This window comes from Mytilus galloprovincialis, chromosome 6 (genome assembly GCF_965363235.1).
Source record: "Mytilus galloprovincialis chromosome 6, xbMytGall1.hap1.1, whole genome shotgun sequence".
In the NCBI taxonomy this organism is placed as follows: domain Eukaryota; kingdom Metazoa; phylum Mollusca; class Bivalvia; order Mytilida; family Mytilidae; genus Mytilus; species Mytilus galloprovincialis.
The window spans coordinates 56,155,523-56,208,205 of record NC_134843.1 but is presented as its reverse complement, the minus strand read 5'-3'; the positions used below and the strand labels follow the sequence as shown (position 1 = coordinate 56,208,205).

Genomic DNA, 52,683 nt, shown 5'->3' with positions numbered 1-52,683 from the left:
ACAACCTCAGTGTTGACTGACTAGTGATTACAGTAGTAAGTACTTATTGACTAGTGATTACAGTAGTAAGTACTTATTGACTAGTGATTACAGTAGTAAGTACTTATACCACTTGGCCGTCGAGGCTCCCACGATATGTTGGTAATCTTTCACATAATTTTGTTGAAATGTTCTTTATAAAACAGACACTTATTTAAATGTCTTATACCAAAAGAGAACTTGTTTTAACATATTGAATATTTACTTTTTTCATTTGACCTTGGACAAACTCAATCTAACAATTATGCTAAATTCAAATAAAAATAAGTAAATCGTCCTAATACTAAGTTTTTTTAGTTTTTACCTCACACGCGTTTTGCTCGTGATTCGAGGTGAAACAGAAAAGTCAAGACTTATGAATACACTTCAATGCACATGGAGTTTGCCAATTAGATAGACAAGTCTAATATAACCTTATTGATGTCCGTGTCATGTAAAAACGATATTGAGGATCATTGCACGGTCAATTTATTGTGATAAAGTAATAATTCGATATCATCTAAAATGCATTCTTGTTATATCAACATTAACTCTTTAGTTATTATCAAACACAAAAAGCGATTGCGAGAAAGGATATTATTTCTTAACTTTAAGGTTTCATTCACCTTTTTTTGTTCATCTTTTTATTTTCATTTTATACTAACAGGTTGTTTACCCTTATGTATGACAGAACATCGTCGATCAAGCTGGAGATACTTAGTACGTACTTCACACATTACTAATTTATAGTTAATAACAATTTAAAAAAATAAATCGTTTCAAAACTACTTATGAATTATGGGTTTCTCATATAATTTTAGATTATATCATGATAGTATATGGGCAATAGTAGTAAACTGCTGTTCCATAAATTGATTATTTACAAGATATCCGCTTCACAAACTGAAACCCAGAGAAGGAAAACATGGAATCAACAGAAACTAAACTGCTACGAAAAAAAAACCAGCATACACAGACACTGACTATTTGATTACAACTGTTATAATCCTGACTTTGTACAACTCATTTTAAGAAAACATGGTTGAACCTGCTTTTATGGCTAGAAAAACCTTAGGATTATAGGACAATGTTGAAAATACCGCTAAAATATCACCTTTACGTGAGAGGAATACATAATAACATTAATGAATGCTTATTAATGAAAAACACAGATAGACGTTGAAATTAATATAAAATAAGGACACTGTGCATACATGCAATAGAGACAGCTGTCAAAATTATGAGGATTATTACAGAAAATTAATTATGAATGCATTCCATTATCTGTCTTTCTGTCTTGATAATGTCTGATTAGGTCAATTCCGAATAACACTATCATTTTTAATTTGTAGACCATAGCATTTCTGGTTTGTAATATAATATCAGCAGTTGTGTTTTCATCCACTGTGTTTAGTTTAGCAGTTATCGGAGCCCTTATTGTAAGTTTTATGAAACAGCATCAAGTAGATCATCCAATTATTGCGGACACTATTTATTCCTGTTTTTATTGTTTAATTCTTTCTTCGACAAACGAAAATGAAAAAAAAATGGTGTATGCATAAATCATGAGTAGATATGTTTGTACTCTCTAAACATCGACGAAAATTCCTTAAGTACTAAATACGCATGTATTAAAGCAGTTGTTATTTAAATGTGTTCTGTCAGATAGAAAATCTTGTTCATTAAGTGTTAAAAAAAATAACGATTAAAGGTAAAAAAGATAAGTCGAACTTTAAAAAACTACCATGTTGAGGCAATAAATTCTTAGTAAACAATAGAAAAGAAAAAAAAACCAAGAGAATAATCTTGCCTTTTCAAAATAACATCCTTTGCGTTTATTAAACTGCACTACAGTAAGCTATGAAAAATCCCGAAGTAACAAATGTAAAACAATCCAAAAGATAAAGTACAAAAAATTAACGATAAGCAAATATAAAACTAATCAACAAACGACAACCACTGTATAAAAGGCTATGGATTTGGACAGACACAAACATACATAATGTGGCGGGGTTGAACTTGTTAGCAGGATCCCAACCCTCTCCTTACCTTACAGTAGTATAATGTTATAACGTAAGAACGCACAATAAAAATCAATTGAAAAGGCTTACCTATTTAAATTGATACAAATAGAAATGCATCTAGCACAAAAACAGAGGAGACGTGGCCGGGTAACTGAATATTCCAACAACAAAGAGACACAAACTACTGATCTGAGAGTTTTCGCCGTAAGTGAGAGCTAATTCAAAAGCACTAGCAACTAATAAAATAAATCTTGACTTTAAGACTGAATCAATCAGTACACATTCGACATCCAATGGATTAAGTGTAAAGGTACGGTGTTCGACATGGAACCTTGACTCACATCGAACAACTAGCTTTGAAGGACTCCACAATTACGTAGTGAAAAACCATTCTAACAGGAAAACCAGCGGTCTCATCTATATGAAAAAGGAGAAACGTGAAGCACTTATGAGCCACATTAACAAAGGACAACTATTGAACAACATGTTCCTCACTTAGAACAGAAGGAAACAAATGCAGCTGGTTGAAACTTTTTTACAGACGCAAATTGTCATTCTAACCTGAAACAGTAGTGCAACATTACAACATAGAAAGACACACTATTGAAATGGCATTACTCAACAAAAGACATATGAATACAAACAAGTGAATTAGCATGTTTCTCTATTGTCATAAAAAATCATAATATCTAATAAAATTACAACGTCCTTATATGTCAATAAGGTAACTTTATTTGTAAGTGGAAAATTGTTTTAATGTTAATTAGGCTTAAATTAAAAATTGTTTGCTTTCCCCTCTCTGTGATTAAAGTAAGATAACTCTGGTAAATTTTCCTAACATTCAATAATTTTGGGAAGATGATATAGTTCTGTTTTAATTTATAGTCTTTTTCAGAAAAATTCGAATTGTTTTGGGTACGTCCAAATTAAAATTTTACACTCTAGCATTCGGCATCAGTTAGAAGTTTTTGGAAAAGTGTTGGCTATGGTGTACTGTTTGTGTTTGTGCGTATGTGTGTTTGTGTTAGGCTTTATTACACTTTTTTCATGTATTTGTCTTAAAGAATCGACTAAAGCAGATAAGTTACATATAAGCTTTCTGCTTCATTTGAGTTCTGGTATACACCATATCGATCTCAGAAACGAATAACTTTACGAGTAGAATGACGAATGCTGTTGGACAGTTTTTGATGCATACCACAACTTGATACAGTGTATTCTTGACAGCACAATTAAAGTTTTTCACCGGCATACTGTACCTCAAATTAAAAGTAGGAAAACAGTTTTTTAAATAATTTCCAGGATATGGCTTTAATAGAGAGCAATTTCATGAATACTTGAAAGATGCTTTTTCTGTGACATAGTCACTTGTTTCAGAATATTTCCCCCTATATACCTTAATGGTATATATATTAAGGTATAATAATTACATTAGATGTATGTTTCATTATAATACTTTATTCTGATTGGCTAACTGCACATTACGCGTTATATATTAAGCAATTGCATTACTCAATAAAACTTACCATTCATGATAACACGTGGTCCTACAATAAAGTGCACAGGTGAATTAAATAAAAATGATATAAAATTCTTGTTTTTATGATCATAGCTAAAAATGTAATTATAAGTATTGAATGCTTAATTTTGTAACTTCATAGGGTTGTAAAAGCGTTGACCGTGCGCACATTTTTAGAATGAATCGCTTCATACAAAATGTACTTCGGTCAACGCTTTTACACCTCAATGAAGTTACAAAAAGAAGCATTCAATGCATGAATAAAGGAAAGTTTTCTTCTGAAGCGAGTGCCTGTGATCTGTGATTTAGAGCAGTTTGTCTCATCGCTCTACGAAAGTTCGTGATTATGAAGGAAGATTTCACCTTGCTTATTTTAGACGTATAAACGCGGTATGAATACTTATAGATAACAAAAACATATTTATAAGATAACAAAATATTTTTTTTTATATTGGTATATATCAATTTGAAACATTTCAAAACAAATAGAAGAAATTATAGATATACATAAATGTCTTTCATAAACTAATGAAAAATACGAGTATCTAGTACATCACAGATTTTGTAACGATTTTAAATTCAATAAAAACAAACTACATGTATAAGATAAAATTATAACCCTGTTCTAGTAAGACAATCAACATATTGACTTTATGAAATTGAACATAGACTCATAGTTCAAAGGAATATAACTCTTGTATACAAATGATACATCAATCAAATTATTAAGCTGCGAATTTGTGCGCCACCTTAAAGGAAGATTATCAATTATCAATCTAACTACAAGTTGTTAATATATAGATACTGACGACTAATGAATACTAACCACAGTAAAGAATATTTGTTTGAAATGTTTTAACACCTACTCAGAAAAATGTTCGAACTACTTGACTTTCAAAGCTCATAATTAACGTGTTTACACACTAATATAATATGGTTGTTAAACATTACAAACCTGTAATCGTATAAGGCACTATACACCTCGTGTGCTTGCATTAACCTATTCAAAAATATATTTATTTCAAGCCTAAATCTTTCGACATGTTGTTTACATTTTATAAATTTTAGAATTCTAATTATGTCACAAATTTCGGTTAAGATTTGACTAAATACAAATATCTTGATATCGTTAGGTAATATGCTAAGTGAATATACACTAAACGAGTACGTTTTATCTCTGACACAATGTAAATACAAAATCAATGAAATAAGGTGAGATTATAAACAATTTCAGAAATTACATGATTGTACACTTTGATTGAAGACGATGATGTTTAATGATTATATTAAGTTTAATTTTTTTATAATAGAATAAAAGGCACTGTTTGGGTTTACTTGCGAAAAATAGTACATATAGAAATAGGGATTCAAGCTAAGTAATCAGAGTTATTGATATTAAACACCGTGTTAATTTTCCTAATTGAATATTTCCTTAGTTATTTTTTTCCCTAATAGTGGGGTTATAAGCTAAAGACTGGGCTTGGTGTGAGTCTCTTGGTTTATTTAAAATAGTTTTTATTTGTTCAAATCAGCAAAAAAAATGTGACACAAGTTAATCATCTTATATAGCTAATTTTAGTGTAAATAATGTGTATACATTTGAGATAGTCTCTCATAACTCGTTTTAGAGTGGCTCTTGTATGTTTTATGATGTTGTTTTATTAACTATTTGTATGTTTTATATCATGAAGAGGTGAGAATTAAATAAATTATTGTCTTGTCTTGTCTATATAGTTTTCTTCTAGAAACTACATGTATCAAGGTCTGTTAATTAGTACCAGAGGCCTGTTAATAACATTACACCGTAATAATTATATTAAAGCAGAAAAAAGGAATAACATTAAAGATTTAAAAATTTACTTAATACTTTTTTTAAATTAACTTAGGATTTTGATTTTAGGTTGCTTTTTCTACAAATACCGGCAGCGTTATTGGAGTCTCTTCCCTTCTAGCTATATTTTCTTTCATCGAATTCATCATATCAATTGTTGCTGCATCACACTGTTGCTGTTGCTCACAGCTCAATACGGGAATTGTAAGTATAACTAATGTTTTTAGCTAGCTGTGCAGCTCGTGTTGTTTATTCTTTAGTTTTCTATGTTGTGTCGTGTGTGCTGTTGTTTGTTTGTCTTTTTCATTTTTAGCCATGCCGTTGTCAGTTTGTTTTAGATTTATGAATGTAACTGTCCCTTTGGTATCTTTCGTCCCTCTTTTATAATCAGCATGATTTTATCAAATGACAATGAGTATACTAAAAATACAGAATAATAGTAAGGAGAAGGTCCTTTAATTCAATTACAGACCCGCGATTTCGTTGATCTGTTGTAGTATGCTTAACATTTGAATGTTAGAACATGTAGTAGTAATCAACAAAAAAGATAAGATGCAAAGCTATTTTACTCATAGAATAAAAATATAAAAAAAGCAATTGGTCACAAGTGAAAATCATCATCTTACTTCATGTTACATCCTGCTGAATAACAATAAATGATAATATCGAACATTTAACAGATAAAAGTACAAGGGCTACACATACAAACAGAACTTTAATACAATTAACAGACTTTTGAGATAGATATGTGTGAAAAATCCGTTATATATGTACTCATTCTATATTTTTCAGCTACAAGGGGTCATATATATCAACACATCTCAATCTGAAATGAGTAATAATATGCCAAACACTCAAATACATACAGGGAACCAGGAAGGATGCCATCAAATATGGATGCCACAAATGCAAGGGTACTATGGTCAACAGTCGGCACAAGCAGGTCATTCACATGGAAATCAGATGCCAACACAAGCATTCTACGGTCAGCAACAACAATCATTTGAGATGATCAACAGCAACAGAACATAAACGCACAGCAGTTCGGACACCCAACTGCATCTGCTGTAGATAAAAATCAACCATTTCCTATTACCTATAATTCCATAAGAAGTGAAATGTAATTATTCGTCCAATTAAGAGAAATTTTGCCAGTTTGCTGACACATTTTTCGCAATTAATCCTTTTTTCTACTGACAGCAACATGTTTTATTTGACACATACGATGTTTTGTGTTGTATTTGAAATGATAAATTGCACAGATTTGACAGTAGGGTTTTTTGCAATCTGCGCATAGTTCACAGATAGATATTGTTCAAATTTTATTTCTTTTTCAAACTGAAAAAAAAAATGATCGATAAAAACTTGAAAAACGTGGAATTTACATATTCTAGTTTATATCTAGTTCATTAACTATGGTATTGATCAGTATTACAACCTAGTTGGGGAAAAATTGATAACAAAACAAGATACCAAGGGATTAATAAAACAAGTTGCTTTAAAAAAAAAACCAGCAATACATAAACCTAAGACCGCTGACTGCCGGGTCACCAAAAGACTGTTGCTGAATTTGTGTTTGCATTTGAATTGAAATAATTGACTGTGAATAGAAGAAGCCAGTTGAAAATGTATATTTACAGCTACTATTTGAATTGTTATTTTAAAGCTCGACTATTTTATTTATTATTTTGGAATGTACATATATTTTCCGATTATAACCCGTTGGCAAATCCTAATTTCTACAAACCGGATGACTTATGCAAATTGTACAAACCAATCGCAATATAAATTCATGCACTTAGTTTGCTTTATAATCTGGAATTCTGGATGCATTTATTTTATCTATCATATCTTTATATTTTGTTTCCTACATGAATGTCTTTATATTCTCAACTCGTATTTGAAGCTGTCTTTACTTATAATTGTAATGTAATGAGTTGCATCATATATGCATGTTTGTATTTCTATTTCTTATAAAAATTCTAGATATTTGACGTACAATGTATGTATTGTATACAGTTTATTTATATTAATATATACAATGAATATACGTTATATATACATATAAATTTTAAGTCACGGTTGTAGTACCCAACCACGTGTAGGAGAGAATAAATGTTCATTCCCTTAACGTTTTTTTTTTATTTCTCATGAAAAATGTACAATGTAATATCGCTTGTGTTAGTTTTTGTCTATATTGATATTAACAGTTTCTTAGACACTCGAGTGAAACAGTGGTTCAGCCACTTGTTCCGAGTTTTATTTCAATCGGACGTGGTTGCGCATTTATACATCCAACATAGCCAAAGGGTCACTTCATTTAACACAGGTTTTGCGATGGGATGAGAGAAGTCTAGCTGAGAATATAAGTGACATGCAAAGACAGCAAATTTAAGACCATTATGCCGTTATAAGAAGTTAGCAATATCCTTTAACTCTACTTTCCGCTATATAGATGACGTTCTTTCACTAAACAATTCAAAATTTGGTGACTATGTGGAACGCATCTATCCCATCGAATTGGAGATAAAGAATACTACAGATACAGTTAAGTCGGCTTCATATCTTGACTTACATCTAGAAATGGACAATGAGGGTCGGTTGAAAACAAAACTTTATGACAAAAGAGATGATTTCAGCTTTCCAATTGTGAACTTTCCATTTCTAAGTAGCAACATTCCAGCAGCACCTGCATACGGGGTATATATCTCCCAATTGATACGATATTCTTGTGCTTGCATTTCCTATCATGATTTTCTCGATAGAGGGTTACTGCTCACAAGGAAGCTTTTAAACCAAGAGTTCCAAATGGTGAAGTTGAAATCATCCCTTCGTAAATTTTACGGACGCCATCACGAGTTGGTTGACCGTTATGGAATAACCGTTTCACAAATGTTATCGGATATGTTCCTTACGTCGTAACTACAATCCCCTTCCCTTTCATGATAGTTATCAAAGGTACCAGGATTATAATTTAGTACGCCAGACGCGCGTTTCGTCTATATAAGACTCATCAGTGACGCTCATATCAAAATATTTATAAAGCCAAACAATTACAAAGTTGAAGAGCATTGAGGATCCAAAATTCCAAAAAGTTGTGCCAAATACGGCTAAGGAAATCTATGCCTGGAATAAGAAAATACTTAGTTTTTCGAAAAATTTAAACTTTTGTTAACAGGAAATTTATAAAAAAAATGACCACATTATTGATATTCATGTCAACACCGAAGTGTTGACTACTGGGCTGGTGATACCCTCGGGGACGAAACGTCCACCAGCAGTGGCATCGACCCAGTGGTGTAAATAGTTATCAAAGGTACCAGGATTATAATTTAGTACGCCAGACGCGCGTTTCGAATGAATGTGACCTACCGAATTAGACTATTTACCGGATTTGTAATCACATAAGCAACACGACGGGTGCCACATGTGGAGCAAGATCTGCTTACCCTTCCGGAGCACCTGAGATCACCTCTAGTTTTTGGTGGGGTTAGTGTTGTTTATTCTTTAGTTTTCTATGTTGTGTCATGTGTACTATTGTTTTTCTGTTTGCCTTTTTCATTTTTAGCCATGGCGTTGTCAGTTTGTTTTAGATTTATGAGTTTGACTGTCCCTTTGGTATCTTTCGTCCCTCTTTTAAGTCATAAAAAATGTAAAGTTTTATCATGTGTTGGCCTACAAATAAAATGAATAATGTTTCCACCAAATTTAATAGTTTCTCGTATGTCTGTTGTCCTCAATTAGTAGAATTACGCCTCGGTAGTCACATGTATATAAAAATAAGGGGATGTGGTATGATTGCCAATGAGACAACTATCCAGCAAAGTTCAAATTGAGTGGATGTAAGCAATTATAGGCAACCGTACAGCCTTCAACAATGAGAAAAACTCATACCGTATAGTCGGCTTTATAAGGCCCCAACATAAAAAATATGAATCAATGCAATTGGAAAAAACTAACTGCTTAATTAATAACAGAACAATTTATGAAAAACAAAAATGACAGACATGAACCAACGACAACCAATGAACTACGGGCTCCTGACTTGGAAGATGCACAAAACGAATGTAGCGGGGCTAAACATGTTTGTAAGTGCTGAACCCTCCCCTTAAATCTGAAATAGTGGTGTTACAGCACAACATAAGAACAAACTATAAAAATCTGTTAAAAAGGGATTTACTCATCAGATCGATACAAAGCAGAACACCATCTAACAAAAATACAGACAGGACGTGGAAGGGTTTCGAACATCCCTAACAGCAAAAAAAAAAACCCCACAAATTATATATCTGATAGTACTCGCAGTTACTGACAGTTAGTTCAAAGACAATGACAACTAATACAACAAATCATGTATCTAAGGCTACAATTTCAATCCAACATCCAATGGATTTAGTGTTAAGAAGTCATTGACAGGTAGAGAAAAACATGATCTTGTGCAAGTACACTGTAGCTTGTTTGCTGAAGGTCAAAAGTTCAATCGACTTCTGGGTCAACTTGAAACATTAACTTGAAATTTGATATTTAATGCTTCTTCCCTAAACTGATGTGACATTTTGGAGGTATGACTGATCGATTCCGAATAATCACATCCGGTAGGATGACATGTCTTTTGGTGCCTGTTACCTTATTAACTAGCACGTTAAAATTCCGGCTTAACGTTTGATTTTGCCAATTTTTTTTTATATTTAATATTTGCCCGTAAATGTTATGGGTAAATTGTCGTCAACATCTTGATCTTCATATATTATCATTTTCATGAAACAGAACAAGTTAGAAACCCTGTACTAAATAACACAGTAACAGATATTTAAAACAGTACTGTCTATTTAGATTCGACTGACGCGATAAGATAGATTTATTATGCTTTGTGAAGTTGTAATTAAGGGTCCAAACACTTATGTCTTATCCCCTACATCATTTTTTGTAAACGGGTTGGGAGCGTTATTAAAAAAAAATGTTATAAATCTTGCCGAGCGGACCGATGCAAATAACATTTGCACGATTTTATGCTAGCACATCATATTGATTGTGAAAAACATGAATCTTTTATATTTTGTTCGCGATCAAAGATCAAATGGGGTTGTACGGCCTATCCTGTATCCACCACTGAATACATGTATTCAATTTCCGTTGTTTCATTTCGATAATCAACAAGTCATTTGTTTGTAATCAATACTTAACTTATTCTCATTTGCATGAAGCAAAATTGTAAATTTATCAAAATCCATTATTAAGGTGGTACCCAACACTTTCACTAAAATTAATTTGGCTCGTTTAATTTTCATAAAATTTTGTCAAAGTATTTACTTTGACACTTTAACAAAAATGTAAAAATTAAAAAAAAAATTGAACTAACCGTTTTGTCAGAAAAATTACACTGGTTATCACTACAAAAGTCTAAAAGTCTGAAAAGACCAGTTTTTGTCTTGATTTGCATGAACTTTTACTCGACATTCTCAAAAAGTATGACTTGTGTCTTAATTTTTCTTGACAAATTCTCATTTATATCAAATTTGTATGAAATTTACTTGACATATTCTTGACATTCTGAATATGGTCTTAAAATTTCTTGACAAATTCTTGACATTTGAATACTGTCTTAAAATTTCTTGACATATTCTTGACATTCTTATTTTTTCTCAGTATGGCTTGACATATTCTGAACATTTGGAATTGTGTCTTAAATTTACTTGACAGTTCTCACTTTTACAAATCATGACCAATAGTCATGATATAACTTTAATCTTTATTTCTCTTTACATAATATACTGTTGTTTCAAGTTACACTTCTTACAACAAAAAATGAAAGTTGGGCATGTAAAATAATTGAAAATTTGGGTATCAAAATATTTTACAAATGCAAATGTGGCTATAAAATTTAATGTATAAAATAATTTAGATGTGGGTGTGTTGATATAAAACAATTTAAATGTGGTTTTTTTTAAAAATTACAAATTTTAATTCCTAAATCTTATAAATTAAATGATTTAAACCAATCATTCTGTAGACATATTTTATTCTACATTCATAATATTCAATGTTAATATGGTAAACAATTATTGTACAAAAATGTGGTTTATATGAATAGCAAATTATGATGATATATAAATCATTCATTAACAGATGAAACATATGTGTAATGTCATCTGTTGGAATATATATTAAGTATTACACAATGACAGGATGTTCCCCATAAAATTAAGGTATTCATACCCCAGAATACACACAACTGTTAAATAGAAATTACTAATTTAACTGTAATCAGCCATACAACTTATCAGTTGACCAACCATGCCACTACAATTTCAAAATTTTGTTAATAGATGAAAATGATGAAAATCATCATTTTGATGAAAAATTATAAAATTAAACACTCAAATTTGAATAATTTTTTTTTTTTAGTTGTTCTATAAAATGAATAAGTTTTTTTAATCAAGATGAGAACAAATTTTTTGACCTACATGTACGGTCAACGGAAAATAAGTCACAGGAAAAAAAGTCACAAAACCTCTAGGAAAAAAAGTCACAGGAAAAAAAGTCTCAAGAAAAAAAGTCACAGGAAAAAAAGTCACAATTAATAAAATTATTTGAAAGAAGTATATAAAATGTTTTTTAATATATCAATACACGAGCTTGTACAGGTTTTCTTTTGCTTTGCGATTTTAAGTGTAATTTCCAAAGAAAAAGAGCATAAGACTTGTAGAAAAATACGTTTAGCTGTCTATAACTAGCATCATTCAAGAAAGATATGAAACAAAACTTATTACAACAAAACATTGTATCAGTTCACGAGCTTGTACCGGTTTTCTTTTGCTTTTGTAGAAACATATGCTAAGCTGTCTAATTTGCTTCTAATGTAAAAACACATGAAACAAAAATAATTACAACAAAACATGTATCAGTAACATTACAAAAAAAATCCTTTGAATGACATTGAAGACCGGGTTGTTGTCTCTTTGGCACATTCCCTATTTACATTCTAAATTTTATAATAAAACAAAAGGATATGGGGTACAAAAACACAAAACCATACTTGCACATGAACAGCAGAAAAAAATCCACACACAGACAAAAGTCATTACCAATATATAAGTGCAGATCATATGACAGTTTTCATACAAAATATAAATTGTGACTTTTTTTCCAATGACTTTTTTTCCTGTGACTTTTTTTCCTGTGACTTTTTTTCCGTGACTTTTTTTCCGTGACTTTTTTTCCTACATTCACATGTACCCCCCCCTTCTTTTTTTTAAGCCCCACAAACCTAAAAGATGAATTGTGGGATCCAAAAGAGACACATGGTCACATTATAAACTGCCTACAAGACACCTATTCTAGTAAAGCATATTTTGCAAAAATTTAAATGATGTTTGTCAGTTTTTTCCACTTATATTAGAAGTGAAAACAATCAAAACTAAACTACATGGGGGATTATTCAGGGAATTCCAACTTAGGTGAACCAAAAGGGTATTTTACTATACCAAATTAATCCTTGATTCTTCAAAGTTTAGTTTAGCCATGATAAAAAGGAGTATATAACAGCAATAGAATGTCATAAACATTGCAGAATAAGTCTGTACACATTTCAGGCGAAATTTATACTGTTGAGAAAGTGTCAAGACATATTTAAGACTGTCAAGAATGTGTCGAGACATATTCAGACATTATTTAGAATGTCAAGAATATGTCAAGACATATTAAGACATTATTAAGAATGTCAAGAATATGTCAAGACAGATCGAGACAAATTTAAGACAGTCAAGAATTGGTCGAGACTAATCAAGACTCTTAATAGATGATACAGGAAGTGTCGAGAAATTTTAAGACAATGTTCATACTGTCAAGACACTTGTCAAGAATAATCAAGAATCTTATTAGACAAATTAATACTATGTCAAGATTTTTTAAATATTATTTAGACAAATTAAGAATGTCAAGTAAAAATTCATGCAAATTCAGACAAAAACTGGTCTTTTGACTTTTGTAGTGTATATAGCAATTTGACAAACACCAATTTTGATCATTGAGAAGCTTCATATTCCTTGTACAACACAACGTAATTAAAACGTTAAGCTGCCTTTACAGAGTTATCTCCCTGTAGTGTTATGTACTACCTTAAATAGCTGTACTATGATATATCAACAGTTGGTTGATAACATTAGATTTTGTCAGTTTTTGTGGACTTCCTCTTTTTGAATCTACTTTTGACTAAGGTATTTTTGTTATACTTTTTTATTTGCATCATCATTATGTAATATCTGATCAAATATTTTAAACGGACTGATAATTGTTTTACACTATAGTGTAGTTGCACAAGGTCATGTTTTTCTCAGATTAAAGAATACACAGACAGAAAAATATATGTTCGTTACATTTTCATTGGTATTTGTTATGTTTTGACCTATTTGATTTGAATTTATACTAATAGGTTCGTTACCGTTATGTATGACAGGACAACATCAATCAAGCTGGAGATGCATGGTACGTTCTTTTTTAATGATTTTTACCTACGAAAATCATGTTGAATAAAAATCAGAAGGCTTAATCTTTAAATCTGTATGATGCATATTTTACTATTATGTTTTGCAGACAACAAAGGAAAAGGTTTTATTACAGCTATAATGATGTGTTTACATGAACATAGTAAATTCGAAATGTCTATAAAATCATCTTAATTTAGAATAAAATCAAAATGCATGTACAATGTAGATAATCGAAAAGGTCATCTGACAGTAACTAGTAAATCTGATATCTTCTACAGGATATTCACAGTCCCAGCACTAAAGTGTATTTCAATGCTATGTTTTGCAAATACATATGCGAAACATATCTATAAACAGGAATAATGTAAATCAAACTAGTTATTATTCTATTTCTTTTTTCGATACTTTAAAACATTTTTTCATGAATTGAATCATACAATGTAAACTCAATTAAAATGTAGTTTTACAGAAACGCACTGTTTTCCAAAACAAAGAAACTCATGGTACTTAACTTTTTGAATCACAACATGATTTTTTAACGCGGTTGATTGATATTGCAGACAGTCGAAATTGCAATAAGTGCTTTTTATGCACCACTACTTCTATGACAAAAAGAAAAAAAAAGCAACTTGCAAAATTCCTTGATTTTATTTTCAGATAAATGGATGATGTCCTGTCACTCAAAAACCACATTACAATGATGCTTACATCTCATATATCCAAGTGAATTCATATCAGGGCCTTTTATAGCAGATTATATGTATGGGATTTTCTCATTGTCGAAGACCATACGGTTGTCTATACTTGTTTACATCCAATTCAATTCAATTGAACGTTAGGTGGCTAGTTGTCTAATTGGCAATCATACCACATATCCTTACTTATATATTGATATTAAGGATACTATCGATAGAAGTTCTGTTTCTTGAATTTTTGTTGGGTATTGACACAGATGGAAAAATCTCAAACAAGAATCTATGACAAGTATGATGATTTCAACTTTCCAATTGTCTATTTTCAATTTCTCAGCGTTTACATATTCTCTACTCCGTAACATGCAGTTTACATATCTTAGTCAGTACGTTACGCTCGCGAATGTTCAAACTATACGGACTTTGTTAACAGGGGTCTGATCCTTACATAAAAAATGCCCCAGTAAAGTTATGACAAAGACGATTGAAATCGAGTTTTTACGGTCACTATCACAAATGTGTTGACTGATACGATGTGTCGGTGTCTCAACTCAGTAGCGACCGGTCATTAACTTTAGTAACCAGTAAGGTTGTATGATCGGCTATTTTACCGATTGTGTCCTTTTCCAGAATGTGACATTATGAATGAATGGGGATTCGTTTGTCGGGTGATGCATATAACGAAGGAGACGCGTACCATATTGAGTTGTTGTCCATTCATTTTTTTATGTATTTTGTCATTTGATTTTGCAAAGTGATCAGGGACTTCCCGATTTGATTTTCCTCTGTGTTCAGTATTTTTGTGATTTTATATATTGATACATCTGGTCTCGTTCGTGCAATTCTCTCACTATTTTTTGTTATCATGATTTGTCACTACTTTATTGATTTACTAAATTTTAACATTAAAATACTACTGTCGCTTTAATTTATGTATTTAATGTAATTATAAGATAAGCCTGCAAAAATTTGTTTTCGGCAAAATGACTACAAAAGATAAGCGAACAGATTAAGATTTTAGAAATGGAAAATAACATGGCACAATTAACGAAACAAAACAGTTAGATGATCATGATGATTACGGAGTTGCATAATTAAACAGTGTAAGAAATAATGGTCCAATAGAATATAAATATCATTTAAAAAAAACAAAACATATCGATAACGAGACAACTTAATCTGTTGTTAACATATGCACAATTTAATTTTACTTTTAGGTGATGGAAACCAAGTGATGAGATATATAAAAAATGAAATTACAGTGATTTTCTCACTAGGTTACAATTATTTCTTAAGCCTTACTATCACACTTTTTTTTTTTTTATCTCATAGGACAGGACGCTTGTAATATTTGAGTAATTTTAAATGTGACAATTATTTCGTTTCACTTCGTTTAGAATTATCGGCAAACAGAAATGATAAAAAAATTATCTACATTAGGTGCAGTTGGGTGTTACAACTGCTGTGCGTTTATGTTTTGATGCTGGTTAGCCGTCGCAAATGATGGCGGTTGCTGTTCATAGTATCCTTGCATTGGCATCTGATTTCTATTTGAATGACATGCTTGTTGTTGGTTATTAGGCAAAATAGTCGGCTGTTGGCTATAATATCCTTGCATATGGGGCATCGACATTTGATGGTATCCTAGCTGGTTCCCTGTGGCTGTTTGAGTGTTTTGCATGTTATACATCATTCCAGATTGTGCTGTGTTAATATATATGACTCCTTGTTGCTGAAAAAATAGAATTAATTCATAATAATGCGTGTTCCAGAAATCTCTAGTGAACAGTCGATATATTGCATGCATGTTGTGCTACTGTTTAATATGTAGCGCACATTGTTAAATATTCTTTGAATGTTTGACACTTATCTTTACAAATTATTCAACATGAATTCACAGTGATGATTTATCGTTTGATCAATCGCTTGATATACATATTTTTAAGATTAAAAATAAAAATAGCTTAATTGATTACCTTTCATGTTGATATATTCTTTTCGAGGGTACTTATTTTCTCGAAATCGGTATTTCTGATGAATTCGCTTGATTTTAATTTCGTTGTATTGCCGAATATATCACATTTATACATTCCTATGTTTAAAAAAAGTTTTGTATTGGTATATATTTTCATAAAATATTTTGATTTTCATTAATTAAGTCTTTATTTGTTACTCAAAACAAAACTAACAAAGAACAGGTCAGTGATATTGTTACAAAATAAAGAAAGATTATTCAATCATCAAAACAATAATCTGTTAGTAAGAGATTTTTCTCCGATTAATTTGTAGTTACTCACTACAAATGTCAGACTTGGCTTGGGTCATTATTTGTTACCTGTTGTCCTTAACTGATCTTCTGAATGGATCATATGTAAAAAGGAAAATGTGGTATGATTGCCAATGAAACAACTACATGTATCCACAATAGACCAACATGACATAGACATCAACAACTCTAAGTCACCGTACAGTGAGGAAAGCCCATACCGCATAGTCAGCTATAAAAGGCTCCGATAACACAATGTAAAACAATTCAAACGAGAAATCTAACGGCCTTATGTATATTAAAAAACAATGAACGAAAAACAAATATGTACCACATAAACAAAAACAAACGTGTTGTTTTAACAGTTCCACTATTAAAATGAGGTAATGTAAAGTAAAGGGAAACCAGGTATCAGAATGTACAAACTGTTGTAAGTTCCGTAGAAAATCATTCAAAGCTGTTAACATTCGTTTCTGCTGCATTTATATTCGCGTGTATTTTTCCCCCGAAAATATACATACCGGGAAATTCGTGAAAATAAATACACCGCTAAGAAAGTATATATACAGTATTTGAATACTCAATGTTCAAGGATATGACTTAGAGAAAAAATATACTGACATCTCCAGTATTGAGCTGTGAACAGCAACAGCAGTGTGATGCAGCAACAATGGCCACGATAAATTCGACAAAAGACAATATCACTAGGAAGGCGGAAACTGTAATAACACCTCCGGTACTTCCGGTGTTATTATCAAAAGCAGCCTAAAATGAATTTTTAGATGATAAGTCAAAGAAATTGTGAAATAAAAAGTAGCGTTCCAACTTTGATTGTAATTGATTTAATGTTTCAGTCTTAGTGCTACTGTGTAATGTTATTTTCAATACTAATTTATTCACTGCTTATGTACAAACAGACCTTAGGAATTTTCCAAGCCCAGTCATTAGCTTATTACTCTAGTACGATATTAAAAAATCGGTATTGCTTTTATAAAATTTACAATAAGAAAAAGAAAAGATATATATTAGAAAATATATAACAAACATCTCTAACTCTTATTACATGTATTAATTGTCCTGTTCCTGATACAAAATGTGAATTGTTCAAATTACTTAGGATTTTTTACCTAAGAAATGGATTACCTTAGATGTTTTTGGCAAAATCTTTCCGAATATTTGGTCCTCAATTCTCTTCAACTTCTTTATTTATTCGGCCTTTTAACTTTTTTGATTCGTGTGTTACTGATTAGTCATTTGGAAGACGAAACCCGCATATGAAGAACACAATTACAAGTCTGGTATCGTCGATGAGTCTGATAAGAACATTTGTTTTTATCATATCAGCTCTTTTAAGTTTTTATGAGGTTTCCGAATTCCAAATATCAAGACATCACGCACCATTCATAAGACAGTATTTGTCGATGTGTGCATCTAAGAACGTAAAATGAAAACCATCAAATGCACTCTATGGAAGAAGCGATTCGATAAAAGCTTTTCTTATATCAACGAGCGATATTGTCTTATATTAACGAGTTGCATTGTGGGAAATTTCAGACGAATGTTAGCATTTGTACGAAGAAAGGCAGATTTCTCGGTATAAAGTAATGACTCTTTTCTTAAAACAGGGTGACATTTAACATGACATACGTCTGGTGTATAATGTTCGTGAGTTATTTTATGTAATAACAAGCAAGGTGTATTTAAACGAGAAAATTGAATTATTGAATAAATGAAACATAAATGCACGATTTATCATTTGTAGATGTACACATTCTATAAATATCATGTAGCAAATTCAGTGGAATGCAATTGAGATGAATTCAATTGTTTGCTACGCCAAAATCACCAATAAGTCAACGATACTGCTATATTTTAAAATATCAATGCGATATTTGTCTTATATCATAGCGATGATTTTTTTATATCGAAAATTTCTGAATGCGATACTTTTCTAATATAACTGCTATAGTTTTCTAATATAGAATTAATACGATGACACGTCACAATGCTTGTCAAGAAAACTGCAAACATAATTCACAAACTTAGATCATGACCAGTTCAATATTTTAGAATCAACATCACTAAAATTTCGTAACTGTAACACAATTAACGCTTACATGAACTTATCATTCCAAAAATGTTTCTTGACCCTATTGATAGTTGAAAGTGTTAACAACCTGTTCAGTCTATTGTTTTCAATCACATGGTTTAACCAACTAACTAACATGGTTAACCCCGCCACATTATTTATGTATGTGCCTTTCCAAAGTCAGGAGCCTGTAATTCAGTGGTTGTCGTTTGGTTATGTGTTACATATTTGTTTTTCGTTCATTTTTCTTTTATATAATAAGGCCGTTATTTTTTCGTTTGAATTGTTTTACATTGTCTGATCAGGGCCTTTTATAGCTGACTATGCGGTATGGGCTTTGCTCATTGTTGAAGGCCGTACGGCGACCTATAATTGTTAATGTCTGCGTTATTTTGGTCATTTGTGGACAGTTGTCTCATTGGCAATCTTATCATATCTTCCTTTTTATAATTCTATTTGTAGTGATGATGCAATGGCGGAATTTAAAAGCGGTTGCAAATACGTCTACCGACCTATTAGATTCTAATTTACTGGTCACACTGCTATAGTCTACCCACCTTGGTAATATCGAAATAGACAAAAAATATCATTACTTAAAAGAAACATGCATTCAAACAATCCAATCCAATACAGCTCCAAATTACAATGAATATTCAAATGGTAAAATCAATAATCCAAACCAATTAAAAGGTACAAATGCTGATGTCCCGCTCTTTGAAGATACCAACTGAGTAGCCTCAGACTATAAATTGAACAACTTCAGATACAACGAAAATCAAAAATCTTGTCAAACAGAAAATATATTTATTATTAACATAGCAAAAGATATTGAAAAGGAAGACAGTTCTTTTTGGATATCAAAGACTTTTCTCCGTTGGTAAATCGATATCTCTATAAACATAATCAGCTCGCCGCAAGGACGCTCTTTTACGTCGTGATGACCGTGAGGACATTCCGATGTATTGTTGCCACAGAGATTTGACTTTCGTTTTTGGCTAGTAACCGATCGTATAAATACGCGAACTTTTCTTAGTGCAAAATAACAATCCGTATCGCTTGTTATAAATTCATTTCTTCAATGAGTACTAAAAAAAATGTTTAGAACAAAAATAAATAAGATGTAAATGTCTTTTGACGTTAGAAATGTGTATATTCGTTCATTCGTTCATTGTGTATTAATTTACGTTTTTTGATTGAGTTAAGTCTGCCAATTGATATTTTATCGTGTGTTTTTCTATGTTGTGATGTTATGCTATTGTTTCAGAAAAAGGGAGAAGGTTTGGATCCATTAAAACGTTTAATCCCGCTGCAAATGTTTGCACCTGTCCAAAGTCAGGAATCTGATGTACAGTAGTTGTCGTTTGTTTATGTAATATATACGTGTTTCTCGTTTCTTGTTTTTTTTTTATATAGATTAGACCGTTTGTTTTCCCGTTTGAATGGTTTTACACTAGTAATTTTGGGGCCCTTTATAGCTTGTTGTTCGGTGTGAAACAAGGCTCCGTGTTGAAGGCCGTACATTGACCTATAATCATGGTTTACTTTTTTTTTAAATTGTTATTTGGATGGAGAGTTGTCTCATTGGCACTCACACCACATCTTCCTATATCTATATATCTTTTCTATATTCATAAATTTAGATTGTTCAGTCGGAAGACTGGAAAGCAGTTATTTATAAGGGGAAATTTTAAAGTTTTATAGATATAAGAAGATGGTGCATGAGTTCGAATGAGACAACTTTCCATCAAAGTAATAATTTGTTTAAAGTAAACCATTATATATCAAAGTAGGTCCTTAAACACGGAGCCCTGGCTCACAGCGAACACCACGCTATATAGGAAAAAGAACATTGCTAGTGTTAAACCATTCAAACAGGAAAACTAACGGTTTAATTAAAAAAAAAGGAGATTCAAAAGTACAGGTCAATCATTTTGATACTTACCTATTTGATTATTTGATTACGGCATTGTTTATTAAACTCTTATTTGATTAGATTTGATTCCAAAACCAATTGAGAAATTTGTAAGATGTTACCAAAAACAATTTGAATTTAAGCAATGGTCTTAAAACTGCTTATTTTCATACAATACTACTAAGAAGTAAAATTAAAAAAAATACTGAACTCCGAGGAAAATTCAAATCAGAAAGTCCCTTATCAAATGGTATAATCAAATGATAAAACACAACAAACGAATGGATAACAACTGTCATATTTCTGACTCGGTACTGGCATTTTCAAATTTTGGAAATGGTGGATTGAACCTGGTTTTATAGCACTTCACCTCTCACGTGTATGACAGTCTCATCAAATTCTGTCATATTTACAACGATGCGTGAACAAAACAGACATAATAGGTAAAATTGTCAAAATATGGGTACAACAGTCTAATATTAATACTAATCGGTACTAATATTGATATAACAAAAACACAGCTATGATATTTTAAAAGTATCGCATTGATATTTTAAAAGTATCGCATTGACATTTTAAAAGTATCGCATTGTTTACTTATGTATATAAGAAAAACACACCACTTCAAATTTTACACTGACATAAACTTAAGCTTTTAACTAACTTCTGCATGTATATTTAGACTCAATTGTTGTTTATATTTGAACAATAAGTTTTAAAATTAGTATTTTCTTAATTTTTCGTTGCCGAAAACAACATTTTCCGCATGGAATGTCTGCATATTTACAATTGATATTAGACAATAACGCTATGTGATATAAGAAAAGTTTTTATCGATACGCTTCTTCCATAGACTGATTACATTGTTCTTAAATCGAAATTATCAACAATATGAGTTGTTTGATACTGAAACATAATTTACATGGTTGATGGTAAATTTTCAAAAAACAATATTCTTTTTTTTTTACATATACATTATCATTATCAGTAACAACTTAAAACAAAATATTGTTCATGTTTGACACAGAATAAAGGCCTCATATTCTGTATACAACCTAAGCCTCGGCGGCCAAGTGGTTTTATTTGTCGACTTCTGTAGCATTAGCCTGTCACTACTGATTTCGAATCCTGCATGTTGGAGATGCGTTCAACTTCAATCTTAATTGACTAGGAACGTCAGTTTTACCACCGATGGTCTGTGGTTCTATCCGGGCACTATTTGACCAACAGTACTAGTCAATCAATCAGTCAATTGATGTTTACAACTGCTATGAACGTTTACTATTTCCGTTGTAAATAAATGTTATTTGTCCTATTATGGCGCAAAAAAATACACTTCTAGTTCCACGATTTCGGTACGTAGTCTTCGTCACATGCGAACCAACAATAGTGCGTTATTGTACTTTATGAAAAAGGTAAACTTAAATCTAAAATATAATTGTCTTCAACTTTAGTGAAGTAGTATTAAAAGGTTTTAATCACACTTCTCGTTCAATAAAGCTTATTACAATAGTTCTCGTAATACAGTATAAGATCTAAATACTTTCACATTTCATTGATTCATTCGTTGACGTGCAGAGTTTATGAAATGGACAAAGACAGGATAATTTTCTTCATTTTCTTTTGTTTTGTTGCATTAGAATTGTTCTGAACATGGCATAATAAAATATTTTCAAAAATGTTTTTAAAATATGTATGTTGATTGACAATTGATATTCATCTCGTCTTTTGATTTACTTCACTTTAGTTCTACCGTTGTTTGTTTGTTGAAAGATGTTTCAGCCTAAAAGAAATAGAACTATATTTCTGATATAAAAAATACAAAAAACAGAACTAGTACCATACTAGTCTGATTTATGCATATACCACTGTAATTTATCATTTGTTTTGTCAAAGACAGTATTAGATATAATGAAATGAAATGTACTACTTAATTGTGTTTCATAATACTCACAATATGTATTCCGACCATTGCCAAGCTAAACACAGTGGATGAAAACACAACTGCTGATATAATATTACAAACCAGAAACGCTATGGTCTACAAATTAAAGTATATTACTAGACTAATTTGATCTTATTGAACAATGTTAAAACAGAAACATAAATTACAGAATATAGTCATAACTGCTGTAAACAAAAGTTATTTAAAGTAATATTAAGTTCGTTGTCGTTGAAATCTGTTATAATATATTTAGGTTATTGTTTGGAAATAAATGAGGCCAATGGTTTTGTTTTTGTTTGAAGAGATTTTTTCATTTATTACAACTGGGTCTTTTCTAACTGACAATAAGGGATGGAATACATTTTGTTCATTTTTCAAGGCCGTACGGTGACGTATACTTGTTTAATCGACGTTATCTCAACTCTGTCGAATAATTGTCTCATTTGCATTGATTACCACGTCCCCTTATTTCATATATATTTGTTTTCTTCCTGAGATCGACGAAACAAATTTAGAATCTGAGCGAAATTCCACAACTTTCTACAATATTTATGCGTATGGACTGATGAACTATATATATTCTGTATTTCAATAGAAATTTATTAGAAAATTTAACTATCAAGATCGTCTGTAATACTACCATGCTAGTGTATAAGATTCTGTTAATAAATAATAATCCATCAGGACTATAGAAACGAAATACCGACAATTTCTTTGTTAGGAAAGTGATACAATAACGCGTTGTTCGTGGCGACTTGTTTATAATATGTATGATTTTAACAAAGGTCTTCAAAATGTATTTTTAGATCATATAGGCTAATCTTTTCGTTATAAAACTTCTGAAATTGATTTTTTTTTTTTTATCAAACTACCTATATAAGAAGTACGTACTAGGCATTTCCAGCTAGATTTACGTTGTTCTGTCATGAATAGCGGAAAACAACCTGTAAGTATAAACTGAAAATAAATAAATAGATGTGAAAAAAAATTAAATGTAAATGTTAAATTATCTTTAATTTTGATGAAACAAAAGAAGCATTTGAAATATCGAAGTAATGCATGACAATAAAGTGTCGAGAGCAACACCGTCTTTTTCACATAACATGGTCAGGAGATCAAAAAGTTATTAAAAAAACTTATGTATCCAATTGGCAAACTCATTGTGCATTTTCCAATTTATATCTTTTCCTAACTCTTAGGTTTTGCTTTTCCACTGTATAAATTATGGGTTCACTTTTTCAATAGGTTCAATTGAAATCACTTTGACAAAATATTTCGTTTAACCTCGATTTGACACACGAAAACGAGTGTTAAATCAAAACTCAAAAAGAGCAAATCAGAACATCCAAAACAAAGGGTAGCTTTGATTATGGTAGACAAAAACTTAGTCTTAAGGCGATTTTATTACTGTGACGCAGTTTATTTTCCCGAACGATTATTTTTTCAAAAAGTTACAAAAATAAAGCGAATGTAAACTGTAGCAAATATGTAAAACTTGGACTTTCCTAATTTTAATACATCAAGTAAATTTGACAATCGTGAAATTAAATTGCGCAAAGTGGCCTTGTATGGATAGGGCTAAACGCAAAATAAAGTATTCATAAGCTCCTTTCCTATGTTACCTTCTAAGAATGAGTTTTAATCGGCAGCAGTTCATAAACGGAACCATTTGGCAGTTATATGTCGTATAAAGTCAATCTAGATCAAATCGGTGATTTTAAAAATAAAAGTCACCAGAGCCAAAAAAAAGTCAATTTTTTGACGTGAAAGAATTCAAAATTATCGTTATTTGTGTGTGTCCATTGTGAACAGAAATTATTTCGTTTCCGTTAAATCAAAGTCACTCATAAATAATGAGAATTAAAGAAGGACTCTTTTTGTATGAAATATATATACTTTTTAAATGTATAAACCTGAGAAAACAGAAAACAATTATTTAAATTAAACGCAAATTTAATTAAGAAATTTATTACACAATATTTATAGAAAGTTGCAATTTAAAAATAAATCCCCGACAAACGATAAAATTGCTATGAAAGCAACATATATTTTTAGGGAATCTCTCTATTTATTAGCACTTTTTTAAAAACTTTTTCTTGAACATGCTACAGAATTATTTCATCATAATTAATGTATATTGTTCTGGAATCATTTTCTATTGACGATTTTATATTTTCCAGAATACATCCATCTACATGATCTATGAAAAGGATTTTCTTTTCTACGTTTAAATAAAACCATTTGTATTGTCCATAATGGAAGAAGATTTGCATTGTGAAATAGATAGAGAGCAGAATTTTTGATCATTTATAAAAAGTCCTTACAACCTTTGATATCGAACTAATTTACTTTTTTAGCCATACTGTAAACAGGGAAATATTTGCTGCAGTTTTAATTTCGCTATTGTCGCGGTATGAATGAAAACGCCAAAACTAAACTTCCTCGAATATTTCATGGATATCTGATTAGATTCACAGAATGAAGACCATCCATGAACATATACCAACACGACCAATAGGATTATGTACAGGGGCAATTTATAAAAACGGGTTTTTAAGACGACAAATGTACATCACAAATTAAAATTTTACTTCTAAATGAAAGGCAGTGTGTAAAACCAATTTGAAATCTGTTAACTCATGACAATCGAAATAAAATGAAATCTATTTCAAACAAGTGGCAATTATTGGTATTGTTGTATAAACAACACTTTTGACAGTTAGACACCTTCACGTTTAAAATGATTACAACATCGTTTTAAAATCATTTGCTAAATTTTGTAAATCTACAAATCGCGAATTCACAAACGGCGCGAATTAATATTTACATAGTAAATCGAGAAATACTGACGGCGCTAAAAAGTTCCGATTTTTCAGTATTGAAATGCCAATGTGAAATTGTTCCTTTATCAACAGCAAAATTAGAAATCAATTATACATTTTAAAAAGCGCTATAACGGGTGTACCGTTCATATTAATACATGAAACTAAAGCAAAAAAAAAACTACTGCAATTTTTGTTTACCTATGTGTAGGACATTTTGAATAGTCTAATCTCGTTCAATATTCAAATGAAAAGGGTATGCACCATGCGGTTAGAAACCACAATCACATAAAAAGCACATAACAAGGAAGTTGTTATTAATATTGTAAAAGATTTGAATACTTGAGTGACTGAGTTACTAAGATCGAGATCCAGTATGAGGTTGTGTTTGATTTTAAATTTTGGTGTACAATAGTGCTTAGTGGTATGTTGTTTGTGTTTTCGCTTTTTTGTTGTTTATGGTCATAATATTATCTGTGTAATGCGGGATTCACACATTGTCGATTATTGATACTGTTTGGGATCAGACAGCGATACGACACGAAAAGTGAAAAAGTCGGATTACTATCCTCAACTATCTGGAATGTCCTATCATTGTCTGAACGCAGTAGTTTAAGTTCGTAACAGATTTCTACGGGTCGGGAAGGGTCGGAATAGTTCGGCAAGTCATCCCGACAGTTAGTTTTTTTTTCTTTTCTTTTCTTCTCTCAGTTGCGTTCCGTAACATTCGGGGAAACTCAGTCGATTTGTCTAGTCTGATTACAATTAATGTGCCTATGTCGTAACAGATTCTGCTGTATCGGATCGATTTCCAAACAATGTTCTGGGTATTCTGGACGGTGTCCTGTGGAACGGGACTGATCTGGAGAAATTTTTCATTGCTGTTTTTTTGCCGATTGAGTCCAGATTACATCCAGATCTTGTTGATTGCGAACCGTTTTGCCAAAACCGTTCCGAAACAGTCCCGTTATTATTTCGAAATTCGTTAATGATACCCACGTCAGAGTCCCGACAATTACAGAATACAATACGACTGAGACCAGACATAGCCTTTTGCAATACGATAGAGCGGACCGTGATAGGATTACGTTCCGACAATACCTGATCATCCCAAGTATGCCGACAGTTTTCGAACGGATAACTTCCGTCAGCGTCAGTACACTGTCTAGTCACTGTCTGGTCACTGTCTGATCTCTGTCGGATTACATTTGGTAGAATTGGGACGCAGTCGTGACAGACTCGGTCGAATTTTACTAGGCAAAAGATACAAATCGGACTAGAAGCGGATTTAGATCGGGATCGTCGGGATAAATTCGCGTGAAAACAGTTGAATATCGACGCTTCCTGAACAATATCTGATTGTTGTCGTGATTAAAAAAAAAAATTCAATTTCAATCCACGATTTACAGGATCTTGATCAGACTTTGACAAATTTTAATCAGGAATGGTCCTGTCAAGGACGGCAGTAAAATCGTGAATGTGTGACCCCAGCTTAACGTCGATTTCTAGTTAAGAATGTCCCCTTTGTATCTTCTTCTTTTTTTTCAAGGAGAACGAAAGACGTTGTTTTTAAATTCCATTGCTTAATTGAAATTGCAAAGGTCCTTTCCAATTTTTTTATGATGAATGGAGGAATCATGTTTTTATTCTTTCCATGCATATGTCAATGTATCTTCAATAAACTTCGTTATAAGCAAATCTCTTCCAATATTGCTTAGAAGATCTAGAGTTAAGTGAAAATTCAAAATTTCTAACTGTACCTAGGAAGATGTAGATTAAGAGGTTTTGTTCAGAGTAAATAAATTGATACAAACTAGATCATGTAGATAGCGCGGATTTAAATTCGTCATTAGATCACTGCAACTGATTTTTTAGGTTTCTCATTTTTACGCTTGCCTTTATATTTATACAAAAATTGCTTATAATTGTATTAATGGCAATCTATGTCAGACATTATTGTAGTAATGAGTGCTTCGCACCATTATCAATCAAAGAACACATTGTAGCACCAGCAGGGAAAATAACGATTTCACTGATGCTCGGGCTGAATCATTTTTCACTTTGTAATGATTACAATAGGTATATTTACAATTCCATTTCTAAAAAGGACATTTTATCGAAAAGAAAAAAAAACAACATGTTCTGCAAAAATATATGTTAGTGTGCTATCGAAACTGTAAGTGTAACTGTTTATTTAGACAGCTGATTTTCAGAGGGTTGTGCTGTATGCGTAGCTTACCAAGACAATGAAGACATTCAAACACTCCATCAACAGTAAAACAGCCTAATCAACAGTAGATTTGTCACATATTACGTGATAAAAAGTTCCATATAAGTTGTAAATTGAATAAACTAAGTAAGAAAAATTGATGGTTTTATATTAACTAAAAAATATAACAAAAATACCGAACTCCAAAAAAAAACACCCAAAAAACAGGAGTAAAACAAGTATCATATTTCTTACTTGGTACATGCATTTTCCGAAGAAACTTGGTAAAACAACCAAGACAGACATAATAGGTTAATATGATACTTATTGAGATCCAGCAGCCAAAATTGTGTTAACATACATCACAATAGTATACACGTTGTCGATATAGTAAAAATTGCGTAAAATATAAATACAAGGGTAAACAAAATGGAACAACACTGTAAATAACAACCTTGTGCTTTCGATTCGTTTCTAATGACCCACCTGCACCAGGAATGCCGAAAGTAAAAAACCAGAGAGCAGGATACATAAATACCGACTCACTTCGAAATTCATAGGACCAACAGAAACATAATAGCACGAAGACAAATAAAGGGAAAACTAAAATAAATTAAAAAAACTACACAACTTCAGTAACTCAAGACAATCACGACAAAATGCAGACTACTTTTTGTGTTTAATCATGAATATATTACATAGTTTGAACTTAATACTGTCAACAGCTTTTATATCAGTACCTGTGTGATTCTCCAACCCATGAATATATTACCTTAGCTCGTTTTGGCAAGGGTACTTAATGTTCTTCAATTTTGTGCTTTTTTTGGACTTTTAATTGTTTTTATTCGAGCATCACTGATGCGTCTTTTGTAGACGAACCATTTGTCTGGTGTTCACAGTTATGAGCCGGGTATCGTTGAAGAGTTCATTTGACACATTTTCTTCTACATACATTTGTATAAGACTTTGCGTCAATGGAAGTTCTATGTACAAACTTATTAGAATTTGTAATCTGAGTATGCTAGTATAGTATTTATTTGAAACAACGACAACATTAATGACTGTAAAAAAGAGACGAAAGATACCGAAGGGATATTCAAACTCATAAGTCGAAAACAAACTAAAAACGCAATGGATAACAACGAGAAGAGAAGTACACAACAAAGCACAAAAATCTAAAGAATGAGAACTGTATTGTCCATTGGATAAGCTCAAAATGTTTCATAAAATGTTGTTTACGTGAATTAAACTTGATATTATTTTATGTTACGATTTTAAAGTAACATTGCACTTATGAACTGATTAATACATTAATCAATACGGTATGTAATAAATCACAATATTGTGACTATTTTGATATTCAAATATTATAATCTATTGCTAACTTTTAGATAATACATTCTAGCTTATTCTAAGTGAAAGAGCCCAAGCTTTCGGTATGCACTGTACTTATATGTTTAAATAGACATCTTAAATCAAAGGCACTAGAAAATACGTCCTTTTAATTGACATGATGCTCACAAGAGAAATAACACACACTATTGGAATTATAAATGAAGGAATAACCTCAGAAACCTCGCAATTTGGGTTTTGTTCCAACTCAAACTTTTACAACAGAATCGATTACGAACTAATATAATCATAAACTTACCGTAACATTTTTGAAATGTAACACAACAGGTTTAGATATACGATGAAAGATGCTCATGTATGTAATTCAGAAGCAATATGAATTTTAAAAAATAATGTAACTTACCCAACCAGAAAAAGCCATGTCAATCAAATTCAATACAAAGATAGTATGTGCATTTCCACAATTATAGTAGATGTTGTAGTGATTATATTTTTTGCAATCACTGTCCATGTCGGTTTTACATAAAATAGCTCCAACAATACCAAGGATTCCACATAGAACACCTAGACTAATCTGTAGTCCACCCAGTTTTCGAAGTGTTCTTATTCGTGAAATGCGTACATCTGATTGTGCTGGTAGGTGTAGATGATTTGGACCGATTTGATCATCGGTGTTCATTATCTATGAAAAGAAATCATGCAGAAATTCAAATATTTAATTCCGATGATGTTGGTTTAACTCGATGTTTCGTCATTTTTTTGTCTCGTTTTTTTTTATTAGTCATTCTACGTAAATTTGCAGTTGTGAGCTACACCATTTCGTTTTTTTTTTTTTGCATGTTGATAGAGTTCGTATCATTAATCCGGTTGCAAATGGTACACATTTATATTAATGTGTAATTGCAATTTGTTAAAATCTATTTTTCAATAACCTCTTTCTGTACAATCAGTCGCATTGAGCTTTCAAATCTACAGTCTCCCATCAAGGCATTATACATAATAAGACCTCCCAAAAATTAATTAGTAGATTTTCATTCAGATTTTTTTTTTAATCAGTTAAGTGGGAGGATTTAATTTTTTAATTTTTATTTCCTGAAATAACCCGTTTGTAATGTGTTCTTCATATGCAAGGTTAATTATAAGCTTATATCATGTATATCATGTATCTATAAGAAATTCTACATAGTTTACAAATTCTTGAATAAATATTTCTGATTGGCAACCACTGTTCTACATGTAATTGCTGCTTTAGAAATATTTTTTTTACATAACGAAAATTAATGCCTGTACCAAGTCAGGAATATGACAGAATTACTTGTTTCAGTAAAACCGTGGAGAAATGCTCTCTTTTAGACTACCTACATCAATGTGTTCTTGCTCTCTAAGCTATAGTTTGTAGTGCCAACAAAATGAAGCATTGGGTATGCAACCCAAGTGTTATAAGTACAAGTGAAATTATCATTCAAACTGTGTTGAAAATACTAGGGTTGATGCTTTTAAGATTCTTTTGCAAGGTCCAAATATACATGTACAAAGTAAAATATGAACTTGGCAAAAAAGAAAAAGTTGTTAAATGACTCTATTTAGGGGCTGGGGACAGAGCGGGTTTGCTGTTTCTCAACAAAGAACGAACAGCACTCGGATAAAAGGCTTGCTATGATATATTTTGTAAGTTGACCGACTTTTTGTTCTCAATTTTCTGTCAAAAATCGCTGAAGTTCGTGCTTGTGTTAATTTCAGTATTCAAGTCTTGTTTTTTGTTGTTGTTCCAATATGTTCCAGGATTCTTGTGCTTTGGATATCATTCACAGGCCTAATTTCCTGACACAAAGTATTTGTATTAATAAAAAAAAAACCATGGTTTTCTAATCACTGAAATGTGTGACATACCGCGATTTGATTTCTTGGACACCGCCTATTACTCGTAACACGAATATTTCAAGCCCTTCCCGTAAACAAGCTATAATCTGGGAAGATAATGGTGTCATCATAGAACAGAAGAATATGTCCCCTTGATTATGTTGGTTTAATTACTCGAAGAAATAGAAATCCGAAATTTTAAACAGGAAAATTCCTGTGGTTACCGGTAACGGATAGGAACAACATCCTGAATGTTTTTTTAGATTAAATAAAAACACCGGGGCGGGACAACTTAAGAGGGGCAGGCGGGGATGAAAATCTATCAAGTAATTTTAATTGGTCATATATAATGATATGTACTGATGTCCCAGTGAACATCTGACATGTATACAACACATTGATTCAAGGATATTATTGCTATTGTGGTGATTGTTGTTGTTATCAGATACCATACAAAAACACGCGAACTGTTTTTGAGTTTAGACTTTTTTTTCTTCAAAAACTCCAAATAATATTTTGTAAGTAAATTGTTTTGCGTTAATTTTAACAATCATGTTTTATTGACAGAACTTTTGGTATAGAATTTATTTTAATAATTGATTGATGTTAGCCTAATTGCAACTCTTTCTGGTTTATATATGTTTTACAATTCCACATATTAATACATTCAACATATCAAAATGGCGCACCTACAGCAAGGTCTTATGGTAAGCTTGGCAATGAAACAACTATCCATCAGAGAGCAAAAGACGCGGATGTAAGCATCAATAGGTAACCGTACGGCCTTCAACAATGAGAAAATATCATACCATACGCCATTTAAGGCCAGTGCATGACTAATGTCGATAAATTAAATTTAAAAAAAACTACAACAGTCGGTTAATAAACGAAAAGCAGGCAGGACAAACAGCAAAAACCCATCAAACTGATTTACCGGAAAAAACAAGTAGGCTTTATAACATATTTGATATTATTCAAATATATATCCGCTGATCTGAACAAAAGAGACAATAATTCATATTTTTCTTCTTCGATTATGTTTTCAAATTTGTCTAGTCATTTTGGTGTTTCGGCTTTTGATATTGCTTTGTATTTAAATATTTTTGGCTATTTCTTTTTAAAGAGGGATTTGTTTCAAAATCTTTATTACCTTACACTAACTTTACTGGTTTATTACGGAGATGAGTTATATCGTTGATAGACATTTCCTTTGTTTATTAGAAAGGGAGATAGAAAAAATGGTTGTTTTTCGGCTTAATTATCGGTCAAGGATAACAAATTAAAGATTAATTGATATAAACAATTAATCAATGTTTATCCAAAGGCAGTTTATTAATCGACGTATACCCCACATTTCCTATTTAATAATTAAAAAAATTAAAACAGGGAATTATATATCAACCATGGAATTACACTAATAACTTTAGGAAATTGTTCGTTATTCACTTTCCCAACCGTATGTTCCACCGCCTCTGCAAAATAGTTTCAAATACCTGCTTTTCTTGTTATTCCTCTGTCACCGAAAATATTTGCGAAGAAAAATCCTGTCACTTGTTTATGCTGATTGTATTTGGTATATTAAACATAGAAATTGTAAGGTATTAGATTGTCTCGATGTTATCAAATGTTTGTTTTTGTAAACTGTACTTAACGAACTATATGGGAGTGATGAATAATATGCATCTATGACTAAGGAAATCCTATGTTGATATGCAGTGTATTAATATACTTTTCAATACTAGGCAAATTGATTTTATGGAGAGGAAGAAAATGTCTGCAGACGAAACTAATGTAACGTCACAGTACCCACATTGAACCGATTATCAAAATTGCACTCATTCAGCAAAAATAGCAACGGAAATCTTACAAGTTTTCTTAGAGTATAAACAATTTATTTGTTTATGATTTGACATTATGAACGTTTTTCAAGATAGTTAAATTTATAAAATCATACAGATCAATAATGTGTATCAGGACGACGACACGTATTCTAATAATTCTAGAATAATATTAACCAGGTACGCAATAGATCAATAGTTGTTTTTATTTGAATGAATTACACCGGTTGATCCGAGGTTATTGGTGTAAACGACGTCATTGAGCAATCGGTTCTTACTGTGACGTAATAACATTAGCATTGTGACATAGGAAATGAATGGATTTATTAAGTCATCTAAACGTTTATGAAAACCAAAAATAATGGCCATTTTAAATGTTGGTTTCCAATAAGACTGGAGAGATGGGATAAAGAACATACACTAAATTGCAGTCAAGTTTAGCGTTCGATAATAGACAACTTTCGAGTTCGATGCATTTCCGTCAAAAACTCTGGTTTTAGTGAACGTCATTTGTGCGTTTAGGGGCGTCGTCACTTCCGTTTCAATGTTGAGCGAGTGGTTGGAAAACTATAATTCTATATTGTACGAATTATTCAGCAAATTAAATTCTCAAAATTGACAATCAGCACTGCTGTCATTAGGGAATTGTCATTAAGTACCTACAGAACAACCATTATTTCTAGTTTATCCTGCACAACGACGATTACTAAGACGCTTGATGGACGTAAATAGTTCAGGGATACAGGCGATCCCCTCTATCTGGTAAATGACGTCATAAAGGCGCGCATAATTGACGAGTTTTTGCCGGTGACGGATGAACTCGAAAGTGGTCTATTCATTGATAACATTCTGGCGTATCATAAACAAACAACCTGTAACGTCATATTTCATTGGCTGTAATTTTCAAATACAACAACAATGTTAGTATGCACGTGAATTGACACAGGTGACTGACAATGGAATGTGCTATGTTACTACAAACGTTAAAAGAGTTAAATACATGTTTTTGTAATGCTGTGTCGTCGCTTGATTGTCAACTAGTTGGATCGAAATGTTATATTTGTGAATCTTTTAACACTGGACACTTTAAATTTGCAAAACACTCATTTGCAAATCCGCCGCCGCCTCAAACAAGAGCTACAATGTCATGAATATAACCAAAATGTGCGGAATTACATGGGATTCAATAATTTCATTGGTTTTCTACTGTTACTCTTATATTTATTTTGCTATTTGATTTATAAAAACATGGGATTTTCAATATCCCATGGGACAGGGCAAAATCTCATGGGATTGACCATAATCCCATGGGATTTTGGTTAAATCCCATGGGATATTTTTTGGTCCCATGGGATAATTGTAGTCCCATGGGATATTTGTTGTCCCATGGGACCAAAAAAATCCCATGGGATTTTTAATATCCCATGGGACAAAATAAAATCCTATGGGATTAAAATTATAAATATATAGATATAAATATACAGTAATGTGAATGTAACAATGAATGTTGTTTGGTAGTAAAATGTTTTAAATGTATACAAGGTTTTTAATATTTATTAAATATACATGTACATATATATCTAATATTTTTTTTCATTTTGTCACAAACATGTTTTAATTTGTTTATATGACAATAAAGATTATTCTTATTTTGGAATGTATAATAATATTTACAGTCAAAGAGTAAGTCCTTTCACTGAAACAAAATGTTGAAATGTCTAAATAAATGAAAAAATATTGTTTTGAAATCTTTGTCTTGTTTATTCTACTATGAAAAATAGAACTGAAAAAAATATTTCATATTCTGACTGAATTGTTTACTCTTTTCACGAGGTAAGGTTTTCTTTGTTATAGTTTCATTGCAATACATGAATATGCAAACAATTTGAATTATATACCTTTGAGGTGTACATAATAGTATGCTTATATTTGCAAATTTATAATATAAACACTTTCTGTTAAAGTTTTTGTTTTCTTTTTTCCCAACTTGCTATGTACAATTATCAGTCCACTATATAAGAGTCAAGTCAATAAATTATTCCATCCACCAGAATCTTCCTGCAATTCTTAGACAAAACATTTTTTCAATCTGTTCTTCAAAGATCTTCCTCGTACATCTTTATTGGATGGAGCAATTCAAATGAGAAGACAAAGCAAGTTATTTGGACAACATACTAATATTTTGTTCATTCGTTCCTTCTTTCAATTGATAATTACATTGTTGCATTTATATGATCAAGTTCTTGTGCATCTATGATTGTGATGATATGACTCCTATTTGTTTATAGTCATTATGTTGAAATTTCCCCTTTCTAATAAATGTAGGAAAAAACACGTTCCATTTCAAATTAATAAAAAAAAGTCGCACTATAAAGAAAAATATCAACTTTAAGTTTTCTGTTCAGTATTGATCTGTTGTATGATGACCATGAAAACCGAGATGTCTGACCTACAAATACACAAAACTCAAAAATTATCAGTGAAGAGAGCAATAAAATGGCTATGTTATCATGTTTATGAACATTATAATAAACTTTCATTTAAATATCTATTGTTAGTACTCTTATTTCAGTGCTTTGTGTCTATGATTTACATATTATTGGTTATTGTTTGGTTCCGTGTTGCAGTCTTTTGAATTAAGCCCATTGCAACAAATGTTGTGCTGTAATTAAAACCACTGTCTGGTATAGGGTTTGCTCATTGTCAAAGGCTGTACAGTGAACTATTTTTGTTAAATTAAGGCAGCTTGCGGGTCTAAATCAAATTTTTTTCTGAATATATGATTTCGCTATATTTTTCTATAAATGAACTTTATCTTATACTTAAAAGAAAAATAAAAAAAATTAAAATGGGGTCACCGTTCATTTACGCTCTCAATCTGCCTTCGAAAGAAACATACATTTTTGTAAAGGTACTTTTTTTTCTGTTGAACTAATACATGTAATAGGAGAAATAGAGGTAATATCGAAAATAAAAAAAGAACTAAATTACAGAAATCGCTTATATTTTTTATAATAGTTTAGTTTAAGTACAGCTTATTTGAAAATGATAATAAACAAGAATGTGTCTAAAGTACACTGATGCCCCACTCGCACTATCATTTTCCATGTTCAATGGACTGTAAATTTGGTAAAAAATCTAATTTGGAATTAAATTTAGAAAGATCATACCATAGGGAACATGTGATCTAAATTTCAAGTTGATTGGACTTCAACTTCATCAAAAACTACCTTGACCAAAAACTTTAACCTGAAACTCGCACTTTCATTTTCTATGTTCAGTGGACCGTGAAATTGGGGTCAAAAGTCTACTTTGGCTTTAAAATTAGAAAGATCATATCATAAGCAACATGTGTACTAAGTTTTGAAGTTGATTGGACTTCAGCTTCATCATAAACTACCTTGACCAAAAACTTTAACCTGAAGCGGGACAGACGGACGGACGGACGAACGGACGGTCGAACGAATGAACAGACCAGAAAACATAATGCCCCTCTACTATCGTAGGTGGGGCATAAAAAATATAGGTCACCAATGAGTTAAAAAAGATATTACATTTCTAATGCCAAAAAATGGCATTTTGCACCAAAGGGAGATAATTTAGAGCTTTTTCAATGATATGTACATTTTAAAAGTCATCTTGGGCCAAAACGAATTGATTGTTTTGAATGATTTGTGTACCATATGATAACATGGATAAAGTAACAACTAATAAAGTTATAAATAAAATGAGTTATGAAAAAAAAATATTTTAAATATTTTTCGGAAATTTGTATACCCTAGAGTCTCCTTAAATGTCATTTGATCTCTATTGGAGAAAAGTCTCATTGGAAATCAGACTGCTAAGTGCTTCTTATTTTTATATCAACACAGCCATATTATACCTGTCCAATATCAGCATGATCAGGAGCTTGTACATAGTTCAGTGGTTGAAGTTGGTTCATATCGGTCATTTTTGTTTTTCATAATTTGTTGTTTTTATAAATTAGTCTGGTATATTTGAAGTTTGAATTGATGCTTTGTTTCAAATTTTGTTAGTGTTGTCTTTTATAGATTACTATCACATGTATAGGGTATGGGTTTTCTCATTACTTACAGGTCATCAATGGCCTCTAATAAGTAATTACAATGCTTACATCCACTAAATTGAATTCTGTTGGATAGTTTTCTCATTCATCATACATTGTCATACCACATCTTATTTTAATAAATATTTAATCATTATGACCAAAACTTTTATAACAGTGGACATACCATTTAGGCTTTGTTGACCTCTGTAAATCTATGTTGGTTGATAATTTCTTCTGTTGAAAGTTTCCCTTTATCTTTAATGTTCTTGCCCTACACATAAAAGGGAAAACATTATCATTTAATAAACTAAAAACAAAAATAACTACTATTACATAATTAGTAGGCAACTGAAAATTTTGCCTCATTTGTATATAACATCAACTTGCTCATCATTCTTGCTGTTTAATATTATCATTATTCTATGAAAATGAGGTCACAGTAAAATTAACCTTGGCAGACAAACATCTTCTTATTTTTATATGATACCTTGTAGTCATTCCGTACAACAACAAGTAGACCTATGCTTATGCATGTTATAATATCTGATAAAATGACAAAACCAAGAAAACTTATCATTAACCAAAGAACATAAAATGCGGTCATGGTTATTTAAATCTGCCATACAGACATGCACACCTTACAATTGTTACATATCCACCAAATATAATCTACCTGTAACTTTAAACATGATAAACTGACAAAACTATGCAGTGTTTCACTGACCAATGAACCATTTAAAATGAGGTCAAGGTCATATAAAACATGGCAGACAGACATGTGCATCTTACAATCATTCCATTCACTAAATAAAGGGGCCTTATTGCTTACAGTATCAGGAAAATAGACCAAACCACAAAAAATAAACATTTTCAAAGTTCCTTATACCCTGCCAATTTGTCATGGATGTGCCTGTTCCAAGTCAGGATCCTATAACTCAGTGATTGTCGTTTGTTTATGTGTAACATATCTGTTTTTCCATTTTTTGTACATAAATTAGGTTGTTAGTTTTTCTCGTTTGAATTGTCATTACTGGACCTTTTATAGCTGACTATGCAGTATGGGTTTTGTTCATTGTTGAAGGCTGTATGGTGACCTTGTGTTATTAATTTCTGTTTCATTTGGTCTCTTTTTTATATTGTCCAATGCATTATGAAAATAAAGTAAGATGACATATGCACCTAGTTGACCTTTTGCTAATTTGAAAATAAGAAAGTAGAAAAACTGGCAAAAAAAAAGTAACATTAAGCAATGAACCATAAAAATGAGGTCAAAATTGAATAAAAGTAAAAACATGCCAGACTAACATGTACATCCCTAAAAATGTTCATACAACAAATATACTTGACATGTTGCATACAATATTAGAAAACCTGACCAAAACACAAAAAATTAACAATAACCACTGAACCATGAAAACGAGGTCAAGGTCAGATGAAACTTGCCAGTTGGACATGCATACCTTACAATCATTCCATACAATAATTAAAAGTAAATAAAGTAGACACATTGGTTATGGTATCTGAGATATGGTTGTGACCACAAAAGCTTAACTTGTTCACTGATCCATGAAATAAGGTCAAACCAAGTGAAAACTGTGTGGCGAACATGAAGACTTTGCAAGGTCTGACATATCAAATATAGTTATCCTTAAATTTTTTAGTATTCTTGATTTCTCTTATAATCCTATTACTCATAATAATCATAATAAAAATAAGGATTCTGAAAAACCTTAACTTTTTTTCAATGTGCACAGTCACTTAGCCATGAAATGAGGTCACTCAAGGTCAATGAACATATGACAGACGAAAACTTCATAACATAAGGCATGTATATGCAAAGTATGAATGGTCCAGGTCTTCTGCCTTCTAAATATTCATGATACTAGGCTTTAATTAAGAAGTAAGTTAACACTTTATCACTAGTATTTTGGGGTTTCGTGCGGATAGAAAACCAGATAAATTGACATAAATCCCTGTGGTACAACAATATGTGCCATAATATTAGTCCAAATAATAATGAAGTCTTGCATAAATAAAATTGAGAATGGAAATGGGGAATGTGTCAAAGAGACAACAACCCGACCAAATAAAAAACAACAGCAGAGGGTCACTAACAGGTCTTCAATGTAGCGAGAAATTCCCGCACCCGGAGGCGTCCTTCAGCTGGCCCCTAAACAAATATATACTAGTCCAGTGATAATGAACGCCATACTAATTTCCAAATTGTACACAAGAAACTAAAATTAAAATAATACAAGACTAACAAAGGCCAGAGGCTCCTGACTTGGGACAGGCGCAAAAATGCGGCGGGGTTAAACATGTTTGTGAGATCTCAACCCTCCCCCTATTTCAATGCCTATTTCTGTGACATCATAATAGTAAAAAACAAGTGAAACTGCGAGCTACTGCTCACTTATGATAACCCTGTCACAAGTGGATAATATTAATAGTGTAAAAATATGTAAGTGTTCAGTTAACAGGAAGTTGTCGAGTGATGACTCTGAAAACACATCACACAGTATAGCTGACTTATATAAACCCTGAAACCAAATTTCAGAAATCTTTGTATTGTAGTTCCTGAGAAAAATTTGACAAAAATTTTCAACTTGCCTATCATGTGTAAAATCATACTGGTAAGTGTTCGGTAAAAGGGAAGTTGTCAAGTGAAGAATCTGAAAACGCATCACATGGTATAGCTGACTTATGTAAACCCTGAAACCAAATTTCAGAAATTCTTGTATTGTAGTTCCTGAGAAAAATGCGACGAAAAATATTCATGGGACGGACGGACTGACAGAAGGATGGATGGACAGACAGAGGTTAAACAGTATACCCCCCTTTTTAAAAGCAGGGGTAAAATTTTAAAGTGGGGATATAAAAAGCCTTACAAGATGTCATAATTGTTTGTATTACAAAAAGAAGTAACTTAATTCTTACTTGTTAGGGGCTGGCAAAAAAGATTTATTTAAAGTTGGTTATACAGCATAAGCTTTTATCCGACATACATATATGACAAGCACAATACATAAAGCATAAAGTTCATCACTGAATGACTGAGATAGTAGTCTCAGATAGAGGGAGACCAACCAAACTCCCCTATTCAATCTGAATGTAGGACAGAAAGTCACAGGACAAAAAGTCACGGTCAAAAAGTCACACACTGTCACAGGACAAAAAGTCACAATTCAGTTTCAAGATTATTTTTCTTTGAACAAGAAAACACCTTTTTGTGTATTTTTCTTGAAGTTTTATACATGAACATGATGAAGCAACTTAGTAGTTAAAATTTATTAAAATAAATAAATCGATGCATTAGGTTTGACAAACGCAAAACATTTTAATCCCTAAATGCGCGCAAATGTGGTGCGCCCTAATAAATATCAATAATGATCTGATCAAATAATTGTTATGAAAACAAAACATGCAAAATGTCAAAGTGGCTTGGTTTTCAAACATGTCATATGACTTCAATTTGCCAATAAATATATTCTTTGCACGATTAAAATCTAATACATTTTCATTTATCAAGGTTTATGGTCAGGAGCCTGTAATTCAGTGGTTGTCTATGTGTATTATTTGTGTTTTGTTCATTTTTTTATATAAATAAAGCCGTTAGTTTTCTCGTTTCTCTTGTTTTACATTGTCATATCAAGGCCTTTTATAGCTGACTATGCGGTATGGGCTTTGCTCATTGTTGAAGGCCGTAAAGACCTATAGTTGTTAATGTCTGCGTCATTTTGGTCTCTTGTGGACAGTTGTCTCATTGGCAATCATACCACATCTTCTTTTCTATATCATGTATATTATCACATGTATCAGCAATTTCCTTAAATTAAAAATGAATATATATATATATATGTAAGAAAAAGAAAATATTTTAAAACCTTTTTCATATATATTCAAACAATTGTCAATAAATTGTTTGTGACTTTTTGTCCTGTCACTTTTTGTCCTATCAAATTTGTGACTTTATGTCTGAGTTTATATGTCCTGTGACTTTCTGTCCGTTTACCTTCCATCTAAATCAGTGAGCTGAATAATTGTTTTTTGCAGTAGTCCGGTGAATGAGTCGATATCTGTTAAAAAATCACATGTGCAAAATGAGAGTCAACACTTACACAATACATTTTCACAATATCAGCTAAAAAAAAAGAATCACTGGTGATAGGGGAGTGTAACCGATGAATTGATCCTGAATTAGATAAGATTTTCCCGGTACGTCTAAACACCGCTCAGGACCTCCTGAGTGCACACAGGGACACATCTCCATTAATCCTTAGTAGGTCGAGTGTACATGGATCCGCTGTACCCTTGCAGTCAATCAAGGGGTGCGTCTATACTGGCGGAATCTCTAAGTACATACATACAGGACACAGTGGCGGATCCAGAACTTTCCCTAAGGGGGGCCCGCTGAGGCTGACCTAAAAGGGGGGGGGGGCCGCTCCAGTCATGCTTCAATGATTCCCTATATAATCAACCAATTTTTTCCCACGAAAAGGGGGGGGGCGGGCCCCCCAGGATCCGCCTATGGGACATACAAAGTGCACTCATGACCTTTATAGTCATCGTATCTGCACACAGAATGGATATATATATTCGTCATACGCTTCTCATTTTAGAGTTAAATTTCCAAGTAACGGCTGGGGAACCTCTTAAGATTTAATAATTTAATTAATTTCGCTATAATTATTAAGCTTTAGGCGATTGTGCTTTTAGTCTGAGACTACTATAACTACTGTGTCTCAGTTTTAGTGAATATGAATAATGACGAGGGCCTCACGAATAAATATAAATCTGAAATACTGGAACATCGATTAGCAGAGCTCGAGCAGCAGAGTAAACTTACACATAAATCTCGAAGTTATTTACGATTAATACAGACTGTGCTCCTGAATAAAGTTGTTAAATACATTAATTTGTGTTTTTTACTTCTACAAGAAATTTGAATCAAATGCTAATTTACCGTCGCACCATTTACTGAGCAGAGAATCATTCTAAGCCAGGAACAGTCTATACTAACTGATAACAGCAGACATATGCCACATATGTCTCTGATAACAGTAAGAATAGAATGTCTCGGTAAAAAGGCAGTCAAATCATAACAGAACTGTAACTAAATGATACATGTACATCAAGTTCCAGCGGGTCCGTAGAAATACCGCAAAGCACCTCCTTAGTGCTCTAAGAAGAAAAAGTTTGCACTAAGAACCTGATGGGATGATACAACTGTCACAAAGGACATGACATATAGAAATAGACTTTGTAAATATATAATTTCAAATTTTATGATCATATCTTTTGTAATTAGAAAGTTATTCTATGCTTTTTTTATCGACACGCGCCTCAATCAGATGATTGTCACCTGTGTAATCGATAGAAATTCATGTTCGCTCAACCATGATCGTTTAGAATCCACTTTGTATACTGATTACACATGTAAAATTGAAGATGCGAAACATGCTATATTAGACTGTCCTTTATATGCAGATTTACGTGAAAGTTTATTTTATGAAGTTAAAAGAAGTAATGGTGATTTTAGTATTTTGTCTGATGATGATCAGTGTATATATCTTTTTAAAAGTACTGCTTTGGTGTGGTTGACAAGACCTGATGTAATATTCTAATAAGAAGAAATTGTTTTTTTATATGCTTCATTGATAGTGATGATTTTACGGACCTGAAATATTTTTATAGACATGATCAATGCAGTTATATGGTGTTTTTTTTTTTTTTGTATTTCTGGCTATTATATTTTTTACTTTTATGTATTAGAGTATTTTCTATTCTTATTGTAACTCACTTTTCGTCCGTCGTCGTTAGCTCTTACAAAAATCTTCTCCTCTGAAATCTGAAATCTGGGCCAAATTTTAGTTATAGAACAGTAACTTTGTTCAACCGAAATACTAATAAAAGATTATAAGAGTTTTATTTGGAAGCAATACAGCTTGCGCCACCTGTTTTAAAATTACATCAACGAGAGCAAGTTAACAATATATATAACAGGGAAGGTCTTGTTATAATAGAAGCCACCCGGGATGATGGTCGGGAAAATTTGAACTGCCACTGGCCTGGAAACGAGGGTATATTGGATAGGGGCAGACATTTTGCCTTGCAACAGGCCACCTACGGACCCCTCAAATAGTTGTTGCAAGGGTTCTTAACGTGCAAAGAGCGTGGAACTCTCTTTACCTCTTTACACGAGGCATCGGATTTAACGTCCTTATTCTGACCGGACGTGATTGCGAACTTGATACATCCCGCACAGCCAAAAGGACGCCCCCCTAAACGAGCGTTTTACTTCCGGTCGGGAGAAATCCAAGTGACCATGTTTCGTTTCCCCAGTCACTCCTGGGGTCATTTGACACGAATTCCAAAACCTCACCCAAATAGATCCTTAAAGAATATACGGTTTATATTATTTTTAAAATGCATCAGTGTTAAATTAATAACATAATTGAATTTTATAATTATACAAAATACACATATGGCGGAGAATGACAATAAAAAACAATGACATCCGTAATAAAGGTAACTTTTATAGAAGACAGATTAATATGATTGTTCTCTTTTTGGTATTTACCTCTTGAAGTCTTTCTATATCACTTCTATAATCGGGTTTTGAAGAACCTGTTTTACTCTCAAATGTCTTTCGAGGTATCTCAGAAGCATTATTTTCTCAATTTATATCTCAAAACTGGCTTCTTAAAAAAGTTTACTTAGCAATTTTCTTCAAAGCAAAATAAAACAAAAGGCAAAGTAAACACAAAATTCATTTTTTTTTTTAATTTTCTTTCATCAGTTTGAAATTAAAACACCCTAATCCGTTATGTTTATTCAACAAATATCATTAACTATAATCAATTAGTAACGATCAGAAGACAATAGTTATTTGGAGATGGTTGATTGAACTTGATGATTGGGAATTTGCAATAAGCCGTTGGTCACGTGCCGAGTGGCACGCGCTGATTGAAAAAGTAATTTTACTTCAAAATTAAATATCTATTGATACCAAACTTTTTATTTCTTAGTTATATACTCATAGCCTCTTATATCCATGTTCTTTGTGGTCTTAAAACATAGTTTTAGTGTCCTTAGTGCAAAAACTTTCTTCTTAGTGCACTAAGAAGTCCTTTGCGGTATTTCTACACACCGAGTTCCAGCACCTCACCCAGCATCCTTGCCTTGCACACTGAGTTGGCAAACTGGTGTGTGTCAGTCTTTTTTGTTTGTTTTATCAGTTTGTTTGGATATTTTTTAGGATCGTTGTAAAATTATATCTATTAGCTGAGACTACTATAACACATGTGTTATAGTAGTCTCAGCTATTAGTAAATCTTTTGCTAAATACGATTTTAAATTGTTCAATTCTTTCTATTTCATAATTTTGTCAAAGTCTACTTTTAAATTTTAAAGAAAAAATGAATATTCCATTTTGATTTGAGGAAAATCTTTTTGAACTGTAATGACATGGTCAGTCGGATTTGTTGCAAAGCTGATTACAGGTAATTATAACATACAGTAATTTTCCATTACGACCGTGCGTGTACCCTCGAGTGTGTATAACGTATAGTTTTCTGGAGAACATCCTGTCTACGTGTAATACAGATTGATGACATTACACAGAAATTCTTTTGTTAAATGTGATTAGGTATCTGTATCCATTCCCTATTTCTACACCACAAATTTTTCGAAGAAAAAAATCAAAAAATCATTTATATGAAATTAAGAAGAAAAGTAGCAAATATAAACTTCAGTAACTGCGCATTGAGTAAACATAATTTCAATATGGCCTGAACAAACCCGTTAGAAAACGTATACATGTATGAAGATGTGTTTAAAAAGACTAATTCCAATTGGCTTTATTTCACACTAGGACCTAAGATAACTAGAACTAAGCAATGGTTGATCCAGAAATTTTCATATCAAGATAAAAGGGGGGGGGAGGGGGGGGGCTGGAAAAAATCAAATCCGCCTCTGCTAATTGGGAAGTCATTTGGTCTGATACACACATATATATAAATATACCTTGTATGTACATAATTAAGAACAGCTTCAAATATATGCATATAAAATAATGGTACGTCTAAAACCCGTTAAGAATCTCCTGGGTGTACGCAGGACATTACAAGTCAGGCTAAGATATAAAAAAGAAGATGTGGTATGATTGCCAATGAAACAACTATCCACAAAAGACCAAAATGACACAGACATTAACATGTATATATAAGTTTTAGTGAGCGTTCAGGGTATACATTCTGAAGGATTTGTATAGTAACTTATTTAATGAAGTCCTTCATTGCTTCCACCCCTTGATGAAATTTAAATGGCGAGACGTTAATTAATTAACTATCTATCTATCGGCATGCGTCGTTATTTGGGATACGTCACGGTAGACCGATCTGATCATATTCAATATACCAATCATCCTTTGAATTTGGTCAATTGACTGATTGGTGATGGCAGAGAATAAGTCTCTGGTGATGGTTATAAACACATAGAAGTAAACTTTGCAAAAAAAAAAGTTTCCTTGGAAAAAATATATGAATTAATTAAATAATTTTTTCTTTCGTATGTAATAATTGAAGACGTTTAGAAATAACAAATTGATTCAATTCAAGTTATTTCATTTTGAAAACTTTGAGAAATATAGATCTTATTCGATGTACAGTGTGGCCCGCTTGGAGATCAACTTGTGAAACCCCGCTTAATTAGGGGTTGTCTACTTTCGTCTTTTTATATTGCTAAACATTCTATAATCAAGGATTTGTACAAGGCCTTGTTATAATATAAATGAATCTCGTCGCCAATATCACCATAATTACATAAAGAACAAATACAATCTTCTCCTAAATAGTTTGCCATCTAACAATTCAAAAAGAAATGTTGAGTCGAAACTGAGGTGCCAAATCTATAAAAAGAATCACATTTTTTTTGTAGCAGTAGACGTCGAAATTAAACTGTATATATTCTTTTTTCAAAACTCCTGAAATAAATTAACATTATCTATAGACAGCTTACATATGCAAATCTTTTTAGAAGTATGTGAGCGTAAATAAAATTTGTTTATTACCCCCCCCCCCCCTTTTTGCCTGTTTTAAAATTTAATTGTAAACGATTTTGTTTCTTAATTTGTGTTTGCTAATTAACTGGGGTTCATACTGTCAAAAGTCAAAAATGTCTCCTTGTGTACAAGTTATTGATAAAAAAAATATTTGAAGCCGCCTGAAGAATAAATCATTTCCTGAACTATAAAATACATTTATCTGTAATTAAAGAAAATTCGCCTAAAACATTCTCTTATATATTTAAACAATTGTAAAATAATTAATAAATTCAACGACTTTCTGTTTGTTTACTAATACTTTTCTTGTTCAGTTTTTGTTTATACCCATAATAGATGAAGAGCTCTTCATCTATTCGAATAATAATTACTGATCACAAATTTTCCGGATGCATTTTATCCTATTTTCGTATCGGACTTACATGTTAGTAGTTGAACGGAATAAGTACTTTTTAAGGAATTTACAACTCAAATTTTCAACAACAAATTTCTACACTTTTTACCTGTTTTTTTTTTCTCTGTTTCGAAGCCGCCACCGGTGACCCCGTATCAAACATAGCCAACACCGCATATATGACGTATTCACGATGTTAAGGTATTGACAATATACAATCACATTTATCAATATACGGCAAGTAAGTAATTTGGTGTTGAATGCCAGTAGATCAGAATTTGTTAATTGAACTTTACCTGTTTAAGGGGCGCTAGCTGTCAAATTCATGTTCATCATCGATTTTAATAAAATTCACATAACGTGTATATATATATAGTGTTGAATTGGTTATTAAAAAATTTCACGCACAATCTTGGCTGATATGCATGAAACCATTATTTCATGAACCTGCATGAGAAAGACTAATCGCATAATACCAGAACCAGAGACATATATATTGTATCTGTTACCTGTTACCTATTCTGTACTTTCCACCTTTATCAGATGAACCACTTCAGTTGGAATATCCTCTTGAAGTGTAGAATCCCTTATCTTCACTATTGGATTAAAAACATCTTCTTTATACACTTATATACACCGCCACCACACTTATTTAAAAGTATTCAAACTGTATATACAGTCATATTTTAAAATCTAAAACTTGATAGATTCATCCATTGTTATTTTGTCCTTTATCTCACTTGAGTCTCTCTCCTCATCGATAGAATATATATACATCACATCTATCCACCATGCACATAGACTGTGAAACTTGCTCAGCTCAGCAAATGTCTAATTCACATTCCTTATACTTAAACATACTCATCAAATGCAAACTGTAAGTCCTAACCCTTACACTTATACCTAGTATATACCCCTAACCAAAGAGCCTCATTACAGAGTAATTTATTCTTAAACTTAAGGTAATGAACCATTACATTGTTATTTGTACTTAAAACTTAGCGACAAATAAACATTTAAAATCTAAAAATAATATGTAAAGTTATCACCTATCATATAAGCGTTAAAAAGACCACCTAACTTTAACAATCAGTTTAAATCTTATGTCTCTGCCAGAACTAAAAAATAAACCACCTTAAGTCCACATAAGAGGGTATGGATGTGAATTAACAGCAGAGGCGGATTTAGGGGGGCAGGGGGCCTGGCCCCCCCTTTTTGGGAAAAAATTGGTTGCATATATAGGGAATCACTGAAGCGTGACTGGAGCGGGCCCCCTCTTAGGCAGTCAGTGGGCCCCCATTTCTGGATCCGCCACTGAACAGGATAGAGAATAACGGACAAAAAAAGCTTTAAGAGAATAATGGGAAAAAGTGTAAGTTAGGCCAAAAAAAAATATATGTCTGTTTCCTGCTTCCAAGGCAAATAAATCAGGGTCGGTAGGTCGGGATTTTTTTTTTTTTTTTTTTTTTTTTTTAATTTTATTTTTGCACTCCCTGTCAGATTTGCAGTCGGTTACATGGCATGTTTGGTTAGGGTCCTGTACCCCAAAATGATTTAATCCCTTTAAAGAAGCTTTAATTGAATAATCCTCCCAGTGCTGACATTTTTTAAACCTTAATTGTAGCACATTTGTGCTGGGAGCAGCCATTTTGATTGTTTTGGCATAGTAAAATACGGATCTGGATCGGACCGGAAACGATTTTTTTCCGGATTTAAATAAAAAGATCTAGGGTCGGGGGGTTTGAGTCAGGGTCGGTCGGGAAACAGGAAACAGACATATATTTTTTTTTGGCCTTATTAAAAATATAGCTAAAAAAAAGAAGACAGAAAAAAAGACCCCCCCCCCCCCCCCCCCGAGACGATCCTTACCTCAACTGTTATTTGACGCTGCCGAGTTAGTTTGAGACAAAGACAGCCCGTAACCCTTTTGCATCAATTTCAGGATTACCCAAGGTTAATTTTACGGCAACTTATTTTATTTTGGGTTAAAGATAAACATAGTCATAATTGACAAGTTTCCTTCCTCTGCATTCTCGATCGCACATGTAAATAGCACGTTGGTCTCAAATAAGACATTGATACATTATACAACACTTGCCGTCAGTATATGAAAATATTGATTAAGAAGGTATAGAAAAATAATGCACGCACACTGTTATCCACCACAGGCCTAAATCGTTAGTCCACAAACAACGAGGGTGATAAAACCTAGCACTTTGAACACAGCCACCGGCATGGTGTGAATTTGAAAGCTTCCCAAATTAGTACTGTAACTATCCATTTCTACCCATAGAAAACTTTTGCCCTTCATTTGTCAGATTTAAAAATGGAATATGTTGATATTAATGGTATATTAGAATTATTGGGGAATTCAAACCATTCCTATTGTAAGTGAAAAAACTAAACTTATATCAGGGTGATTAAAATGAGGAAAAAGGGGGGGGGGGTCGGGGCTGATCAGGAGTTCAGGGCCCCCTTTTTGGAAAATATATGCAAGCCCCTCTTAGGCAGTCTGTGGGCTTGGTCTTCAGTTGTATTATCTTAAAAGCTTTACACCTGTAATATTCTAAAGTGTAAATCAAGGGAAATTAATGTAAATTATCTTTGCATTGGGGTCTATTAAAGGGTATTTTTGGGGGAAGAAAGAAGGGAGGGTGAGTCCATGGGAGGTAATCCCAACCCCCTCAATTTGAGAATATGCTACTATCTTGTAAACGGTCCAGATCCCCACCCCTAAACCATATATATTCTTGAATGGGACGATAAAACAAATCAAATGAAATGAAAGGGAGGTCCCTTGGGGTTACCCCACCCTGTTCAATTTGAGAATGTGCTATTATCTTGTGAACGATCCAGATCCCCATCCCTAAACCATATATATTCTTGTAGGGGACAATAAAATTAATGAAATGAAATAAAAGGGAAGTCCCTGGGGATCACCCCACCCCTATACCATATATTCTTATGTGGGACAATAAAACTAATCAAATGTAATTAAAGGGAAGTCCCTGGGGGTTACCCCACCCTGTTCAATTTGAGAATGTGCTATTATCTTGTGAATGATCCAGATCCCCATCCCTAAACCATATATATTCTTGTAGGGGACAATAAAATAAATGAAATAAAATAAAAGGGAAGTCCCTAAGGGGTCACCCCACCCCCTCTAGTTTGAAAACTTGTAAACTGTCAAGATCCCCACCCCTAAACCATATATATATATTCTTGTATGGAACAAAAAACACATCAAATGAAATATAGGGAGAGTCCATGGGGGTCACCCCCACCCCCCTATGTTTGAAAAACTTTTAAATGGTTGAGATCCCCAGTGGTTAGTTAAAAAAAATTCCGGATCCCTGATCTCCACCCTTAAACCGTATATTCTTGTTTGAGACAATAAAACAAATCAAATGAATATGGGATCATCCCCTTTGTCTTGGGTTGGGAACCCCCCTTTTTAAAATGTCTGGATCTGCCCGGCATACCATCTAGCTAGCTATAAAGGCTTTATAAATATGAAATAAATCAAATAAGGAAATTAACAGTGTAGGCAACTGTTTTGAATTTAAAAAAAGCCTTTAATAACAATGTTAAATTTTTTGTGCATTTATTTTTTGCTTATTTTCAATAATGGACAAAATTGCATGATTGAAAATTGTATGATAAGAAAAATCTGCATACATGTTATAGAGTGGAAACTGGGAATTTGACAAAGAGAAAACAACCCAACCAAAGAGCAGACAACAGCCAAAGGTCACCTATGGGTCTTCAATGCAATGAGAAAATTTCGGCACTGGTCTTCAGCTCATTAATATGTATCCTAAATGAGACTGAGATACCGCTCTCAGTTGCATTAATAAAAACCTCACAATAAGTTCTGAATATCAGAATTAACAGTATTGCAAGATTCTCTCAAAATGTACACATAGAGCTGAGAAACTGTAAAACTAATCATGCTTATTTAACATTAAAGTCCTTGGAATCAATCTTAATATGCATACTCTTGTACAAAGGAATATAAGTATGCAAAAGACATATATGGTCTTCAAAAATAAGAGTATCAATGCTATTAATTTATGACAAGATCTTAATCAAGTAATAATTTCGGTTTGTTTAAATATTTCGGAGGTTATTATGACCTCCTTTTTTGTGATGATGTTTTTGTTTTTAAGTTGGGATAATTGTTTGTACCAACAAAAAGAAAAACACAAAGTTAATCTAGAATTATGTTTTTATCATTTTTTTATGTTTAGGTTGTCAGCAAGATGAAAAGGACAAATATTGCAGTTCAAAATTCAAAATGTGGATAAGCTGAGGTTCTTGAAAGGTCCTACCTTTGCAGATTTTCATATTTTGCATGAATGAATTTAAAGTTTATATGATGGATGGCAGAAAAAGAAAAAAAAAAACTTTTCAATTATCCTGCTCTGAAGGATAAATGTAAAACATCTTGTTTTCGGTAAGTTTCATGCTCCTGTTTTAATAGTGTTAGTGCATTCATCTGTTCAGTCTTTCCTCTAAATTGTATCCTCTTTAAGTTTTTGGTGAGTGTTCACAATGAATTTCAGTAAGTAACTTGTGGATTTACATGTTTATACTCAAAATTTAGTACTAATATTAATGGGATTTTAGCATGACATCCTGGAAAATGCTTGTTAATCATGTTTATGTTCCAGAACATATGAGTATTTGGACTGTACGCGTACAGTCTGCCCAATTTTAAGAAGTTGGTCAAGTTTATTAGAAACAAATGTACAGTACAGATCAACATAACTGAAATCTTTAATAGATTAATACAAAAAGTTTGCAGTTGAAATAAAAACACATGTTTGGTTGAGCTGGTACTAGACACTTTTTTTTACATAAATAAGGCCGTTAGTTTTCTCGTTTGAATTGTTTTACATTGTCTTATCGGGGCCTATCATAGCTGACTATGCGGTATGGGCTTTGCTCATTGTTGAAGGCCGTACGGTGACCTATAGTTGTTAATGTCTGTGTCATTTTGGTCTTTTGTGGATAGTTGTCTCATTGGCAATCATACCCAGTGGCGGATCCAGAACTTTTCCTAAGGGGGGGGGCCGCTGACTGACCTAAGGGGGGCCCCGCTCCAGTCATGCTTCAATGATTCCCTATATAATCAACCAAATTTTTCCCACGAAAAGGGGGGGGCCCGGCCCCCCAGGGCCCCCCCTTGGATCCGCCTATGATACCACATCTTCTTTTTTATACTACAAGTATACTCAAATGGTCTGACTGTATGCATATGGTGGGACTGTAAGTGTATACTTTTATGTTCCGGACCGTAAACGTATGGTCCAAAAACTGATATGATCTGGAACAGTATACATGTCTTAAAATTAATATCAAACACATTCATGACATTGTTTTTTTTTAACTTGGTAATAAGTTATTCGATAGAACTATAATGTTTTGAGATTATCAAAATCAAAAATATCCCATTTTTACATTTGATAAAGAAGAAGATTATTGATGTATGTATAAATGTATATTAAAATGAGACGGCAAGCCAACAACACAAAAAATAAGGATAAAACAATATAATTTTTTGTATCAATGTTATAATTTCCAATATATCCAAAGGTATTTTTTCATTGAAATAAAACACAAGTTGAAATCTGTCAGAACTTTAAAAGCGTAAAGAAATATTGTTTCTGTTGTCTGCATTTTGTATAATATATTGCAAATTCTTGTGAATAATGGAATGTTATTATAGTTGACTAAAGTTTTAACATTGATCTTTATATATATATTATATATATAACTTGGGAAAATACCCAAATGTTATCAAGAAGAATAAATTAATTGATTGTTATATAATATAAGAATAGGAAGATGTGGTATATTGTTAATTTGACAACTCTCCATCAGAGACCAAAGGATGTAGGAGGTTAGCAACTGATGACACTGGACAGTTAAATCCATACCGCATAGCTATTTTTACTGAAAATCATATTATTGCTACATGTATGCAAACAATTTTGTATAATACATAACTTCTCTTTTTCAGAAGAATTGAAATTCATCACCTAGAATAAATGGAGAAAACATAGATACAAGACCAGAATAAATTCAAAGACAAAAGTTGGATCAGTTATTATTTTCATCACTAATTCAATGATTTGAAGTTCTTTTAAATACCAAAAGATATTGAAACCACAATAATGTCAAAGTTCTGTGCTGAATGACCAAAAAGTGGACTATATAGATACCATCAAACAATGCTGGATGATAAGAAACTATTAATGTTTTGTGTGGAGGGATATTGTGAAAAAAATAG

The 52,683-nt window shown here is 32.2% G+C and overlaps 2 long non-coding RNA genes across 2 annotated transcripts; one reads left to right on the top strand and one right to left on the bottom strand.

Annotated features, from left to right (window-relative positions):
• Nucleotides 1–672: 672 nt before the first annotated feature.
• Nucleotides 673–7,523, top strand: LOC143079924 (uncharacterized). The gene is made up of 4 exons (XR_012979544.1): nt 673–738; nt 1,371–1,457; nt 5,462–5,596; nt 6,185–7,523. It is a non-coding gene; the product is annotated as an uncharacterized LOC143079924 (long non-coding RNA).
• A 7,970-nt stretch (nt 7,524–15,493) lies between these two features.
• LOC143079923 (uncharacterized) lies at nt 15,494–32,662 on the bottom strand. Its single transcript, XR_012979543.1, has 6 exons — nt 32,520–32,662; nt 29,570–29,848; nt 23,674–23,739; nt 22,792–22,878; nt 17,458–17,601; nt 15,494–16,302 (listed from the first exon to the last, which is right to left on the bottom strand). It is a non-coding gene; the product is annotated as an uncharacterized LOC143079923 (long non-coding RNA).
• Between the last annotated feature and the right edge of the window lie 20,021 nt (nt 32,663–52,683).